The sequence below is a fragment of the Mobula birostris genome, chromosome 14 (assembly GCF_030028105.1).
Source record: "Mobula birostris isolate sMobBir1 chromosome 14, sMobBir1.hap1, whole genome shotgun sequence".
Classification (NCBI taxonomy): Eukaryota; Metazoa; Chordata; class Chondrichthyes; order Myliobatiformes; family Myliobatidae; genus Mobula; species Mobula birostris.
This window is the reverse complement of record NC_092383.1, coordinates 21,295,745-21,367,833: the sequence shown is the minus strand read 5'-3', so window position 1 is coordinate 21,367,833 and position 72,089 is coordinate 21,295,745. Positions and strand designations below refer to the sequence as shown.

At 40.5% G+C, this 72,089-nt stretch overlaps 1 protein-coding gene across 1 annotated transcript; it reads right to left on the bottom strand.

The window, feature by feature from the left end:
- Window positions 1-29,340: 29,340 nt before the first annotated feature.
- Window positions 29,341-69,532, bottom strand: leo1 (LEO1 homolog, Paf1/RNA polymerase II complex component). The gene is made up of 12 exons (XM_072278203.1): window positions 69,425-69,532; window positions 43,153-43,869; window positions 41,107-41,214; window positions 40,886-40,977; window positions 38,236-38,381; window positions 36,585-36,669; window positions 36,316-36,410; window positions 35,074-35,208; window positions 34,028-34,163; window positions 33,687-33,873; window positions 31,369-31,466; window positions 29,341-29,610 (listed from the first exon to the last, which is right to left on the bottom strand). The coding sequence occupies exons 1-12, from the start codon at window positions 69,480-69,482 to the stop codon at window positions 29,509-29,511; spliced, it is 1,959 nt and encodes a 652-aa protein (XP_072134304.1). The 5' UTR covers window positions 69,483-69,532; the 3' UTR covers window positions 29,341-29,508.
- Window positions 69,533-72,089: the final 2,557 nt, after the last annotated feature.

Genomic DNA, 72,089 nt, shown 5'->3' with positions numbered 1-72,089 from the left:
GGAAAAACCTAGAAAAAGTAGTAGATACACCCCAGTCCATCACAGTCCTCTCCACTATTGCACACATCTATAAGGAGAGCTGTCGATGGAAAGCAGCATCCATCATCAAGAAACCTCACCATCCAAGTCATGCTCTCTTCTTGCTGCTGCCATCAGGAAGGAGGTACAGGACCCTCAGGATCCACACCACCAGGTTCAGGAACAGTTATTAATCCTCAACCATCAGGTTCTTGAACCAGAGGGGGATAACTTCACTCAAATTCACTCGCCTCGTCACTGAACTGTTCCCTCAACCTATCGACTCACTTTCAAGGACTCTTCATCTCACGCTATTGATATTTGTTGCTTATTCATTTATTATTATTACTTTTCTCTCTTTCTTCCATATATCTGCATAACATACTGACTTTTGCACATTGGTTACTTGTCCATCTTTGTGCGCAGTTTTTGATTGACTCTATTGTGTTTCTTTGTATTTACTGCGAATATTTGCAAGAAAATGAATTTCAGGGTTGTGTATGGTGACATATATGTAGTTTGATAACAAATTTACTTTGAACTTTGAATTTTGAATAGTGCCACGACAACCTCTAACTCAACAGCAGCAAAAGACTGATTATGGACTTAGAGGAAGAAGCCAAAGGTCCATGAGCCAGTCCTCATTAGCGGATCAGAGGTGGAGAGGGTCAGTAACTTTAAATGCCTTGGCGTTCTCATATCAGAAGACCTGTCCTGGGACCAGCAATATAAGTGACATCACAAAGAATGCATGACAATGCCTCTACCTTCTTCAAAGTTTGCCGAGATTTGGCATGCCACCTAAAACAATGACAAGCTTCTATAGCTATTCAGTGGAAAGTATCCTGACTGGTTGCTTCACAACCTGGTATGGAAACACTGCTGCTCCGGAATGGAAAAGACTACAGAAAGTGGTGGATACAGCCCAGTCCAACCCAGGTGAGGCGCATTTACGTGGAGCATTGCCACGAGAGAGCGGCATCCATTGTCGAGGACACCCTCCGTCCAGGCCATGTTCTCCTCTCACTGCTATCACCAGGCAGGTGGTACAGGAGCCTTTGGTCCCATACTACCAGGTCCAGGTACAGTTATTACCCTAGAACCATGAGGCTCCTGATCTTCACTCACCTCTGTTCTAAACTGACTCCACAACCTAGAGCCTCACTTTCAGGGACTCTACAATTCATGTTTGCAGTATTATTTTTTATTTGCAAAATCTGTCTTCTTTTGCACATTGGTTGTCAGGCTTTTATTTATGCATAGTTTTCGTAAATTCCATTGTATTTCTTTATTTTCCTGTAAATGCTCAAAGAAAATGAATCCCGTTAATATGGTAATATATACATATTTTGATAATAAATATACTTTGACTGAGATGAAGCTGGGGAGGCTTTGGTCCTGATTTTACTGTGATTCAATCAATATTCACTGCCATCACACAGTGAAAAAGACAGCAACTTTTGTCATTTGTAATTCAAGATGAATTTTTTCCTCAGACGGTAGTAATTAATGTAGTCCTTGTCGTAGTGGCATTGTTTGCAACCTTCTACAATGGAATTGTGTGAAATAAACAAGTGAATTACTGTGAGCTTGTAGTATTCATAAACTAACTCTACTGTAAGATAGCCGGAAAATTCTATAATCTATGACATGCACCAGAAATGAGTTCATTATCACTTAGCTGAACTTCCTAAAAAATAATTTTGTTCACATCTTGTAACTTTTTAACATATTCAAAAGTAATTTTACTTTTTAAAGAAACCATTCTTACAAAAGATTATTTTCAATTGCTCAGATTATAAATTGATTAAGTGTTCCTGTATATGTTTGGTGCACCAAAAAAGATTAAATAAAAACTTGGTTAAAAGTTGTCCTTTTTCTTTCTTGGTTTGCCGATATGAGAATTTTAAAGCCAACTTGACGACACTATGTTATACAGGGATCCCAATGAACTGAATGACAGTGGTGTATATCAACAAAGGAATATTTTCACTACAGAGATTAGTGGATCCCCTATCATTCTAGCTGAGAAAGTTGTTCCTCAACTCCTCTCTAACGCTTCCATTGCCCTAAAACTGAATCCTCCAAATTTTTGACCTCTGCAAAGAAAAGTTTCATGTTCACATAATTTTATATACCATGACTACAGCCCCCATGTTCCGAAGCAAGTTAGCCCAGCCTAGAATCTCTTTTCATAACTAAAATTCTCCTGCTTTGTCAGCATGCTCATCAATCATGTCCATGTTGTAGTATGGTGACTGACGATGAACATGTAGAAATATCTGAAACATTACAGCGATGAGAAATATGTACAATAAAAGACTGCTTGTGGTCTTGCTTCCAGCTAAAACAGTTCTAACAATTTGGAATTAGGGAAACAACACACCCACTCTTTACAAACCTCTTGATCAACTTACTTGCTTCTGAGAAGCTGCTTGGCAGTAAAGAGTTGATTTAAATGTGAGAAATTCAGGGGTCAGGCAGCATTGAGTGGTGGGGGTCGGGGTGGGGCAGAAGGAACGATTGAGACCCTTCATCTGGGAAATGATCGGCTACTAGGGTCCTGTGAAGGGTTGACTGTTTATTCCTCTCCATAGATGCTGCCTGACCTGCTGAGCTCCTCCAGCATTTTGTGTGTGTTGTTCCGGATGTCCAGCATCTGCAGAAACTCTTGTGCTAGTGGCCTGCTACTTTCTGCATAGACTCATCCTGAATCAAACTCACAGCTTCATTTAAAGGGGAGGAAGTAGAAAGAATGTAGATACAAGGATTGCAGTCCCAGGAAAAAGGTTTGAAACGAGCTTGTGGGTTTGAGCCAGGAGATGGAGAATCATTAGGTTTTTTAAAATGTGGATCTTTGCTAGTTACCAGAGGCAACATGCCCAAAAGTGGCACAAGTTATTGAAGACTAAAAATATGTAAAAAATAATTTAAAAACGCAAACATGAGGAGATCTGCAGATGCTGGAAATTCAAGCAACACACACAAAATGCTGGTGGAACGCAGCAGGTCAGACAGCATCCATAGGAAGAAGCACAGTTGATGTTCTGGGCTGGAACCCTTCATCAGGGCTAACTGAAAGAAGAGATAGTAAGAGATTTGAAAGTGGGAAGGGGAGGAGGAGATCCGAAATGATAGGAGAAGACAGGAGGGGGAGGGATAGAGCTAAGACCTGGAAAGTTGTTTGGAAAATGGGATACAAGGCTGGAGGAAGATAGAGAGCAGGCAAGGAGTTATTGTGAGAGGGACAGAGAGAGAAAAAAAAGGACAAACAAACAAACAAATAAATAACGGATGGGGTACGAGGGGGAGGAGGGGCATTAACGGAAGTTAGAGAAGTCAATGTTCATGCCATCAGGTTGGAGGCTATCCAGAAGGAATATAAGGTGTTGTTCCTCCAACCTGAGTGTGGCTTCATCTTGACAGTCGAGGAGGCCATGGATAGACATATCAGAATGGGAATGGGACGTGGAATTAAAATGTGTGGCCACTGGAAGATCCTGCTTTCTCTGGCAGACAGAGCATAGGTGTTCAGCGAAACAGTCTCCCAGTCTGCGTCGGGTCTCACCAATATATAGAAGGCCACACTGGGAGCACCGGATGTAGTATATCACCCCAGCCGACTCACAGGTGAAGTGTCGCCTCGCCTGGAAGGACTGTCTAGGGCCCTAAATGGTGGTGAGGGAGGAAGTGTAGGGACATGTGTAGCACTTGTTCCGCTGACAAGGATAAGTGCTGGGAGGGAGATTGGTGGGAAGGGATGGGGGGGGGGGGAACGAATGGACAAGGGAGTCATGTAGGGAGCGATCCCTGTGGAAAGCAGAAAGAGGTGGGGAGAGAAAGATGTGCTTGGTGGTGGGATCCTGTTGGAGGTGGCGGAAGCTACAGAGAATTATGTGTAAGACCCGGAGGCTGGTGGGGTGGTAGGTGAGGACAAGGGGAACCCTATCCCTATTGGGGAGGCGGGAGGATGGGGTGAGAGCAGATGTGCATGAAATGGGAGAGATGCGTTTGAGAGCAGAGTTGATGGTGGAGGAGGGGAAGCCCCTCCCTTTAATAAAGGAAGACATCTCCTTCATCCTGGAACGAAAGGCCTCATCCTGAGAGCAGATGCAGCGAAGATGGAAGAACTGTAAGAAGGGGATGGCATTTTTGCGAGAGACAGGGTGGGAAGAGGAATAGTCTAGGTAGCTGTGAGAGTCCGTAGGCTTATAGTAGACATCAGTAGATAAGCTAAAAATAATTTAATGTGTTTGTAATCATCGTTGACTGCCTAGGAGATCAGCATTTAGAGGAATAGTGCAGAGTTTTGTATGGGGTTCATTGACAAGCCATGATGGGACCCTTTACACTGTTTTTACTGATGTGCAAAAGTGCCATCTAGTGACACAACTGGAAGTGGACTTTTTCAAGACAATGAGAACCACACATTGTTATTGTGTATTGTTCAACGACAACACATAAACCTTTACTGAATCGTATGTGTATAAATAAATTAATTAATACTCAAAAGATTTTTGAGATTGTTTCATACATTTTTTTGCAGTACGGTACTCCACAGAGCAGTAAGGACTCTGACAATAAAGGTTTATGGCCAGACTCTGGAAAGTATGGACCACTTCTTACATCTCAGGAGTCACCTTTCAAGCAAAGGCACATCCAAAAAAATGAAAATCTGCATTGCCTTGCCATACCAAATTCGAGCTTTTAGCTTCTTGTCCACCTCTCACATTTGGACACAACCCTTTTTGCTTTCCACGTTACCATGAATTGATACGCTTGCAGCTTATACCAACTTTGATCCCTGTTCATTGAAAAAAAGCAGTTTGAAGATTGTGACCTCAGAACAGGTCCAAAACTTGTGGTTAACCAGGCAGCAGCGACCTTTGCCCTCCCCAAATGCTTCTGAGACCTGGGTATCCCAGTGCACTAACACAAGAAAGTCTGAAGATGCAGGAAATCCAAAGTAATGCACACAAAATGCTGGAGGAGACCTCAATGCACTGTTAAGTTAGGGCCAATGGTTTTTCCACAAAATCCTCCAAATTTACTGGAAGGATAAGTGGACCAATATTAATGTCCATGTCTAGGCTAATATCTCCAACATTAAGACACTAATAGTACACAGTTGTAACACACACACACACAAAGTACTGGAGGATCTCAGCAGGTCAGGCAGCACCTATGGAGAGGAACGAACATTCAATGTTCAAGCCGGAAACATGAACTGCTTATACCTCTCCACTGCTGAGACCTCCAACAGCGTGTGTTGCTCAAGCTTTCAGACACTCACAGAACCTCTTGTGTTCATGATGCTCGGGGGGTTTCCATTAGACTGCCCACACTGGCACTGGGCACGTGAACAGTCTCCCAAAGCGAATACTGTATTCCGAGCTCTGTCATGGGAAAAAGATTATCATTAGGCGGGGGGGGGGGGGGGAATGCTGAAAACGTTCCTGTAAAAAAAATCCAACATCCTCACTGATTTTTGGGAATTCCTGGCTCTTGAGAGCTCAAAGTGAAGAAGGAGCATTTGTGATATGATGGAGAACCTTGACTCCATTCATTGAGAGTACAGAGAAATCCATTGTAAATGACAGCAGGAACACATCTCCTCTCAAATTACCTCCTGCCTCATCTGTGGAAGCCAGCAGCTCCCATGTTGATTTCATCAGTCACCTCAGAACCCCCCAAAAATGGAGTGAAAGCAAGCCATTCCAGCTATTATGGGATTGCCTATGAAGAAGAGAATGATAGCAAACAGCAATTGTTCAGTAAGGAAAGGAAGAACAGCAGTGTGATGTGGCAAGTAAAGACGCTTCATCAGAACACAGCCTGAATTTTGATTTCAGGGCCCCAAACAGTCCTTCCAGGTGAGGCAACACTTCACCTGCGAACCTCTTGGAGTTGCCTATTGTGGCCGGTACACCCGACGTAGCCCCCTCTACTTTGGTGAGACCCCTCGTAAATTGGGGGGAACCGCTTTGTTGAGCACCTGCACTCCATCTGCCAAAATCAGAAGTTCCCAATGGCCAAACAATTTAATTTTGATTCCTATTCCCTTTCCAATATGTTGGTCCAAGATGAGGCCAGCCTCAGGGTGGAAGAGCAACACCCTACATTTCTTCTGGGTAAACTCCAGCCTGGTGGCAAAAATGTCGATTTCTCCCCCTGGGGAAAAAAAAATCCCTCTCCTCCCCCTCTTCTTCTATTCCCCACTCAGTTCTTTTACCTCTAGTCACCTATTACTTCCTCCTGGGTCCCCTCTTCCTTCCCTTTCTCCTTTGATCCACTCTATCTTATCCCTTCTTCTCCACCCACCTGGTTTCACTTAACACCTTCCAGTTAACCTTCTTCCTCTCCACCCACCTTTTTATTCTGGCATCTTCCTCATCAATCCTGAGGAAGGGTCTCGGCCTGAAATGCCGACTGTTCATTCATTTCCATAGACGCTGCCTGACCTGAGTTCCTCCAGCATTTTGTCTGTGCTGCTTTAGATTTGGTTCCTTTTTTTCCACCTCCCACGTTTTTTCACATTACCCTAAATCAATCTGCTTGCAGCTTATAAAAACGATGGTCTATCGGTTAAAAATGCCGACTGACAAATAACTGCATCCTTGTTGCATTCTCTTGCGCTTGCTAAGTGGAGAGAAGATTGTGCTATGAACAATAGCAGGAAACTCAGAAAAGAAAGCAGGAACTTCATTGTTAAAAATTTAATTATCTGATTATGTCACATCCCAGATTGCAACATAACATAATCCATAATATCCACACGAAAGAGGCCTATTCTTAAAACATTTAACCATATTTTTCCTTTTTTTAAAAAAAAATTGACATTCCCACAGTTCATTTCCTGTATTTTGTCATTTGCATCTCAAAAATGACCTCTTTTGCATCTGAGTCACCCATGGCTGTTTTGAATCATTGGTGGTTGGGCAGACTAGACTCACTATGCTGGATATTAGATGTTCAGAGTGATGTGAAAAATAGATGTGACTACTTCTACAAGGAAGTATGTTCTCTAATTCTAGTTCTTGCAGACAAAGCAGAGAGAAAAATCTTGGGAGGGCGCAACACCATAAGACACTCTCTCTCCCATGTTGCTCGAATCCAGCCCGTGAAACTGAGAGATCTGCTTTGCTTTCTGAGACCCCTATTATTCTTCATTGAGTCCTCAAGCACAACAGAATCCAACATTGGTGAAGCCAGTAGAGGGGGTGCGTTGGGGATTTAATTTAGGATTTTAAAACGTACCAATTTCTAACTCTGGTGTCAGAAAATATACCCTGTTTTGAAATGCTCTTTCATCTAAAGAGCACTTGCATTTAAAGAAATAACTTATAGGACTGGTGTGGAGGAGTCAGATGGAGGTAATATCCAATCAGCACTTGTGATTCTGTGAAATCTGCACATTCTTTATGTCTTTCACAAAAGGTGCATAGTTGTCAATTTAAAGTAAAAAGAAATCAACCTCCAACTCCATTTAATCCCATTTCCTACTCGCTGTTAACTAAAATCAGAATCAGGTTTAATAGCACCAGCAGATATAGTGAAATCTGTTGTTATGCGGCAGTAGTACATTACAATGCATAATAAAGCTGTGAATTATAGTAAGAAACGTATATTTAAATAAAATTGGTGATGTAGTTCAACGTCCATTCAGAAATCAGATGGCAGAGGGGAAGAAGCTGTTCCTGAATCACTGAGTGTGTGCCTTCAGGCTTCTGTACCTCCTTCCTGATGGTAGCAATGAGAACAAAACATGATCTGTGTGGTGGGGGTCTGTAATGATGGACGCCACCTTTTTGAGGCATCACTCCTTGAAGACATTCTGGATGCTGGGGAGGCTAGTGCCCATCATGGAGCTGACGCAGTTCCTTCACGGATATCCAGAATGTCACTTAATATGAGACAGTGGTACTTTTCTCAATAAAATCATTTGCCTGCTAAAACTGGGACAGTCCTCTGTTCTCCCTGGCATGCATATCTCAATCACATCAGAAACGGAATCATCCCATTATGTTCGTCAGTGTTATGAGCTCCAACATGTTGTGTTTCATGCTACTTACACTGAGGCTGAAGAAGCGCTATAAAGATCAGATGAAGAATGCTTTAAGGAAGTGCAAGATCAAACCTGAGGACCTGGAGGAGGTTGCTGCTGACCCTACCAGTTGGCAACAGCTGTGTAGGTACGGGGTTCATATTCTGGAGATGGAAAGAACAACCAGAAGACAGCAGAAGAGAGCCAGGAGAAATGCATCCATGGTTGCCACCACTACTAAATATACATGTCCCATCTGCAATAGAGCTTGTGGGTTCAGGATAGGACTGTATAGTCATCCAAGATCTCACTGTTAAAGGAGTGGACGTCATCATCGGATTTCGATGGACAACCGAAGACATTGAGGGCACTGAAGAATGTGGAAAACATATTAATCAGCGTTAAAATATTTGTCTAAAATCGTTAACCAGGATCACATTTCAAAGAAACCTGAATTGTTGAACTACATTATATGGCATTCCAATGGGAAAGTATGCCAGAAGCCGAATTAATTGCACAGAACATCACTCCCGTCTCAGTCAGTTCTTTGAGTTGGAGGATGGCTTACCTCCACTCTGGGTCTGTGTGCTCTGTGGAGGATAATAAGGCCACTGTGGTGATCACAGACACTTCCACAATGCACCAGGGAGGCGTGGTAGCATAGCAGTTAACGCAATACTTTACAGCAGCAGTGGTAAGATGAGGGTTCAATTCCCGCCACTTTCTGTGAGGAATTTTGTACACTCTCCCTGCGATAGTGTCAATTTCCTCTGCGTGCTCGAATTTCCTCCTACATTCCGCAAAATCTTCAGGTTGGCAAGTTGCGGGCACGTTATGTCGGCGCCTGAAATATGATGACACTCTTGGGCTGCCACAAGCACATCCTCGGAATGTGTTGGTCATTGATATGTTTGCCTGCATGTTTCAATGCAAATATGACAAATAAAATGTTCCATCTTCTTTAATCTGTAACAGTGGTGGCTGAAGGGAAGTGTCATCTGCTGCTGACACAGGGCCTCTCCAGTACTGAAACTTTGAGGTCCCTAATACCATCCGGACTGTTCTTTTTGCATTTTGTGCAGTCAGAGGCCAAATATTCCCAAGTGGACGTGGAAATGTATTTGTTTAAGGGGTTTTGATTACTTCCTCCTGACCAGAAGACAATGATTTTTGTGCCTGTCTGGAGGTGCTGATTTCCGAATACCCTTTCTCTTAATGATGAAAGGCTGTCACATTAAAGGTGGTGGCGAATTTCATCATCTCAAATTCAGCTGCCTGTAGAAATTTGTCTGTATTTTATACTTGCTCTGTTACTCTGAAATAGAACCATCCTCAGTGAAGAATGGTGTCAAGTAAAGGCTGTGTCATTGCCCATAGTACATCTTTCTGTTCTTCTTAGCACAACATTGTACCTCATTTCCAAGAAACATCAAGTGAGAATGACGCTAATCTTCAGAACTAATAGAAAGCTGTCAAACCCACAGCAACCACAATCACAAAGCAAGGTTACACAAAATCAGCAATCGAACTGCAGTATGCAGCCGACACTCACGCTCGCTCAGGAGTCAAGTCCGAGCAACCATTGATATTTTCCTCCTCTGCTCTGGGAAATACTCCAAAATAAATTGGAGCATCACTGCAGCGTAGCAGTTAGTGCAATGCTATTACAATGCCAGTCCCGGGTTCAATTCTGTCGCTGACTGTAAGGAGTTTGTAAGCTCTCCCTATGACTGCACAGGTTTCCTCTGGGTGCTCTGATTTGCTCCCATATTCCAAATACGTATGGGGTAGTAGGTTAATAGGCCACATAGGTGCAATTGGCAGAGTGGAATCATTGGGCCAAAGGGCCTGTTAACGAGCTGTATCACTAAAACAAAATAACTTAGAATAACAGAACTGTCTGCACGAAGCCCAGCTCAGTGAAAGTACTCATTTCCAAGAAAGACAATAATGGATTCAATCTGCACCCCAGTTATTTGATCTGATAATATTAGCTGACCATGCAGAACTGGGAACATGGCACATTAGCAGATGTGTAATTTTAAAAACCTGGGTGAAATTGCAAGAACAATGATTTTACTGAAAGAAAAACAAGGAAGAATACCTGATGCTCTGTCCAATACTTATTCATCAATCTACATCAGTGATTCCCATAGTGGGCACTATCACCTTCCTGGAAGTGGTGGGAGTTTCGAAGGACACAATAAGGGGAGGGTGGGGTGGCACGCCACTAGGTAGCAATGGGGCAGCTGAGGGATTACAGACTTTATTTAGGAAATAAATTACTTTGAACTAATTAAGCACATGTGCAATATTTCCAATCAACACCGGGGCACAGTGGGAGTACTTTCCTTTAGAGAGATTGATCTAAATGGAGCCATAACAGCAACATGTTGACATGGGCGGTGTCATAGTGAGTGACGAATCCCTGGGTCAAAGTTGTACATAACGGCAGAAGTGGGATTGGTAAGTGAGGTTATGGACCGGTGTGGGGGCAGGAGAGAGAGACAGGATAAGAGAGTGAACATAGGAAAGGGCAGTAGTCACATACTGAAGGTTTTTTTTTTAAATCATTAAAGGACTCAATGGAGAGGGGCAGGGGATTGCAGAGTGGTTTGAACAGTTATGGGTCCTGAAGCGAGGGGCTGTGATGGTTTGCGTGCTTATGGAAAGCCCTATACAATTGGCAAAGAACTTACTCTTCCAGCAGTAAGGGAGTTTCTGAGGATGGTTTTGCACAAGTCACCAGACCAAATAATAAAAGCAATTCTACTCAGTAACAATTCTGTTCAAAGACGAATAAATGATATGTCTGATAATACTGAAGACACATTGTGCAACATACTTACTATAGGACAACAGAATTTTCTGTGCAGTTGGATGAGTCAACATTGTCAAGCAACAAATCTTTGTTTCTTGATTGGGTTTGCTTCATAAAAGATAAAAACATGGTTGTTAATTGCAAGGGACTAGAAACAGACATGAAGGGGGGAGTCAATATTTCAGGTTGTAGAGCTATTCTTCAAAGAGAAGAACATTCTACTCACCAACATTCTTGCTTGTGAAACAGACAGGGCACCACCAATGACAGGATGCCATAGTGGGGGTTACTACTCTCTTGGAGAAAGCTGTACCTAACATAATTACCATTCACTGTGTAATTCACAGACAACACCTTGTTGCAAAAAAATCTGTGATCAGCTCCACAAATCATTAAATACTGCTATCACCGTTGTAAATGAAGTCGTTACATCCTCTCAATTCTGAACTATTGAATGATGAACAGTTTGAACATTTGCTGTTGCACATAGAAGTCAGATGGCTCTCAAAAGAAAACGATTTGAGATGCATTTATGCACTTTTTGAAAGTACGATAAAATTCTTCGCAGACTCAAATGTTTCTTTCAGTAACCAACACAAGAATATGAGCCATGATATTGCTTATTTGTCACAGTTATTTACAAATTTTAATGAGATCAATCTTAAATTGCAAGGAAATTATGTGAATCTTATCAAAGTCAAATCAGCTGTCTCCACTTTTCTGTCCAAGTTAACTCTATTTAAGTGCAGCATTGGCTGTCATGACCTTTTCCAGTTTCCAAGCCTCTCCGAGTTGGAAGAGAAAGAGAGAATACCTGATGATGATTTTCAAATACACTGCACCCACTTGGGTGAGGTGAATAAAAACACGTTAGAGAGATTTCAGTATCTTCTCTTGATCCAAATTCCAGATTGGGTAATAAATCCATTACTGAAAACTTGTAATGAGGAATTAACAGGAAGGATGGAGGAAGAACTGATCTTGTTACAAAATGACAATAAGCTGAAGCTGAGGTTCACAAAATTATTTAAAGACTTTTGGCTGCAGAAAGAAATCTTTGAACGCTATCCTGCACTGTGGAAAAAGTTCAAGATGTTCCTTATTGCCAACATCATGTTTCATGGAGCACGATTTCAGTGCAGTTGCTCAACTTCTTTCAAAGCAACAAAACAGACTGCAAATTACTGAACATGGGGATCTGAAACCCCTTTTGAGTGCCATTCAGCCTGATGTGGAGAAACTGTATCATTGCACCAAGCCTATCCATCTCATTGAAAGGTGAAAAAGCAATGAAGTAGTGAATAGTTGGACCACTAATGTACAAAAATTGTTGATGAAAATCATTTAAATGTTATTCAATAACTTCATTTGTCGCTTTAAATGGATTTGAATATTATTTGCAATTGTTTGCCACTGCTTCCTGAATTTGCAGTTCCTAATTTCTTTCATTATGTATCTGTAAATCGAAATTCTTTATGGTTTTTATCCAATGGCCAGAAAGGGAAAAGGGAGGTACTGGGGATGTGATCTGGGAGCCAAGGGGTTGGTTACCCAAAAAAGTTTGGGAATCACTTACCTACAGCTTTGAATAAAATAGGGCAGCACAGTAACATAGCGGTTAGGCAATCGCTTTACAGTGCTAGAGATCACCCATCGGGGTTTGATTCCTGCTGTCGTCTGTAAAGAGTTTGCATGTTCTCCCCATAACCACAGTGGTTTACTCTGGGTGTCCCAGTTTCATCCCACATTCCAGAGATATAAAGTTAGGGTTAGTGAGTTGCAGGCATGCTACCTGAGCGTCCGAAGCATGGTGACACTTGTGGGCTGCTCAACGTAATCATTGCTGATTTGATTTGATGCAAACAACGCATTTCACTATACGTTTTGATGTACATGTGACATATTAAGCTAATCCTTAAAATCATTATCTAATCATTATCACAACATTAACTGTTGAGTATTGTGTATAAATTCTGGCCAGATTTCCAGTTTAAAGTCTGCTAGATTGGCTGTTGACGATTTTGAATGCCCTGAGATTATGAAAGGTACTATTATCTATGCAAACCTTGTTCCCTTCCTCCACCCACATACTCCCAACACTTTAGGACAGTATTTGCCACATTTATCTGACATGATCAGACTACCGAGAGATACTAAGAGTTAAACACATTTGAAAGCATTTGCTCTTGCTGTAGACATGTTTTGTAAATGTATTTCTTAACATTAAACAAATACAAAGATGGCTCTGTATCCTGTCTGTAATGCACTTACAACATAAAGATCTGTAGACTGATAGCTCAGGTTCAGTGGTCATCCAACATGGACTTCATTCATAAAGAAAACAGTGTGTATAAATTGACTCCATTAAAGTGTTACGGAACTGTACTGACTCGTAGAATTAATTCAAGAACAATGCAGAATCTGTGCGGGGACAAGGGTGAAGCAAATTATGGTTGGTTCCTATTTTTCTTTTAGTATCACACTGGATAATAATCTAAAGACAACATAAATTCACACATGAAACTAACCCCTTATTCACTGTTGAAAAAAGATGGAAGGGTGGAGCTGTAACGGTTTATTTGCACTTGGAATTTCCTGTTGATTCATTGTGGTTTCTGCTGCAGTGGTTTCCTTCACAATTGGGTTACAATTATATAGAATAAAGGAAATATTTCAAAAGGAAATTTCTTCTCAAAATTCCACCAAAAAAAAAGACAGCCAATAAGTAGGCTGATGTGAAAATCTTTAACTTATTCCATCTCAAATTCACCACCATGATGAGGACAGGATTTTCAAAGTTACAATAGAAGTTACTCAAAGTTACAATAGAATCCTAGTGTAGTGAGTCAAACAATTTAACAATTGAAGTGATTGTTCATGCTTGTTTTCATTTCCTCTCTCTTACGACTACTGCAAAGTATTTTTATTAGGTTTGTAAGGAAAGGTGCACAATAGTTGATTGTTATTGCCACAAATTCTTATGCTCTTGACTGTTTTATAGTGTTTCTTCAACAGACAAAGCCAGTCAACTATTCCAATAGCTGGCCTATTAATTTCATCTTTGTCAAAGTTCTTATTTTAATATAGTTTTAATTTCAGAGATGGAGGCAAGGATGTAAGTTTTTTTCCCCAGTTAGCCACAAAGAAAGAAATATATCCTAGCTTCCATCTCTGAGTTGGACTAATTACAACAGCAGGGTATACTGGTACAGTGATGGACATCACTGCAGGAGATCTCCAACATTCACCCAACTTCAGCTGATTCATCAATGACCTGCATTCACATTAAGATCAAAAGGGGGAATGTTCATTCAGAATTGAACAATGTTCAACTCCCTTCACAACTGATCTTATGATGCAGCCCAGGCTTTCAGGCAGCCAGGTCCGGATAATATTCAGGCTTGGCAAAGTAAATGTAGTATTCTCACCACAGAAGTGCCGGACAGGGACCATCTACAACCAGACAAGATTAATTTGCTTCCAAGTAAGCATGGAATTGTGAAGGGACCAGTTCAAATTTAAACAAAGTAGCTGGGGAATTTAAGTTCAGTAAGGGTCATTGTGAACCTAAGACAGTTACTTCACAAAGAAGTTTGGTTCATCAATCCCCTTCAGTGTAAGATTTTTACCTTACCTTGTCTGCCTTATTCACCTACAGATCCACAACAGTGTGGATCACTGAAATGGCCCAGCAAGGCATTCAGTCCTAGTGCTGTGCAATTATTACCCAGTTACACCCATAACCTCTGAAAAGATTGTTAAAACTTCTTAAATTGTGAATCTTCTTAGTAACCAAGATGGTTTAAAGTTAATACTTCCTTACAGCTGAATACATTATAACAGAGTATAGACTTGCATTGATAAAAATGGGAGAGTGATCTAACGAATCTGGACTAAATTCTTTATTTTTTCACTTACAAGTCATGGACAGTGCTAATATCTATTGTCATTAATTGCACCAGAACTGAGAAGGCCAACCACAGTAATGGATCTGGACACAGAGGCCAGCTAGCATATCAGGTATAAAACCATTTGGTTTTCTAATAACAAGCAGGTAGGTTTATGGTTACCAAAGCTGAGACTTTTTCAATTCTCAATTTAGTTAATTACTTGAATCAAAATTCTGCAATTGCCATGGTGGAATTTAATCAAAGGTGCAACTTTCTAGTTGTTAATACACTATTTATTAACTTAATCACAATGCTTCTGTTAATCCGTAACAATACTACTGTATTTCCTTTCTCTTTTCTTTTTTTTAGAAGTTTAAGGTTAAGGTTAGAGTGTCACTGAAGACTAACAAACTTGTACTGAAGTTTGTTCTGTTGGAAGCTATCCTGACTGGTTGCATCGTGGTCTGGTGCAGCAATTCAAATGTGCAGGAATGCAAGAAGCTGCAGAGTAGTGAACTCAATACGGTGCACCCCTCCCCACTATCAGTCATGACACACTGCCTCAGGAAAGCAACAGCATTTTCTCCAGGTGCTCCAGTTTCCTCCCATAGTCCAAAGAAATACAGGTTAGTAGGTTAATTGGTCATTGTAAGTTGCCCTGTGATTAGGCTGGAGTTAAATTGGTGGGTTGCTGGGTGGTGTGGCTCATTAGGCCAGAAGGGTCTGTTCCACTCTGTATCTCTAAATGAAATAAATAAATCAATCAACCAAGGTATTTTCTCACAACTACCATTGGGCAGGAGGTACAGTGTCTGAAGTCCGACACCACAATGCTCAAGAACAGCTACCTCCCTTCAGCCATTCAGTTCTTGAACCAACCTGCATAACCCAACCTTCACTACCCAGTTTAGCAACATAACGGCCACTTTAACCACCTTGCACTAGATTGAGTTTTGTTCTAATTCTGCTTTCTTGTAAAAATGTTTTTTTGTGAATACTCCTCATCCGATGTTATGTGCCAATGATGCCTGTTGCTCAACTTTGATGTTATTCCTTCAAAGCCTACTTCTATTGTCAAATAACCTGCTTCCATAAAATTATGAAAGCTATCACTACATCCTCATTTAATTTTGAATTATGTATTCAAAGAACATCCTGTGAAATCTGGAAAAACTGAAGCAACCTAAAGCTATAGTAGAATTATCATATGCAGTTGCTGATTATCTATTAGAGGCTAAAGTGAGCAAAACCTTGAATGAAAAATTTATTATCCGTGGATGATGTTTTGATTTATTAGAATGGACTTGTACTCCAAGGAGAAACTAAAGTATTCCCTGGAATCTAGATGGTTAAGAGATGACTGGATTGAAATTTCCAAAAGATCAAAAGGAAACAATAGTTTGGAGAAACTAAAGGTATTTTGACTGGCTGGGTAGTGTAGAAAATGGGGGAGGGCTGAGGAATGATCTAATAATGAAGCTTTTTGAGATGTAACATTTCCATTTACAAAAGCTGGTTAAAGTTTTGAATTATTTTCCACAAACAAAAAATGAAGCTGGACACAAGTACTTAATTTTAAATCTGAGTGATTTGGTTTTGTTAACCAACTAGGTCACAGAATATGGGGCAATGATGGATACTTAAGATTCTCATGAATGGCACAGCAAACTCAAAAAGGTTTCAAAGATATATAACAAAAAGATAGTTTGAGCCAGAGTATTTGAGCAATTTTGCCTTATAATGTTGAATCTTAATTTTAAAAAAAACTATTGTTAACACTAAGGAACTAAAGTATGCAACTAGTTCCCTTATCTATGGGTGGGATAGGAAGGAGCTGAATCGAAACAGTATTACCTTACTGGGCAAAAGATGCAGTGTTCTGACTAATTCGTACAACACTGCCATCTGGAGGCAATAAAACTACTGTCATAGTCCAGACAAAGTTTGATTCTCAAGGTCATTGAAGAACAGATTTCACTAGAAAATGGAGAACATAGCATACAGCAATAACAATTAAAATTCTGCAGTCCCATCTCGTAAAAACTGCATTTGTTTCATAAACCACTGTGAGGAACACAATCCCAGAAAGCTGATTTTAAAAATCAGACAAAATTATACTTCAGTCATTATATTTCTGTGATAAATATTGTATTGATACCAGCTGGAGATGCTTCTGAATTAGTTCTACCTGCCTTCCTTGTTCCTACTATCAGGAACTACCATCTATCTTCTACAATTCTTGTAACAGAAATTGGGAAGGGGAAGAACTTAAGTTTTCTACCTACAAATGAAGCTTGCATAATTCCAGATCCAAATCGAGAGTGGGCTTCCCGGTCTGTACATCCAAACTCACACAGTGGCTGTGTGCACCTCCCTAGAGCACATGGACTCTAATGCTATGTGAAAATGAATGTCTGGGGGATGCTAGTTCTGTTAAAAGTAAGTTTGATTTAAATAAGCCATATAAGAATGGCTAGACTAAGAAAGAAAAATACAATGACCTTTGGAACCAATAAAGTCCTTTTGAATGTAATAGCTGTTGTAAGAAATGCAATAGTCAATCCTATAAAATGATAAAAGGAAATGACTAAACTTTTCTTTTTAATACTAAGATTAATAACGGTACAGTAGCATAGCAGTTAGCGCATCTCTTCACAACACCAATCTGGGTTCAATTCCCACCACTGCCTGCAAGTTCTCCCCATGACCACATGTGGGTTTCCTCTGGGTTCTCCAGTTTTCTCCCACATTCCAAAGGCGTATGGTTATGGTTAGTAAGTTGTGGGCATGTTACTGTATGTTGGTGCCAGAATTGTGGCAACACTTGCCCAGCACAATCCTCAGTTATTTGACTTGTCAAAGGACACATTTCACTGTGTGTTCCAATGTACATGTGACAGACAAAGCTAGCCTTTAAAAAGTCTTTAATGGAAAGTCAGCAGAGATAACCCGAGAAAGCAATTAATCAAATGCTGGAAACATGAAACAAAAACAATTGATGGAAGGTCATGGAATGAAAAGGTTAATTCTGCTTCTCTCTCCACATAGGCTGTCTTACTTGTTGAGGACTTTTAGGGCTTTATTTCTACACATGGGATAACTTCCCTACTATTCTTGAATAAAGTGCCATAAGATATTTTATTTATAAATGAGTCAGGAGACGTGGTCATGGATAAACACTTCAACAGCATCCCTTGGAACACTTCAACGCCATCTCAGGACTGTGCTGAAATGTCAGCCTAGTTTTTAAAAAAAATCATCTTTGGATTAGGAATTGGAACAAAGCCCTTTGGTTCAGATGAAAGAATGGTATCGATAGACAAACAATAAATTCTGCAAATCTACTGATTACAGTTATGCTTACATGAGATACCACAATCCTCTGCAATAAACATTTTGTAAAACCTTTAGCAGGAAGTATTATCTGAAAATTACAACTTTCATTGTAAAAACCTATCCATTATTAAACCAGGCTCATCACTTTGTTAATTCCACATTATTTCACCAAACACTATCATCTGATGACAGTCATTGCAAATGATTGCTGCTATTTATTCTCTACCCAGGTATTACACTGTATATATAAGCAAGCTTATTGCAGACCTTCTTCTGCCTTGTATGACTGAACATTATGCAAGTGTGGTTTAGGCCAGATTCCCTACCCCATGTGACATCACTTTCCAACCAGTTATAGAAAATTCCTCACCGATATACATGGAAACTATACTTAAAATTTCAAAGTACATCACTACATAACTCAAAGGAGTTTCTGTCATTGTACACAGTGGGAAAAACATCATGGGTTTTAACTGAAATCTGACCTTTTAAAATAACAAGGAAGGTGTTGTCGCCACTTGCACAGGAGCATACGAAGGGTGATTGATTAAGTTTATGGCCTAAGGTAGAAGGAGTCAATTTTAGAAAACCTAGCACATTTATTTTTCAACGTAGTCCCCTCCTACATTTACACACTTAGTCCAGCGGTCGTGGAGCATACGGATCTTGGACCTCCAGAAAGTGTCCTCATCAGGGATGATTGATAAGTTTGTGGCCTAAGGTAGACGATGAGTTATTAACTTCAGACTTTCTGCATAATCACTGAAAGAGTTGAACTGCACGAGCATGTAACGAGAGCTGTATAACTTATCTCCTTCTACCTTAGGCCACAAACTTATCAACCACCCCTGCTGTGGACACTTTCTGGAGGTCCAAGACCGTACACTCCATGACCGCTCGACTAAGTGTGTAAATGTAGGAGGGTACCATGGATAAATGTGCTAGGTTTTCTGAAACTGACTCCTTCTACCTTAGGCCACGAACTTATCGATTACTCCTTGTCTATTCATCAGTAATAAACCGCAGTCTTTCCAATAGATTTGCCAATAGAATATCAGTGTTTTGAAGCAACTACGGTTTTTAAAAATCAAAAATTTGGCACACACACACATCAGTGCCTCCTTACTGTCTATATTATTTTTCCAATAATTAGACTCTAAATTTTGCTTTCTCAATTTTACAAACTACTAGTACCATTTCCCTGGATGTACTGGAAATGGCCAATGACAAACAGTCCTAAAATCACAGCAGTATTTTTTTTTAAAAATATACTACATGAAAATTACCAATGATACATATACACTATACACAGAATATACACTCTGTGACCACTTTATTAGATACACCTGCTTGTTTCTGCAAATACCTAATTAGCCAATCATGTGGCAGCAACTCAAAGCATAAAAGGACAAAACCCTTCAAGTTCAGTTATTATTCAGACCAAATATCAGCACGGGGAAGAAATGAGACTTTGACCATGGAATGATTGTTGGCACCCGACAGGGTGGTTTGAGTATTTCAGAAACTGCTGATCTCCTGGGATTTTCATGCACAACATTTTGTAGAGTTTACAGAGAATGGTGTGGAAAAAAACAAAATAACGTCCGGTGAGTGGCAGTTGTGTGTGTGAAAACATCTGGTTAATGAGATGTTAGAGGAGAATGGCCAAGCTGGTTCAAAATGACATTAACTCAAATAACCACATCAAAAGACCATCTCTGAATGTATAACACATTGAACCTTAAAGCGGATGGGCTACCGCAGCAGAAGACAACACTGGATTCCACTCCTAGCTAATAAAGTGGCCACTGAGTATATATTCCTGGCTAAATATTCAACAAACTAAATTATAAACACCGACAAGCCCATATGGCTGTTGAAACACTGATGTTAACCCTGGCAATCATACAATACAATAAATGATACATTTGTAGTTTCTGCACAAACTCCACTTACAGATAATTCATGGCATAGAAGAGGCATTTCACCCATCACTTCCAACCAGGCTAGTTACTGCCTGGTTCAAGAACCTGCCAATAAAAGTAACCTCATCCTGCTTGACATCTAGAAAAAAAACTCACGAGGAAGGTTGGAAGGTTCTCTACTTCCACATTTGTTCCACAGATCACATGAAGCTTGCTGATATTTATCCCAATCTATTTTTAAAAGGGAGCTAATGAACTTAGAAATCTCAAGGTCACAGACAGCTGAGGAAAGTAGTCATGAGTGTAATGAGTGTGACCTACAGAACAGAGAATCTTTGTACTTTAATGGGCATGATGACACAGTCTGTTGGCATTCTAGCATGCCCTGTTTCATAAGCTGGTGGAATGCAAATCCTGTGCTTCTTTACAAATACTTTCTCATACATATTTACAGTCTATTATTGTGCCTACTAGGTTGACTGGCACAGTAGGATCTATTGTTACTGTGCATTTTTTTAAACAAAGGTAATCAATAAAAAACTGTGTATAACTATACTAAAACTATCCTTTTGTTCTTATTGTAACAATAGAACAAGCAAATGCTGCAACCCCTTTCCAGTTCTGGCATTCAATTGATACCAAGGCATCTACAAAAATCAATGAAAGTAGAACTGAAATAAAACCATATAATGTTACCTGAATCTTTGGTCTGTATTATTGCTATATGTCACACGTGAGTATTCAGGTCCAATGAATCTGTCAGTTACATGTCAGAATAATTAGTTTTTTGATACTATTTTTCTATTAAAAAGTAATAAAAATGGCTTGATCTGATTTTTGATTCATTGTTATGCTATGATTTGTTTTACAGTAACCGATTTTTAAAATACTCATCTGAATATTCATGGTTTAAGGGTTACAACATACTTCCCAAAAAAGTGAAACCTTAAGTATCTGCCCTCTGTATTTGTTGATAATTTACTGTAACGGATTCAAATTGGGAGACCGGTAGGATGTTTGGGTAATTTCATCATAATCCCTAAAGTAAAGTAGATTAGTTTAGAACATCTTGAAAGTATAATTGGCAAGCTACATTTATCCAGACTCCACCATTGATGGTCCCAAGCCTGGCTGTGAAAGGAGGAGAGCCGATTATAGGGTTAGCAACTCCATCCCATAAAAGCCCAGTGCTGCAGAAACGGCAACAGAAGCTCCAAAGGCCTCATTTCTGGGAGAGGCAGGATCTTTGACAGGCTTTACCTGGGGAGAATTTGGAAGACTGGCCCAGAGCCAAGGACTCCAGTGAGCTTTTGTCGGCAGGGTAAAGGGTTTAAGAAGATGATTCACCCTGTATGTTTTACCATCCACCAGGAGCCAGGGTGGTTGTGAGGCTCCACCATTATTATCACTACTGCAGGTTCAATTTTATCACAAGCAATTATCAGAGAATCAAATAGGTTCTTCTTTGCCACCATGACAAAACACAATTAAAAAAAACTTTCATTTCCATATGAACCATACATAATACTCACTGCATAGCTCAGACATGTTAAGAAACAAATTTGCCTTCAGTATTATTTGCATAAACAAATTCTTCCTTGACAGTGTCAAAGGTACTGTAGGTAACTACACATTTTAAACGGAAGTCAAGGGGACAGCAATTTCAGCACAGATAGAATAATACCAGTTTAACTAGACTAGCTTGATTAAGAACATTGTTAAAAAAAGCACAGTCTGATTACTGAGAGGAACAGCTCATGCCCTGACAATTCACAGCTGCTCAATCAACTACAAGTACTGGAGGAACATTAGCAACTCAAGAGGCTTGCTGATGGTAAAGCTAAGTCCCTACTGTATCAACTAAAAGCACATTTGTCCAACAGCTTTTTAAAGCCCTGCCTGATGTCAAAGCAAAGGTTTTACTACCTAGGACTGCAATTAACATTGTGGAAACATCAAAGTGGCACCATCTGAACCAACATGTTTTCTGCCAATCCATCATCTTCCGCGGTTTGTTCACGGTGTTGTAATTCCTTGCTTAATACCATTCCAAGAGCAATACAAGTACAAGAGTTATATGGCAGTTTAGGAAAGCATATGAAGAGATTGCTGAAATGTTGGTAAACTATTAATGCAATGCTTAGTTAAAAATAATCTCACTTGACCCAATTGCCCCAAAAGTACAGTAAAAAAAAAGATTCATTTGAGGTCACACTAGATGCGTTCTATTCTCCAAAACATCAGAATTTCCATATTTATTTGCAAATCTTGAAGGCTGGTCAGCCCTTTCGAATCTACCTTTTAAAACTCCATTACTAATACTGGAGTGTGGAGAACATAACCCTGATAAATATGCAGACTTATTGCGTGAAACAACATCATTTGTGCCTAATTAAACATAATTTTCAGTCAAATTTATACTTTGAAAACAGTAAACCTAGTTGAACAAATCTGTTTTATAAACTGCAAATAAAAATAACCAACTTATAGTCATGTCTATCATAAAACACGGTCATTAAGTGAATGATTTAAAGTGAAAAGGTTAAAATCCTCTAAAGTTCATCAACATTTTTGTGCTATTATATATTTAATGCCATATTCAATAATGGAATCACCTAAATACATACTCTCACAGATGAAAGGAACATGTTTCTACAGATATGAAGTCACATATATGTATCATGAACACAGTACTTTAGCTGCAAACAGGCCTAAAGCACTGTATCATTTCAATCATTTGGATTCCATTCACATTTTATTGCACTTTCATGGAGGCTAGTTACCAAATCCAATTACTATAACCTCTTTGGTTACACTTTTGAAATCTCTCACACAATAATCAATATCAGAATCAGGTTTATTACCACCAGAAATGTTAACTTAGCAGTAGCAGTACAATGCAATATGTAATATGGAAAGAATAAAATAAATAACCAAATCAATCACAGTAAGTATATATCTGCATATTAAATAGATATATAATCTAATATCGATGGTGGCATTCGGACCAGTCAGTGATTGCTCCCAATGGAGGCCACTGTTCAGACCAGGCATGAGTTCTGAGTCACGGAAGGACTGTTCGATGTTCTAAGATTTATGTGATTGGACTGTACTTTATATTGGTCTCCTTCAGTCCTTGGGCATTTTTTTCTTGAGGTCGATTGGAGGGTGGGTGATCTGTAAATTCTTTGTTTGTGAGTATGGAGGGGGGGAATAGGGGGTTTTGATGCTACTGTTGTTCTTTTTTGCAAGTAAGGGGGTTGGTTGCTTTTTTTCTCTGCAGGGGAGGGGGGGGCAGGATTGTATTATTGCTGTTTTTTTCCTGTGGGGAGCGGGTCAGGGATTGTTATTGTTGTGTTTTTTTCTATGGGAGGGGTGGGGGATTCTGGGGTCTGCAAGCTTTGATTCTTTTACTTTTTCATGGCTATTTCCTGGCTATCTGGAGAAGACAAATACCAGAGTTGTATTGTACATGCATACTTTGACAATAAAATGTACCTTGATTAAAAATAGCCCAAAACAGAAATAACATATATAAAAAATGTGAGGTAGTTTTCATGGGTTCAATGTCCATTTAGGAATCGGATGGCAGAGGGGAAGAAGCTGTTCCTGAATCGCTGAGTGTGTGCCTTTGGGCTTCTGTATCTTCTTCCCAACGATAGCAACGAGAAGAGGGCATGTCCTGGGTGATGGAGGTCTTTAATAATGGACATTGCCTTTCTGAGACACCGGTACTTGAAGATGTCTTGGATACTATGGAGGCTAGTACCCAAGACGGAGCTAATTTTACAACTTTCTGTAGCTTCTTTTAAGTTCTGTGCAGTAGCCCCCCACACCAGACAGCAATGCACCCTGTCAGAATGCTCTCCACGGTACATCTATAGAAGTTTTGCGAGTATTTTAGGTGACAAATCGAATCTCTTCAAACACCAAATAAAATATAGCCACTGTTTTGCCTTCTTTATAGCTACATCAATATGTTAGGACCAGGTTTGATCCTCAGAGGCCTTGACACCCAGGAACTTGAAATTGCTCACTCTCTCCCCTTCTGAAACTCTAAGAGGATTGGTTCATAATCCCTTGTCCTACCCTTCCTGAAGTCCACAATCAGCTCTATCGTTTTACTGGCAGTGAGTGCAAGGTTGTTCCTGTGACACCACTCAACTAGCTGGTATTTCTCACTCTTGTACGCCATAGAAACCATAGAAACTACAGCACAGAAACAGGCCTTTTGGCCCTTCTTGGCTGTGCCGAACCATTTTCTGCCTAGTCCCACTGACCTGCACACGGACCATATCCCTCCATACACCTCCCATCCATGCATCTGTCCAATTTATTCTTAAATGTTAAAAAAGAACCCGCATTTACCACCTCGTCTGGCAGCTCATTCCATACTCCCACCACTCTCTGTGTGAAGAAGCCCCCCCAATGTTCCCTTTAAACTTTTCCCCCCTCACCCTAAACCCATGTCCTCTGGTTTTTTTATCCCCTTGCCTCAGTGGAAAAAGCCTGCTTGCATTCACTCTATCTATACCCATCATAATTTTATACCTCTATCAAATCTCCCCTCATTCTTCTACGCTCCAGGGAATAAAGTCCCAACCTATTCAACCTTTCTCTGTAACTGAGTTTCTCAAGTCCCGGCAACATCCTTGTAAACCTTCTCTGCACTCTTTCAACCTTTTTTATATCCTTCCTGTAATTTGGTGACCAAAACTGAACACAATACTCCAGATTCGGCCTCACCAATGCCTTATACAACCTCATCATAACATTCCAGCTCTTATACTCAATACTTTGATTAATAAGGGCCAATGTACCAAAAGCTCTCTTTACGACCCTATCTACCTGTGACGCCACTTTTAGGGAATTTTGTATCTGTATTCCCAGATCCCTCTGTTCCACTGCACTCCTCAGTGCCTTACCATTAACCCTGTATGTTCTACATTGGTTTGTTCTTCCAACGTGCAATACCTCACACTTGTCAGTATTAAACTCCATCTGCCATTTTTTAGCCCATTTTTCCAGCTGGTCCAAGTCCCTCTGCAGGCTCTGAAAACCTTCCTCACTGTCTACTACACCTCCAATCTTTGTATCATCAGCAAACTTGCTGATCCAATTTACCACATAATCATCCAGATCATTGATATAGATGACAAATAACAATGGACCCAGCACTGATCCCTGTGGCACACCACTAGTCACAGGCCTTCACTCAGAGAAGCAATTCTCTACCACCACTCTCTGGCTTCTTCCATCGAGCCAATGTCTAATCCAATTTACCACCTCTCCATGTATACCTAGCGACTGAATTTTCCTAACTAACCTCCCATGCGGGCCCTTGTCAAAGGCCTTACTGAAGTCCATGTAGACAATATCCACTGCCTTCCCTTCATCCACTTTCCTGGTAACCTCCTCAAAAAACTCCAATAGATTGGTCAAACATGACCTACCACGCATAAAGCCATGTTGACTCTCCCTAATAAGTCCCAGTCTATCCAAATGCTTGTAGATTCTGTCTCTTAGTATTCCCTCCAATAACTTACCTACTACCAACGTTAAACTTACTGGCCTATAATTTCCCAGATTACTTTTCGATCCTTTTTTAAACAACGGAACAACATGAGCCACTCTCCAATCCTCCGGCACCTCACCTGTAGACAGTGACATTTTAAATATTTCAGCCAGGGCCCCTGCAATTTCAACACTAGTCTCCTTCAAGGTCCGAGGGAACACCCTGTCAGGTCCCGGGGATTTATCCACTTTAACTTTCCTCAAGACAGCAAGGACCTTCTCCTTTTCGATCTGTACAGTTTCCATGATCTCACTACTTGTTTCCCTTAATTCCATAGACTTCATGCCAGTTTCCTTAGTAAACACAGATGCAAAAAACCTACTTAAGATCTCCCCCATTTCCTTTGGTTCCACACATAGCCGACCACTCTGATCTTCAAGAGGACCAATGTTATCCCTTACAATCCTATTGCTCTTAATATACCTGTAAAAGCTCTTTGGATTATCCTTCACTTTGACTGCCAAGGCAACTTCATGTCTTCTTTTAGCCCTCCTGATTTCTTTCTTAAGTATTTTCTTGCACTTCTTATACTCCTCAAGCACCTTATTTACTCCCTGCTTCCTATACACGTCATACAACTCCCTCTTCTTTTTTATCAGAGTTGCAATATCCCTTGAGAACCAAGGTTCCTTATTCCTATTTACCTTGCCTTTAATCTTGACAGGAACATACAAATTCTGCACTCTCAAAATTTCTGCTTTGAAGGCTTCCCACCTACCGATCACATCCATGCCAGAGAACAACCTGTCCCAATCCACGCTTTTTAGATCCTTTCTCATTTCTTCAAATTTGGCCTTCTTCCAGTTAAGAACCTCAACCCTGGGACCAGATCTATCCTTGTCCATGATCAAGTTGAAACTAATGGTGTTATGATCACAGGAACCAAAGTGCTCCCCTACACAGACTTCTGTCACTTGTCCTAACTCGTTTCCTAACAGGAGATCCAATATTGCATCCCCTCTAGTTGGTTCCTCTATATATTGATTTAGAAAACTTTCCTGAACACATTTTACAAACTCTAAACCATCTAGACCCCTAACAGTATGGGAGACCCAATCAATATATGGAAAATTAAAATCCCCTACCACCACAACTTTATGTTTCCTGCAGTTGCCTGCTATCTCTCTGCAGATTTGCACTTCCAATTCTCTTTGACTATTGGGTGGTCTGTAATACAATCCCACTAAAGTGGCCATACCTTTCCTGTTTCTCAGCTCCACCCACAAGGACTCAGTAGACAAGCCCTCTATTCTGTCCTGCCTGAACACTGCTGTAATATTTTCCCTAACAAGCAATGCCACTCCCCCACCTTTCATTCCTCTGCCTCGATCACATCTGAAACATCGGAACCCTGGAATATTAAGCTGCCAGTCCTGCCCCTCCTGTAGCCAAGTTTCACTAATTGCTACAACGTCATAATTCCACGTGTCAATCCACGCCCTCAACTCATCCGCCTTCCCCGCAATACTCCTAGCATTGAAATATATACACCTCAGAAGATCTTTACCACCACTCACAACCTTTCTATTAGTGGATTTGCTTGAACTTTTAACATCATTTATTTTCACCCCAGCCACACTGTCAGCTCTGGTACTGTGGTTCCCATCCCCCTGCAAATCTAGTTTAAAGCCCCCCCAATAGCATTAACAAGCCTCCCTGAAAGGATATTGGTCCCCCTGTAGTTCAAGTGTAACTCGTCTCTCTTGTACAGGTCCCACCTGCTCCAGAAGAGGTCCCAATTATCCTGAAATCTGAAACCCTGCTCCCTACACCAGTTCCTCAGCCACTTGTTCATCCTCCAGAGCATCCTATTCCTACCCTCACTGGCATGTAGCACAGGTAGCAATCCTGAGATTACCACCCTCGAGGTCCTGCTTTTCAACTTCCTACCAAGCTCTCTATACTCACTCTCCAGGACCTCCTCACTCTTCCTTGCTATGTCATTGGTACCGATGTGCACCACGACATCTGGCTGATCACCCTCCCACTTCAGAATGTCATGCAATCGATCAGAGACATCCTTGACCCTGGCACCTGGGAGGCAACAAACCATCCTGGATTCTCTGTCACAACCATAGAACCTCCTATCTGCACCTCTAACTATCGAGTCCCTCTCATTTCCATCCAAGATACTGCCAACAATGGCAGAGTTTATAAGCAGATTTATAGATGGCATTTGAGCTATACCAAACCACATAGTCATGGGTATAGTGGGAGTAGAGCAGTGGGCCAAGCACACACCCGAGGTGTTGCAGTATTGATAACCAGCAAGGAGGAGATATTATCACCAATCTGCACAGATTGTGGTCTTCCAATCGGGAAGTCAAGAATCCAATTGCAGAGGGAGATACAGAGGCCCAGGTTCTGTAGCTTATCAATCAGGACTGTGGGAATGATGGCATTAAAGCTGAGTTATAGTCAATGAACAGCATCCTGACATGGGTACTGTCCAGGTGATCTAAGGCCATGTGAAGGGTCATTACGTTTGTATATGCCGTAGACCTATTGTGGCGATAGGCATATTACAGTGGGACCAGGTCCTTTGCTGCGGCAGGAGTTGATTTTGGCTATGACCAACCTCTCAAAGCATTTCACCACTGTAGATGTTAAGTGCTACTGGTCATTAAGGAAGCTCACACTACTCTTCTTAGGCACTAGTATAATTCTGGCCTTTTTGAAACAGGTGGGAACTTCCAACCACAGCAGTGAGAGGTCGAAAATGTCCTTAAATACTCCAGCCAGTTGGTAGGTACAAGTTTTCAGAGTCTTACCAGGTACTCTATCGGGCTCTGCTGCCTTGCGAGTGTTCGACCTCCTGAAAGACAGCCTCCGAGAAAGCATCACCGGGTGCAGCAGGAATCTTCACAGCTGTAGTTCTATTCTCCCTTTCAAAGCTGGCATTGAAGGCATTGAGCTCATCTGGTAGTGAAGCATCACTGCCAATCATGCTATTGGGTTTCACACTATAGGAAGTAATGTCCTACAAACCCTGCCAGAGTTAACAGTTGGAATGTTCTTCCAACATATACTATTTTATATTCATTTTTTTAAATCAAAGTGATGAGACAGTGGGAGGAAAAAAAATCAGACAAGAGTAGGACAAGACTTGTAAAAATTGTAAGGGATAGTTTTTACTTCAATAACCAAAGACCGAGTAGAAAAGACTGAGGGGAAAGAAAGAATAGAAAACAAGGAAAACTGTAGGGAAAAGCTAAAAACACTGGACAAACTCAGCAGTTCAGGCAACATTACAGAGGGAAATGGACAGTTGACACTTTGGGTCAAGTCTGGTTCAGATGAAGGGTCTAGACCCAAAACACTGGATGTCCATTTCCCTCCAGCAGTTTGGTTTCTGCTCCAGGTTCCAGCACCCGCAGTCTGTTGGTCCCTAGTTTCCTTAGCAATTTTAGAGAGAATCAGCTGGTAATTTGAATAACTGCAGCATGTATGTATCTATAACTGATAGAGGAAACAAAATCATAACCACATTGAGCATTACGCAGGATAGACCAAGATCTGATCAAACCTCAATTTACCAATTGGCAGAGCAGGCTTAAGAAGTGGTTTGATCTCCTCCTGTTCCTACCTCTGATGTCCTTAGGTAAATCTATAAGGAAGCATGGAAGGTACAGTTGAACTGTCATTTGTTTTAACTGGCAGTCCTGACTCGCTTCTAAAATTGTAAGGCATAACCTTTACTTCAATAACCAAAAGAAAGATCATCAAAAATATATTTTTATACAAAAGATTTAATTTTTGTGTCTTGGTACATACATGAACCAACAAATTACAAATTATTACCAAAATTATCCAAAATCAAAAATCAGACAACATAGCTACTTACAAAATAACTGTACAAGTTAATGTCTGCTGACAAAAGCCATCTGACTCAGGCAATCCTACTCATCTTCCTCTTCATCACTAATCACATATTTCTTTGCTCGTTTGTTGGAACCTTTGTCATCATTTTCGGCTTTTCTCTTTCCAGAATTTTCAGTTTCCTAATATTTAGGGAGAGGGGTAGAAAGAGTAGGGTTTGGAAAAAAGATAGATAAAAATGAATCGTACAAGCTGCTAAAATATTTTTTTGTATTGATAGGTGGTATAAAGTATTTTCTAAGTCTTTGATAGGAATCATAAAGTACATTACAAGAACAGCAGTGAAACTCTGATAATCCACAACACTGGTGGAACTGTACTGGCAGATTTTCAGAACTATAGGATTATTATAACCAAAGCACACTTTTATTTCACTTTAACATTTTAGACAATGGTATGGTACACGTTCCAGTGAACCTGCTGAGTTTACCAAGAGTAAGAAATGTAGAAACATTTCCAGACTAGTAACAATCCTGCCTAGGTATCTGACCCCCTGGTGCTCTAGACCACAACTCAAACTCCAGCCTACAGTCCAGATGCTAGCCCTGGCTGTACTCTCAACACCCAACTCTGACTGCACATGTTGCTTACTCCAACTCTCAGTCAGGACTAATGAGCCAGATGCAAAACCATCAGGATTTCTACAGCTTGACTGTATCTAGTAAGAGTGTTTCGATGGTCAAGGACTTTCTTTTGGTACTGCATGTTGAAAGATGAAAGAAACAAAATCCTTAAAAATATATGGTAAAATTGCTTGCCGCCTAATTCAGCCTTGCACTATTTAGCCACTGTACTGATATTCATTGCACATGTTGGACACTGTCCCTCTAGGAAATCTCAAAAATTAGTTTGTAAAGTCCTTGTTAGATACTTAGAAGTATCAACTCAGCTGGCTCCCAGATTTCCAACAAAACAAATAGGGGTACATAGCAGGTAGAAGGACTTTGATTTTTTTATCTAAATACATCCTTGATACAATTCAATGATGAAATAAATAACTATTTAATCAATGATTTTGGTTAATTCTGATCACATTTAAATAGTTAAATAATTAACTATTTAATATGATCAAGATGAATTAAAAATTGAATTTCCAGATTAAATAGCAAATTCAGCATTTCATTTTGTTAAAATTATCATAAACAATAGATAATTTCTTTAAGATCCAAATTTAAAATGCTATTAAAACATTACATTTCACAATTTATATCCATTTCATTTCCTACTATCATCTTCTCACCATCTCCATAACTACACAGAAAGAGATGGCTCAGCCACTTACTGAAAACTAATATTGTCTGTTCAGGCAGAAAACAGCGTCTTATAGAGAAATACTGTATAAAGTACTGAATAAAAAGTAATTCCCCTCCCTCTAGATCAATTCTAATTACAACTATCAGAGAACAGGCTCAAAACCTAACCCAGCTTAGCTGTATAAATATTGAATGGTCCACACACAGATTTGTTTTCCATAATGAGTGAGTCTCATTACGTCTTAAAGTACAACTTCAAGTATTCCACGCAGTACACGATTTTGTATCATATGTGTTGCATTAATAAATAAACTGACAAATATATGAATTTATTAAATGCTTCTTGATGAAGCTTCATCTAAATAAATGTTACACATCAAGTGAGGTCACTTAATACATTTTCATTTAATTTTAACCATTTGGATTTTATCTGCAAAACTCTGAATGGTCTAAATGTAAAACCCTAATCAAAGATGGCAAGCTCTTGATCAATATTTAAAATTAAAAAGCAGTCTTCAATCAATGAAGATGGATAATAATTGCCTTACTCTAAAAAATAAATCTGCAGTAACTATTTATAGTTGCATTTTAAAATTAGAATACCCCATGCCATTTCTCCATACAAACCTCATCACTGTCAAGCTTCTTGGCTTTCAAGAGCCTCTGTGCTTTGTCATCATCAGACCCTTCATCACTGTCTGAGGAATAAATACGGGCGCGCTCCTCTGAAATAGATTGAACACGTCCATATTAAACTAGATATTTATAACACTCATTGATATTTGTAAATATGATGACAAAGAAATGTAACTCCAATAACAAAGTGTAATTTAAAATTTAGTATTTGTTGGCTCGTATTAACAGTATATGAAACAAAACTGAAATTCAGCATTATCCAGTACTAATCACAAAAGTGCATTTCTGAATAAACACTTCTACCATGAGGACTGTGCTGTACACCTGGACTACCTCCTATCTTCTCTGCTGTCCCTATTTCTCAATGTTTATCTGAAGTTACCTACTGAATTCCTACACTAAAATCCATCGTTCTGCTTTTTTGATGTGCTTCCTCTTTATCTAAACTGCTATTTCTTTATTTCGGTCATCTCCCCTTCGTTTTTCCTGGATGAAGTTCTATTGCTCACTTTAAACAAGCTGCTTTTACAATGGTTTTGTAAATGAAACTCAATTTGCTTTTTGGTCCATTGTTCATCTTCAAATCTAAATCAAATACCGCCCCTTTGTTGTCTCCCATACTAGACCTTTGGAGCCTTCCTGGAACAAAACTGTCTCTCCACTGACCTGAAAACTACCTCACACCACTGAATGCATCAGCTCTCTGCGACAGTCTTAACTGTTGGAAGTATCCTTAACCTTTTCACTTAAATATTTGATCCAAGGTCCCCGTACCCCGTTCAATCTCTAACAGCTGTTTAATTTAACGTCCTCCTGATATTCTCCACAGAGATTAACTTCAAACTGGATATGCCGGAAAACTGGTTATATCAGCCAGGTCACTGAGTTTACATATAACGAGCAAATTTCGCAAGAAGGACTTAGTGGAGAGAAAAGTCTGTAACAAAATGTGCATATGTCAATTGAATGCAATTAACTTGGTTAATAAATTCAATATTCTGTTATTAATATCAGAAATACAGCAACTGACAATCTGTTATGGGACATTAGTAGACTAGGTTAAAATAATGTCACATGAATTTGTCAACTACTCACATGCTGTCATACAGCAGAACTTCACCTTGAGTTTCTAAAAACTCGTTTAGTCTTTTGAATTTTTGATAAACATTCACAGCTTAAAATGTTCTTGCTAACATTAATTACCTATTTGTATGCATGCTTGAACAGAACTGCAGTTGAGGTGTGGAAGAACCAGCACATAAATTTGCTTGAAGTACACTAGCACAAGGTGAAGCTGTCTGCTTAGCACACCTCTTCGCAATAATGTCTGTAAACCACTCACTCACAGAATGGTAGTGGGAGCAGGTAATCTGTGGAACTAAGATAGAAATTGCGCATGGGTGGGGTTTGGGAATGGGTTGAAGAAGAGGCAAAAAAGATATATAGGATATTTCCTGGACTTATGATCTTCCTGGCCCAAGAAAATCCACTGTTCTGAGCTGCCTGCAGACTTAATCTCTTAAATGTATCTGTTTGTTGACTGTACAGCTCCATATGGTGCAGTGCACGCCACCTAGTGGAAACATATTATTGCATCAGGATCCTGTTTTATGTTTTAAGTGAGTCCCAGTTGCTTCAAAGCTTGTTTAAAATTTCAGTGGACTGGATGTTTGTGAGAACAAGGATGGAAGCCAGTGGATGGAAAAATTATGTTTGGATAAGTTTCTTTCTACTATTTTCCACCACTAGCTTCAATTAATTAAAAAAAATATTACAATTTCAAATTTTTCAAAACAGTTGCATTAATTCTAATCTGCTTTTCACATCAATAAAAATGCTAAGTCACTGAACAATAACCAGCCTCTTCCTATTAATAATTAACCTTCTTGTGAAAAATAGGGGTAGGGTTCCTACTTCAACAAACATGCTTGTTTGTTTATAACAGTTAGCCACCCACAACTGAAATTAGCCATATACTCCAATGCTTTTCACTCCAATAGCTCCAATGTTGCTATTTTTCAGTTGAGAGATTTTTGATTTCTTTCTCTATTTAAAAATAATCCACCAAAATAAAGCACTGAAATAGGATATAGATTCTGAAATCAAAATGTGATCTGCAACAGTAATTTGGCTTGTACACATTGAGGCACAGAGCAACTACATGGAAACTGATGAAAAGCGTAATAAGCAAAATATTCTGTAAACACAAAGACCATCTTCCCATCTAGAAATGGATTATAGGTATGGAAAGCTTTGCCTCAGAGCTATGAATGAACATTCTACTACTTAGTTTGAGTTATTGCCCTTACCTCTAATTCCTCCTTTGTACTTGTTTTTGATGGCTGCAAGGCTTATGGTTTCATCACCATCTTCCTCCTCATCATACCGATCAGGTTCCAGATAGGAGGAGCTAAGGCCTCGTTGACTCTGCTTCTCCCTCATTCTACGTTGCTGAGATTCTCTTCTGATAGATGCCCTAAGACGTTCCTCCTCTTTCTGCCAAGAGTAAAAACAGTTTCAGTTTTGTAAAGATGCAAATGTGAATTTTAACAATGATAAATCTATTGTTTATCCAATTCCTGCATCTGCCTAAAAAAGCTGGCAACGTCATTTCAAAATCCTTCATCGGTGCATGATCAGCTTTACTTACCTTTATCATTTCAGAACGCTGGGATTCAGGATCTCTGCCGGCTATGGGAAGGATTCGAATCTTTTGGGTCTTTGAACATCTATCTGCCAGAGACAGAGTCATCTTTCTGTGGGTAGCACTATCTGTGGAATGAGGCCTGTGGTACATTAGAACAAAACAGGTTTAGCATAACCCCATTCATAATATTACATTAATTTGAGTGTAATTAAACACCAACTGCCAACTGGATTGCCATCCACTGACTTACAGCTGAGAAGCAGGTTAACAAAGTTAATAATAGATTTGGTTGTAGTTCTTGCAGAGACCTTGCCTCATGAGCTATCTCAGTTCATCCATGAAGACGTGTCAGTGGACAAACATAGAGAACATCAGGCACTATAAAATTTTCCAAAGCGATGAATAGACATTTATGAAGTAATGTGGAGTGGGGGGAGGGGGGGTGGGGGGGCAGGGGGTAAACTGGACAAAGGTAGTTTGGGAAACCTATGGTTTACTTATTTCTGTAAACACTTTTGCTTAGTCATATTAACAAATGAAATCCAACATTACTGTTGTGAACAGCACACATAAAAGTTGCTGGTGAACGCAGCAGGCTAGGCAGCATCTCTAGGAAGAGGTGCAGTCGACGTTTCAGGCCGAGACCCTTCGTCAGGACTCTTACTGTTGTGAATCTTAGGAGAGCATTAGTGAGTAAAGTTGTTAATTTCATTAGTTAAACGGCCTGAAGAATGACAACATATGATGGTGTCAAACATCGCAATTAAAGTTAAATTTATAATGTAATCTTTTTCAGGTTATGGTTGAAAATTGAAGATTCAAGTTTATTTGTTTTCAAATTTTCAAATTCTCCTGTACTGTTAATTTTAGCAGAACAATTTCCATTGCAAGGACAGTTTTAAAAATGTAAGTTTACCTTCAGCAAATACTTCTGTTAAACATTCACGTAATAAATTCATATATGTTACATAATGTTTTAATAGTGGTTTATTAGCATTTAATAGTAATTACAGGTTTTTATCTTTAATTTTTTAAAGAGATCAACATACCTGAATGTAAGCTTGGTTTTGAAGACTGCTTGACCTTGCAAACCAGTCCCCTGTCTAATAAATAGGTGGTTATGGTCCCCTTGAAGTGGAGCCTTGTAGACATCAAAAACTTCATTTCCCAGATGCAAGGACATACTACAATATAAAAAATGATGATACCTTAATTATTTATGCACCAACTGAGATTTACTTCTTTAAATAAAATAAAATTCAATGACCCATGAAATTCTATGTTAAGTACAAAATATTCCAGTGATAGTTCAGTACATCTCCAACTGGATTATACGATTAAAAAATTACATAATATTAGAATCCCAATACACTTTTTTAATAATGTTACATACTTTAATAAATTTTCTAGTAAAGCCAGGGAGATTAAATGGCGTACAAGCAACAGGCATTGGTGATATAAAGGGAGTACTAGAAATGAGGTGTCACTGTGTTTAGAGGAAGAGTGAGAAATGGGGTCCCAGAGCATTTTAGAGAGAATGCAGGAAATGAGAGCACAACTCATGCCATCAGAAGTGCAGGAAGCAACACCCAATGGGTCAGGTGCTATACCACCAAAATTTCCCAACAATTAGGCTGTGTGTTATCAGATTTTTACAGTATACCATCTAAAAACTAATATATAAAGTGAGGAATAGTATTTCCAAGCTGCTCTTGCCTCCTTTTAGCTGCTGAATTTGCCAAAACTGAGAAACTCATGCATAAACCTACACAGCCAATTAAATCAGAGCCTTCCAGTCTCTAAAAAGTAACCAGCTAAGCTATTTTTGAGGAAGCTTTGGTTACCTACCCAGTGTCTTGTGCTGTAGAAATGAGATGTTGTCTGATAGAGGTAGTTGCATATTTCTAGAATTTAGAAATCTCAGCCTATCCCCCTAACTTTGCTCTAAAAATGAAATCATAATCTATTCTTTGAAACTTACTTCTCTCTTCTTGTCTCCTGCTCTTGCTTTCAATTTACAGCAGGCACACATACGTGTGCTTATTTTTTAAACAAGGAGGTTTCACTCAACATTACTGGTATTACAACTATCTATCCAGGTAAAATAAATACACTGTCTATTTAGAATTCTTCAAAGTGTGTAAAATGACAAGAAATAATAGGCAAGTTTAAAGCAAGATCCACAGAAGAAAACAGAATTCCTTACTTATATCGACATTATAAAACTGTAAATATTGCAGTTTTTACCTCTTTGTCAGAGGCACTAAATAGGTAAAATAAATGTTACCAACCTTCCATCTGACCATTTTACTATTCGAGCATTACTTTCACGGACATCATTTCCTTCTTCATCCTTGCGTATTCGCCAGCGAATTGTGTTTTCTACCTGTGACCGGGAAACATTTGATTTTAAGGGTTAACATCACAGGTGTGGTCTTGAAGAGGGGACTCAGTCCATTCTCAAACCAACCTTTAAAACTACACACAGCAAATTCATAGCAATCAGCTATATTTGCTAATTACTTTGCTGTGGAATGTGAGGTATGGTGGTAGGTATTACCTTTAGCTTAAGCCTTGTTCTACCCTCTTCATCCAACATCTCTTCATCTTCAAATTCATCTTCATAGTACTGAGGGTCAAATGGTCTTAAAATAAACAGAAAGGTGGATGCTTGTAGATAATAATTTGAAAAATGAGTACTACCATAGTTATTAAAAGATGCCCTCAAATAAGATAGCAAGAATTATGTATAATAACCTTAATGTATTCCGTGCAAACTAAGAGGGAAAAATTAAATTTATTTCACACATATCCAAGTTAATTTCTAATTCACAGTAAATGCTTCTGAATTTAATTGGTTTTAGCCATCTGTGAGTGAGCATGTTAAAATATATTTTTTTTAAAAGTCAAATCAGACCTAAGTCATAACACTACCACAAAACATTCTACTTTGTGTCATCAAGTGAAAAGTGCAAAAGAACATTTAATGTTAAATAATGCCATTTAGTAAAAGGAAATTTTCATTGAACTCACAACTTACTTGTGCCAGCAAATATATTTGTATCATTAGACAAAGGATTGCTATCAAATACAGATTTTACAACCTCCACAAGCATACTGAAATGTTTTTATATGGTATTGAAATAGGTAAGAATGATATTCTGCATATATTCGACATGAAAAAACAATCAACAAGAAAATGTTAATCCATATAGAAAAAGGCCTGGAGTTACACAACAGCCTTCATGGATCAGGAAATCCCAAAACACTACACATTCAAAGAGACTTTGTGGGGTATGGTCATTATTACAAACAGCAAGGCTCTGCAAACACAAATGACCAAATAATATGCTTAGTGACATTTGTATGCTAGGTGCACTGCCCTTTGAAGATAAATATGAAGGCGGCAATAAAGCTTCATTTTAACTCTGTATTAGAAAAGTGGTGACCCTGACTGTGGAGCACACTTAGTAATAGACTAAAGAGTGATAATGGATTGCATGCTCAAGCATCTGGATGATAATTTTAACAAAAGGACCTGTTGACTCAAAGGGCAAAAAATAAAATAGAAGTTACAGCAACTCTAATTCATACTTTGCATGGCTCCAATTATATCTCCACTTGAGGACTATGTTCAGCTTTGGGCATCAACATACATTAAAGAACTGAAGACCCAGATGCAATTTGAAGAGCCAATCGCTAACAAAGGACTTAAGTAAAAAAGACATTCAGCTTTGAAAAGAAGTAGTAAGAAAAAACCTTGCCAATTTTACACCGCACACTGAATGGATTACTGGAGAAGAGAATGGAATCAAAATTATGTAAGAATCAGTAAATAAAATCTAGGGGCTGGTCGGTGGTGTAGTGGCATCAGTACTGTATTTTGAGGCGGATGGTCCTGAGTTCAAATCCAGCCGGGTCCCAACCTTGGACAGCAGCAGCATCTGCACGGAAGAAAGGCCTGGCAATATACTTCTGTATCTTGCCATAAAAACCCTATGGAGAACCACGGCATCCGTAGGGTCGCCATGAGTCAACAACACCTAGCAACAAGATAAAATCTTAAGAGAAAAACTCTAAAATATTTTCGGACAACTCAAAATGGGCTAAGCAGGATTCTGCTTGTACATTACAATTGAAAACATGTGAGTTATAGATCCGTAAAATCATTATAGTATTTGAGAAAATGACAGAATACAAATCTGAAGTACCTGGGTTCCACACTGAGGAAGTTAGGCAGTTTAACAAAATACAGATCATTTCCTAAGTCAGTGTTCACTTTGGGAATCTCTACTTCTATCCGTGTTTCTGGAATTGGTTCCTCTTCGGCATGATCCTGATCCATGTCATATTCATCCTGAAGCAAGTACACAATCATTAAAAATGGGAGAGGTGGGGTATGAAAGTATAACTACACAAAATATCAAATGCCAGCACTTAGTGGTAACATTGTCATTATCAGTAACACAACTAAAATGCTGTTTCCATAATTTCAATTTAAGGAAAAGAATTAATGACTAGTTAACAGTTTAACAAAATCAAATAATAAGGTGCCTTTATTCAATGCCAGGTGAAAAGCCTTGTTTGGCTTTTGTAGTGATAATCTTGATTTCAAGCCCTGTGCTTTAACATTTTACCAATCAAAGAAACTTATTTTCCACTAAAACTTTCATAACCTTAAATATCTTTTCACAATCAACAGCTATATTTTTTAAAAGGAACTTTCCTTCATAATAAGCAAATGATACAACTTCAGAGAACTATCCTATATAATGAGGTATTCAGAACTTCCCATTTCTCATATTCCTTTATGACAGAGAATGCCATTCAGCTCATCAAATCCATGCCAGCTCCCTGAGCAATCTGATCAAGCCCTCCCCTCCCTTTATTGATATACAGTGCAGAGTAGACCCTTCCAGCCCTTCAAACAGCACTGCTCAGCAATCCAATTTAATCTTAGCCTAATTACAGAACAATTTCGACCATAAGGCTACAAGACACAGGAGCAGAATTAGGCCATTCAGCCTATCAAGTCTGTTCCACCATTTCATCATGGCTGATCTTGGATCCCACTCAACCCCACACGCCTGCCTTCTCGCCATATCCTTTGACGCCCTGACCGATCAGGAAACGATCAACTTCCGCCTTAACTATACCCACCGACTTGGCCTCCAGTCTGTGGCAGAGCATTCCACAGATTCACAGTTTACCATGACCAATTAACCTACTGACCGGTACACCTTTGGAACATGGGAAGAAAGTGGAGCACCCGGAGGAAACCCATGCAATCATGGAGAGTACACCCAAACTCCTTACAGGCAGCAGCAGGAATTGAACCTGGGTCGTTGGTACCGTGAAGCATCATGCTAACACTATGCTATTCTGCCTGCTACTTCCTACTTGTCCGCCATCTATCTAAATTTCTCTTCATCGACAAATCTCTTCCATAGATGCTGCCTGGCCTGCTGAGTTCCTCCAGCATTTTGCGTGTGTTGCTTGGATTTCCAGCATCTGCAGATTTTCTCTTGTCTGTGATTCAATTAAATGTATCCTTTTTTGCATACAACACATATGCTACCACCCATGCTGGACCACTACAATTTGCCTGCTGACAAAACCAATCAACAAATGATGCCACAGCCACAGCACTACACACCGTCCTCACGCACCTGGAGAAGAGGGATGCTTATGTTAGAATTCTGTTCTTTGACTACAGTTCAGCATTCTGTAATATGGTTCTGTCAAAGAACCATAATTCCCCCCAGGCCCGACAAGAAGATCAGAAACCTCAGCCTTCACCCCACCTTGTGCAGCTGGATCCTGGACTACCTGTTGGATTGCCAACAGGTGGTAAGGATAGGCTCTCTTAACACAGAAGCCCCCCAGAGCTGTGTCCTGCACCCCCCCTCCACTCACTATAGACCCATGACTCTGTTGCCACGCACAGCTCCGACCTGCTGATCAAATTAGCAGATGGCACGGCACTGATAGGCCTTATTTCCAACAATGATGAGACAGCCTACAGAGCAATCAACGTTCTGACACAGTGGTACCAAGAAAATAATCTCTCCCCCAATGTCGAAAAAACAAAGGAGTTGATCATGGATTACAGAAGGAACAGAGACAGGTAAGCCCTTATTGACATCAATGGGACTGTAGTTGAGAGAGTGAGTAGTTTCAGGTTCCTCGGTATACACGTCACTGAGGATCTCACCTGGACTATACATACCGGCTGCCTGGCAAAAAAGGCACAACAGCACCTCTTTCGCCTCAGACAGCTGAAGAGGTTTGGCATGACTTCCCAGATTCTCAGGACTTTCTACAGGGGCACCACTGAGGGCGCCCTTACTGGCTGTTGTCATTGCCTGGTACAGGAACTGCACTACCCTCAATCTCGGGGCACTGCAGAGAGTGGTGCGGACAGCCCAGAGTCTCTGTGGATGTAAACTTCCCTCTATTCAGGACATTTACAGCAGCAGGTGCGTAAAAAGGGCCCGAAGGGTCATCAGGGACTTCAGCCACCCCAACCACACACCGGTTCAGCTGCATCCGTCTGGCAAACAGTACCACAGCATTAAGGTCAGCACCAACAGGCTCTGCGGCAGCTTCTTTCACCAGGCCATCAGATTTATCAATACACATTAATCTGATTGCTTATCTGACTGTACGTCAAACTGACTGTACACACACGTACCAAAACAATTATGTATACAATTTAGTGCTTGGGCAATATCCTCCCACATTTCCCCTCTTCATTTGCTTGTACATTGTGATGGAGACACAACATAAGGATTTCCACTCCCTTGGATACAAGGGAAAAAATAAATAAGTAAATAGTTTACATTTTAAAAAATTACTTACTGCAGGTTGGCCTGGAGTGGGAGGTTTCTCACCTTCACTGTCAGATGAAATATCATCTGCACCTCCAAAAAGATCATCTCCATCTATTTTATCTGTAACACAGTCATAGCACCAACACACTCAGGAAAATAATGCAGTATCACAGCTGGTAATGCCAACCTTTTTTTAAATAAATTGAAAGTGTATGTAGCAGAGAGTGAATGCATGTTGAAGAATGTTACCTTTATCTTTCACATTGCTGTCAGAGTCAGAATCTGAAGCAATTGTTTTCTTTGGCCTGTGTCTAACTACTTCTTCATCACTATCACTGCCTCTTGCAGATCCTGTAACTGAAATTGAGAACTGTTTAAAAGAACAACCTCTTGATATTGATGCTCATCTTATTTATGCAGTTAGAGCAATGAGTTCATTACAGTAGTGATCACAAGTGCAGGGCTGCTTACAATCAAATTTTGAGAGCACAGTTCTATGAGTTTGTGAATACTGAAAGGTAGTCATGTTTCACCCACTTGAAATTTTGAAAATGTATTTAAAAAATAATACTCCTTAATGTAAGTGATAAATGTAAATTAAGCAGAGTGCAAATTATTTAAATAATTTTGAGCTATAGAATCATAAATATTGCCTCATAGATATGCTTCATTTACAAATTCTTGAAGAACCTTTGATGAGCCAAATGATACAACGAAGCCAGTTGAAAAGAAAAAGATAAAATAATAGCCAGATATTGCAATTGGTGGTGAGCATCATTGCTCACCACATTCCTCAAAGGCAGGCTCTGACCAAAGGCAAGGTTTCTCTTTCATACTACCTGCTGCTGTCAGGAGGCAGTCCAAGAAGCTCCTGCTACCCAGCTGTTGATGATCAGAAAATAACATGATGGAATTCCCACAGGCATAAACTCAAACACCACTTCTAATTAATAAATAAAGATTGGAACAAACACGTATAATTAATCCAGAAACAAAGAATTCCTAAAGAAAACTAAGATTCTTTCCATTTTTAAATATTTTGTGAAGAAATCAAAATAAACCTACAAAAGTTTTTTTTGGGGATTATATGATTTATAACACCATTAAGATCTATCATGGCCTCTGTGACTAAGCATTAAAAATGTCAGAGTATTTTAAACATAGAAACATAGAAAATAGGTGCAGGAGTAGGCCATTCGGCCCTTTGAGCCTGCACCGCCATTCAGTATGATCATGGCTGATCATCCAACTCAGAACCCTGCACCAGCCTTCCCTCCATACCCTCTGATCCCCGTAGCCACAAGGGCCATATCTAACTCCCTCTTAAATATAGCCAATGAACTGGCCTCAGCTGTTTCCTGTGACAGAGAATTCCACAGATTCACCACTCTCTGTGTGAAGAAGTTTTTCCTAATCTCAGACCTAAAAGGCTTCCCCTTTATCCTCAAACTGTGACCCCTCGTTCTGGACTTCCCCAACATCGGGAACAATCTTCCTGCATCTAGCCTGTCCAATCCCTTTAGGATTTTATACTTTTTTTTAGGATTTTAGTTAAAGTAGTTAAGTTAAAGTTAAAGTAGAATGCTGTGACTATGGCATCGATGCTTGCAAAGAGCAGGCTTGTGGAGATGCTGAGTCACTGACAACAGCTTCAGCATTTCTGCTTTCTTCAAAGTGTGTGTGCAAAGCACAAAGTTTTATGGAGCAAAGACAGGAACTGATGACAGTCGTGTTATTACCATTGGAAAATCTAGGTCAGAAACACCAATTTCTGAGACTACTCAAGTACTATAAAAGGTAATATTAAAGCTAAATTCTCAGTTGTGGCCAAAACAAACCAAGATTCCAATCTCTTGTGATAGTGGATAGAGATGAAAAGCTGATGACTTCAAAGAACTTGAAACCACAATAAGAGAACTGCACAGTGCTATAGAAAGGAAGTGGTGATTCTGTTAGAGATTATTACCACGACTCAGCAGGAGTATCCAGACAGGATATCTTAATTAAAAGTTGTTTTAGACTCAACAAACTTGTCTAATAAGTTTGAGCCATACATATCACCAAAGACAAAGTTCAATTCTGGTTTATACTTATTAAACTACCAGATTCATGTAAGTAAAACAACAAAAGTTGGAGATGCACAACAGGGCAAGCAGCATCTGCGAAGAGAGGAACAAAGTTAATATTTTAGGTGAATGAACTCTGTTTGCATAGATGCAACTTGGCCAGCTGAGCCTTTTCTTCCTTTTACTATTTCAAATTGCCAAACATTTTTTTTTTTTTGCTTTTCAATACCTGATTTATGCTCTTGCTCTTCGTCTGAAAGCTGCTGCTCCTCTTCTGAACGATGTGCTTTCTCCTCTTCGTCCGACTGATCACTTCTCTCCCACTTTTCATTCTCAGAGTGCACTTCTTTTTCAGAATCCTCAGCATCTGATTGGTTGCTGGCGGCATCGGAGTGCGAATGGTTACTGATAACGTCTGATCGGGAATGGACACTGCCAGCGTCTGAATGGATAATGCCAGCTTCAGAGTGGGATTGGACACTGCCGGGTTCTGAATGCACGCTGCCGACCTCTGAATGTGCACTGCCGGCATCTGAATGTGCACTGCCAGCCTCCGAATGCGCACTCTCCACTTCAGAGTGTGCACTCTCAGCATCAGAGTGTGCACTCTCAGCGTCAGAAACATTGTTATCATCTTCATTTTCAAACTGATGCTCTTCAGAGTCAGTTTGTTGCTCTGCTTCTGAATGCTGAACATCTTCTTGATCAGACTGTGCTGAAGCAATGGACTGGTTTTCAGACGCATCTTCACTTCCATTCTGTCGTGATCCTGTTTCATCCTCACTGTCCTCTCCAAACAGCTCTTTATTGCTGGGCTTGGACGTCTCTCTCTCTTCTTCATCCTCATTCCCATCTTCTATTTCACTTTCACTCCTGGAAGGGTTGCTTTCTGAGGCGGCTTGTTCCTGCTCCGAGTCTGAGCCTGATCCAGATCTGGATTCAAAATCTGTGAACATAAAGGAGAAACATTTAATTTCATACAGTTTTCATCAATACATTCATATACCGAGGAATTTCGACTTTAATTTTTCCAATGCAATGGTGTAGGTAAGGAATCATTGATCATTTTTTTCTGTCAATTTTTCACTTTTGCAAAGCCTGGAAACCAACATTACAAACAATTCAGTCTCAATACAACAGTACACTATCCAAACGCTGTGGATATTGAATATCTAAAATCTAAAACCCAAACGTATTAAAAGCATTCTGTAAGTCAGAGAGAGACAGAGTAAGAGTTAATATTCCAGGTCTGTAGCTTCTCATTGTAGCTCACCGACTTCAGGGGTCGTCACAAGACCTGGACAGATGTGTTTTTTTTCTTCTCTTTTTTTTTAATATAATTTTTCTTATATACCCCTTGCCCATCCTCTGGGCTTCTCCCCCCCCCCCCCCCCTTTCAGATGTGTTTTTAACTGAATTAAAAGAAATACTATTTTCTGGTATTAACCCCCAATTCCTAATTTAAGGAATTGAATCAAGTCACATACAAGTAAGCACAAGCACAAAGCTACATTACATGCCTTTGTAAAGTATTCTTGCAATGTACATCAGTTATTTCATCAACATTGAGTTTACTTATTGGCCAAATTACATCACAACTTCAAGCAGAAAAATTGAAAGCATAAAGCATGTCAACAGGGGCAGTTACAGAACCATTACAATTTAGCTTTAAAACAGTGGATTTTTTCTGTGGTAACAGCATCCAACTGTGATCAGGAGGTTATTTTTATTCTGAGGCATTATTTGAGGTTTGCATAGAATAACTTATGATCGAAAGTTAGTTCAATTTGAACAAATTATTTTCCTCCCATTTAACTTGTATCAACTGAACATAAGGCAACTATGTCAAAAGAACAGATTAAATCCTCACCCCCTTCCTTTTATTCACTATTCTGTAGCAAAACTTTTTGTGATACAAATCAATCAACAGTTAATGTAAAACTGTATGGGTGTATACAGTAGTGTTTCTGATTAACATGTATATAAACAAATATAATTTTCAAACATGGCTTTGAAATGAATTCAATCACATCACATTAGAATCAGATTTGAAAAGAACTGACATTGATGTTATGAACAGGACCATGGATCACAAAATAATCCAAGTGGCAGAATAGTGTTGAATGTTTTCTGCAATTTAAATTCATGTCAGGCATATAAAGAAATTGCATAAACACCTGCCTTCCACTTAAATGCCAGAGAACCTCCAATCAAGCGAGCCTGGGATATTTTTGCATTCAACAATGTACGTGTTGAACCTCTGCAGCTAACTTTAAAAATTTAAAAGAAATGAAAACTGTCTCATATCACCAGGACCTGAACTATGAATAAATCATCAGTCTATGAACTGCTATTTCTGGAACTATGATTTATCATCTTGCTTCATATGTTATTTCAACCACTAAACACTTTAAATAATAACTAACTCAAACTATTCCGAGATAGTGAGCAACACATTTAATTTTACCCTTTTAAATTAACCTTCCATAATTTCTTGTTTCAAAGCTCAAGTGGGCTAATGGTCAAATTTAGGATTTGGCAATCAGCAATGGTTTCCTCTAAGTTCTATTATCTAAGGTCTCGCCTTTATATTCAAACAGGCTAACAAATTAACCACTGATTTGGTTGGCTACCGCACAACCATTTCCTATCCAAAAAAGTGGTCTGTTTACAAAGTAAACACCTAAGAGAATTGCAAAACAGATTCAGTAACAGGATGCTTGCATTACTTCCATAAATTACAACAGAAAAAATGTATCTGATTAGCAAGATATTTTTCAAATTTGCAACTACAAATTTATTTGGTCTGTTTAGCATTGTACTACAAGGTTATCTGAACAGGCAGTCTTAAGGTCCCTTAAGGTTGTTATAGCTGGGGGTGGTAATGGGGCCTCCTGGCCTTCACGTGTGGTTTAGTTACTAAGCCTGGCAGAACCGTTTCTACAACCAGGAGAAGGGGCAAAAGCAGGTTATTGGCACCTTAAAACCAGTCACTTGGCAGATGGGGCTCATCAGCCATGGCTGGCAGCTCATCTTGGAGAAGGAAAACTCTGATCTCAAATCTCCACTGCCTTGCAGCTATACCCACTCATGAGGAAGGCTTCAGGAGTAAACCCCAAGGAAAAATCCAGAGCCGGGGTCCTTAAAGCAGTCCTACATTGAGCTCAACACTGACTGATAACTCCAGCGATGCTGCTGGTACCAAACTGTATCGGTCTCTGTTGTTCCTTTGGGTTCACCAGATGTATGGAGAGGGGGAGTTTGCTACATGGGCACCAGCTTGCTCTCCATATTGTACCGCACAGGCCTGCGTATCTAGACAGCTAGGATGCAATATCCACAGTCAACTCTCACCAATGGAGACGCTCACTCACTCAGTTTTAAGGAGCAAGTTAAAGGACTGCTATCTATTGTTCCTTTTGTTTTTGCTTCTGAGATATTGACCCACATATTGTATCAAAAAATTTGCCACTGTGTCAACTAAACTAGAAAAGCTAGAACAATTATCATTTCTTCTGTTACTGAAATCATCCCATTTGAGAATGGGAAGGAATTTTTTTTTTCCCTGCTCAAACTCATGAAGAATTCCAGCAATTTCCTTCTACATGACAGCAAAGGGTTTTTTTTTAAAATTTGAGAAACAATCACAAAAAGATGATAGGATCTGGGTCAAAGTATAAACTTGAAACTTTCTAGGCATCATATTCTCACACAATCTGAGATACTGCATGTTCAAAATTGTGCAAAATGTTCTCATGCTCTGCATGCCACCTTGGCTAACAGAGGAGTACTTACAGTAACAGAGTAAGACAACTGCGCTGCTTCAAACAGCACTATATGAGGTCATTCTCACTCTTCTTGGCCATTAGGCTCTCTGAGTCTATAGCTGGGGAAGTGATGACCACCTCCTGTTAAACTGTTATTAACCTCTGTTTACCACACCCTGCTATCACAGAGACCCTGTGCAATACTACCATCACTTCTTATCTGGATGGTGTGAATGTGCACCATTACTGTATAATATCATGGTAATTCTTGCACTTCCATCAGTGTGAACTTGGAAGTCTTGTAAATCTTGTCATCTTTGACTTGTAAATCTTGTATATCATATTTTTAAGGGAACTTTTTTTTTACTCTTTCTTACTTTTCTCCTAATATTTACATACCTGTGCACTTATAATACTACTGTGACACTGTAATTTCCTTTGGGATCAATAAAGTATGTATTTATCTAAAACTCCTTCTACATTAAATCAAATCCCTACCATAAAGATACAGTCATCTTACCAAATTCATTTCAACTGCCTTACGCCTTATTGGCAGTAAATACACAGCAAAACATGTGTCTTTTTATTCATTAATAACCAGAGTTTATAGTATGTTCATTGCCTGCTTTAGTATAGCCAGCTCTCCCTTACAGTAATCTTTTGACCAGCATTCTGCGTGGGAACTTACTGAAAACTTCCCTACAGTAACAAAAATATCATGATTATTCTTGGGGGCACACTCGTGGGCAACAATAATCAGAGACAAAAAAGTCAAGAAAGCTGACTAGACAAAAATAACCCTTTCTAGACTCCCAAAAATCACTATCAATAATTGAAAGGATTAAGTAGTGTAAAATTTACAAAATTTACCAGAGATGATGTTTACCCTATTAAAAATTGATTCATTCCACACAGGTGAGAGTGTGCAATTGAAATGGAACTTTTTAAACAAAATATTACTGGGTTATGTGGGACCTTACATTATTTATTCTGAACTTTTGGTGTTCTTATTAGCATGAGGAATCAGCCATATAAATCAGACACATTATGGAAAATGTGTTCCCTGTGAACCTGCTGAAATCTTCCAATACAACGATCCTAAGAATTTGTCCTGATATTGATTGGTAAATTTGACAAAATATCATGCCTAATTTTGCATCTATCAGGATGCATACTTGAAAACTTAAGCTTAACCATTGGGCAATTCATAATAATTCTCCGCATTACGTGCCATATTCTATTCCAATATAAAAATTTGACCAGCAGTAATATTACCAGCTTTTTTTTTTACAGAAACAAGTGATAATAAGCAGTCAAATAATATTACATAAATATATTTAGGTTAGTAATTTGCAGTAGTTTAGAACCTCTAGGACAGGAGTGACACCTAGAGGCCACATTTAAATTCTTACCCTGTTACCTTGAGGTAGTGAATCTCCTTACCAATACAAGAAATAGGAACAAGAGCCTGCCATATGGCTTTTTGAGCCTCCGCCTCCATTCAAGACTGTGGTTAATCTCCTCTCTCAATGCACGTTACTTGCACAATTCCCATTTCCCATTTTTCCTTTAACATCCAGAATTCTGATTGGAATGAACTCAATGACCAAGTCTCCGAGCACAACAGGGTACAGAATTTCAAAGATTCATCACCCTCTGCATAATTAAAATACGTCCTCATCTTAGTCCCAAATGAAATACCCAGTATTCTGCCACCATGACCTCTATTTCTAGACATGGTACAGGATCATCCACTCTGCATCCAGATTGTTGAGCACTGTAAAGAATTTATTTTTCAATCATTATCTCACTCCTATACTCCCGAGTACAGAAATGACACTCCAGTTGTGGTCCCAACAAGATCCTCAATAATTCCAGTGAGAAATCTTTATTCCTGTATTCAAAATCCCTGATAAGAAAAGCTAACATAACATTTGCCTTTCTGCACCTGCATGTTGAGCTTCACTGACTTGTCTCCCAAACTTACCTATGTCCTCTCAAACTTACAACACTGCTCAAACTCTCACCATTTAAAAAATACTCCCCTCTTCTGATCTGTGCACTGAAGTAGGTAACTTCAATTTTTTTTCTCACATAGTCATAGTCATACTTTATTGATCCCGGGTGGGTGGGGGGGGGAGAATAGGTTTTCATTGCAGTTGCACCATAAATAATTAAATAGTAATAAAACCATAAGTAATATGTAAATTATGCTAGGAAATAAGTCCAGGACCAGCCTATTGGCTCAGGGTGTCTGACCCTCCAAGGGAGGAGTTGTAAAGTTTGATGGCCACAGGCAGGAATGACTTTCTATGATGCTCTGTGTTGCATCTCGGTGGAATGAGCCTCTGGCTGAATGTACTCCTGTACCCACCCAGTACATTATGTAGTGGATGGGAGACATTGTCCAAGATGGCATGCAACTTGGACAGCATCCTCTTTTCAGACACCACCGTCAGAGAGTCCAGTTCCATCCCCACAACATCACTGGCCTTACGAATGAGTTTGTTAATTCTCTTGGTGTCTGCTACCCTCAGCCTGCTGCCCCAGCACACAACAACAAACATGATCGCACTGGCCACCACAGACTCGTAAAGCACCCTCAGCATCATCCGACAGATGTTGAAGGACTACAGTCTCCTCAGGAAATAGAGACGGCTCTGACCCTTCTTGTAGACAGCCTCAGTGTTCTTTGAATAGTCCATTATATACTTACATTGCACTGCCATGTTCTTGCCCACTCATCTTCCTTCAAACTCTCAATTCCACCTACTTTTGTAGCATCAGAATAATTGAAAATATCACATTTTGATCAAAGGCCCAAATCAGCAACAAGCATTGACTCCTGAAGTACCACACCATTGACAGCCTGTCTGCTCGAGGAAGGTTTGCTTCTTTGTTTTGCGTTTGCTAAATGACTTTCACAACGCACGTCAGTACATTATCCCCAAATGTACATGCGCTAACCTTTTTGACCAGCATTCTGTGTGGGACCTGACTGAAAGCCTTCTGAAAATCCAAATACACCACTTCCATTGGTTCCACTTAACTCTATTCCATCACACTATGACTCACATTGTCAAAGAACTCCTGTAGATCACTCTAAAATGATTTGCCTTTCATAATTCTCTACTCACTCTGCTGGCTTCAAATTCTTTTCCAACGTGTTCTGTTATAAATCCATCACTTTAGGGTCTAGGAATGATGTAAATAAGAGTGCAGAAAAGCTTCATGAAATGATACCCAGACATCAACTACAAGGAAAGACTGTGTAGGCTAGGAATTAATTTCCCTGGCACTAGGAGGCTGAGGAGTGACTTTACAGGGGTTTATAAAATCAGGAGGAGCAAACATAAGGTGAATGGCTACAATACTTTTTCCTGGGGTAGGGGAGTCTAATACAGTAGTAACGAGCATTGGTTTAAGGTGAGAGGGGGAAGATTTCAAAGGGATCTGAAGCAACATTTTCCCCCACAGAGAGGCTGGTGGCCATCTGGAATGAGCCTGCCAGAGGAAGTGGCAGCTATAATTACAGTATTTAAAAGGCGCTTGGACAGGTACGTGGAAAGGTGTAGAGGGACACGAGCCAAAGGCAGAGAAATAGAAAAATGGGATTAGTTCCAGTAGGCAACTTGGTTAGCATGGGTAAGTAGGGCCAGTTTACGTGCTGAATAACTTCATGACTTTATACATTCTGGCAATTTCCTACTATAGTTAGCTCACCGATTTCTCTCTCCCTTATTTCTTAAATAGTGGTGTCGGAGCCAGGCATTCGTTATCTATCTGCATTGTGTTCTGTGTCGCACGTTTATTATGGTAGCTAATCACGTGGGTGGATGTGGTAAAAGCAAAGAGTTTAGTTACATATTTGTGATTTATTCGCGGCAATTTAGAGCTGAGGACCATTGGGTGTCATATTTTTGTTGACCACTTAACTTCATTTAATTACATTTGAAATTGTTTAACTTCGATTCAGTCCATTTAAGTACATTTAATATCACTAATTTTAGTTTCGTAAGTTTCATCACTTCAACATTGTATATTTTGCTAGGTGCTAATAAAGGATTGAATACATTTCTTCGACTTTTGGGAACATTATTATTTGATTGATCAGAGGGTGCGTCATACTACCCGTGGGGTCACCAGCAGCGGCACTGATTTGTTCGAATTGCCGCTATGAGTGGGAACATATTTGCTGCTTTTCAAACTACATGAATCCGTGAAAATTTGATAGATGTCTTTTTAGCAGCTCTTTCAAAACTCCACGACGTCCTTAGGCTGTATTGAAATTTATTACAAATGCTGACACTATTTTATTAATATTAGTCCGTGAGCCAGGACCCCAAATTTGGGCCACTGGTACCATCTGGGGGGAATAATTCTTATAGTGATTTTTGGCAAAGTATACACCTCTAGTGCTACAAAATATGTGATAGCATTGCAGCGGTGGTAGCTTTCTGTGCTGAAGCAGAGATCAGTCACCATTGAGGACCAAGAACTGGAAATATATGTAGCAGGTGCACATGTGGGCCTGCAGCCTCTCCCAACCAAGGAACACTGTGTCCAGGAAACCAAGGAAGCTGCTCTTCTTGCCTGCAAGAAGAACCTGGTGTGGACACTTGCAAGGCAAACAGATCCAGAGAATCAGACAATCCCAAGCTGGACTGGTTTTAATATCAACACCAGGGACCAAGAACCAATCTCACAAGATATTGTTGGGTATCTGCTAACCATCAATTTACTAGCCACAGAGTTGACCACAGTATTTGAAATCCTGAACCAATCAGAGCTAATCAGGAAGGAACTTCATCCAGAAACAATTGTGGTAGTCATAGATCAACACTCTATGCAAAAGCCACTGAGATTGCCTGGAAGCACAAACAGCACTTCTCCAACATTCTTCTCAGGATGGGGACATTCCATACCATAAGTAATGCCTTAGCCATCCTAGGAAAGTGATTTCGGGATGCTGGTCTAAAGGACGTATACATAGAGGCTGGAATTGTTGCAGAGGAGTCCATGAATGGAATCCTTGATGGCAAACACTACAATCGTGCTGTCAGGGTTCACAAGTACATCTATGAGGCACTGATGAGACTCACATTGGCAGAGTTCACACCATGGGTTGAGGACAACGTTCCAGAGAGGAGTGGGATGATCAAATCATTCTTAGACCATGTGAACGACATGGCCAGTGACTTGAACCAACAGAAGTTGAACAACCTGCTGCAAAGTCCACTCTTAGCTGAGCTGATAACCCTGTGGACAGGATTCTGGATATCATACATTGACATGGTAGAGAATGTGGTACTTGGGCTTCTGTGCGCCTCTCGTGAGGGGGACTGGGAGTTGCACTTCCATGCTATAAGAACCATGATCCCATGGTGCTTTGCCTATGATAAGATGAATTATGCCAGGTACCTGTCCCCTTACTTTGCTGAGATGATGAACCTCCCACAAAAGAATCCTTCTGTGTACGAGGCCTTCAAGACAGGCCAATTCTTAGTGCAGCTGTCAAGTAACAACCCCTTTGGGCAGATCCCTGTGGACCAGGCTATTGAAGCCACGGTGAACAAAGACACACAGGCTCCTGGAGGCACATCATGGTTCAGCCTGAATGCTGGAGCTATCAAGCGTTACTACATAACAGCTGAGTACCACAGTGCATTCCTGGGACAGTTAAGGGAGATGGTGCAAGGCAACAAATCAAAGCTTTGTCATGTGGAGCTACAGCGGCCAAGAATCCAGAAAGATGAGGAAGCAGTTTCAGCAGTGGCTGGCCTCATACATGAATGGGTCAACCCATTTGCAGAGAAGCGGGACCTCATTAGCATCTCTACAGCAAAGGCAGCCCCCAAGGACATTGCCTCTGACCTGATGAAGGCATATGAGATTGGTGAGCAATGCTATGCAACCTTCAAGGATGAGAGACTAGAGGAAGACCCACCAGCAAAGAAATTCCATGACCCAATGAAAACCAACGAGCTGAAAACATTCAGTGATATGTGTAAGAGAGAAGTGAAATCAAGTGGGAGGGCGATCACCTTGAAAGCAGACAAGTCTTTGTTTGGACACATCATAGTGATAGTACAAGGGCACAGTCTACGTATGGAGGATATCCGTTCTCATCCCCTTGGACCATTGCCCTGGGCCCTGTCCACACCAGAAGGATCACTGAGAAAGACAAATAAAGCTACTTTGGCCACGACCTTGTAGAAAAATGTAGCAGTAGAAGAGCAACTCCCAGGAAACTCTGCTACAGTGGTTGATGGAATGATTTTGGTCCATAGAGTGAAAGGTGATCAAGTTACTTTCAGAGATGTTGCAACAACAATTCTGGGTATGGCTCTGAGGGAAGGTAGTCAGAGTAGCAGAATAGATGTTGTGTTCAACACATACAAGGAAAACTCTATCAAGAATAGTGAAAGATCTCTAAGGGGTGAAGAGACCGGTCATGAGTTGCAAGGTATCACAGGCACACAGATGGTGAGGCAGTGAAGGAGCTTCCTGACCAAAGTCAGTAACAAAAATAGTCTCATTAGCTTTATAGTCCATGAATGGAGGAAGGTGGAACACAGAGCAAAGCCACAGGAGAAGATTCTGTATGCAACTGTGAATGACAAATGTTACAGAATCACATTTCAAGACAGTGAGGAGGTGTCAGCTTTTTAGTGTCAACAAGAAGGAGATGGCCACCTACTTCTCCATGCTGCCCATGCCACAAGAGAGGGATACCAATCTGTAGCGATCTGCTCAGAAGACACAGATGTCTTTATCATGTCTTTAGCATTTTGTGACAAGATTGAGGCCCCATTGTTCCAGAAGTGTGGCACTAGAACAAGGCTTGTAGACATCAGGAAGGTTGCTGCCACTGTTGGCATAGAGGTTTGTAGGGCTCTCATCAGGTTGCACGCATATACAGGATGTGACACTGTAAGCGCCTTTGCAGGCAAAGGGAAGACAAGTGCCCTAAAACTTCTGACCAGCAACAGGGAAACTCAGGACATATTCTTAGAGTTGGGTCAGGAATGGGACCTCTCCCCAGAACTGATGGCCAAACTGGAGGCATTTACATGTCTCCTGTATGCCCCAAAAGCGTTGCCCACCAATGTCAATGAGCTCTGGTATCACCTTTTCTGTGCCAAAAAGGGTGAAATTGAAAGTCATGAACTCCCACCATGCAAGGACTGCTTAACAAAACATGCACAGCGAGCCAACTACCAGGCTGGTGTTTGGAGAAGGACCCAGAAGTGCCAAGTCCTGTTGGCAGAGGATGGAAGATGGAGAGAGAAGAGGAAGCTGAATATTTGGTGGTGCACTGGATGGAAGGCCAGCCAGCACCCGATGTCATACTGGATCTACTGGCCTGTAACTGTCCAAATAATGTTCACTCCCAAGCTACCACTGGTGAAATGGTATCACATATTTTCTAACTCTAGTGATGTATACCTTGCCAAAAATCACCAAGAGCATTATTCCCCTCAGGTGGTAGCAACCAACCCTACTGACTCACGGACTATATTTCCTTTAGCTTCTCACTCACCTCAGTCTTGACTTTCTGATACTCCTGGCAGCTTATTCCTCTCTTCTTCCAAGAGAAGACACACAAAGTAGCTGCCTAATTCCTCCAGTATTTTCTCATTCTCCATTATAAATACTTCCATTTTTGCCTGTGCAACTAACCCTTTCCTTTACACGTCTAGAAGAATTAAAAGTCTGCTTTTATTTTTCCCCCCAGCTTACTACTTTTACCTGGGTGACAGGGTGGAGTTACATCTCTACCAAAATGAGGTGTGAGGCACTCCTTTCCTCTGCTAGCCTGCAGGTTATATGAAGCCATGGGAGCAGCTGGTGCATATTACAAGCCCTGGTTATGCGACAACTGGCATCAGGCAATCTCTGAAGAGTATTGATAATGGCTGAGGTCTTGTAAAGGCACCATCCAGAAGGCAACAATGGCAAACCACTTTGGTAGAAAATTTTGGTAAGAACAATCACGGTCATGGATAGACCACGATCAACCACATTATACGACATAGCACATAATGAACAACATAGAATAGTACAACACATTACAGACCCTTCGGCCCACAATGTTGTGTCGACCCTCAAACCCTGCTTCCCACATAAGTCCCCACCTTAAATTCCTCCATGTACCTGTCTAGTAGTCTCTTAAACTTCACTAGTGTATCTGCCTCCACCACTGACTCAGACAGTGCATTCCACGCACCAACCACTCTCTGAGTAAAAAACCTTCCTCTAATATCCCCCCTTACCTTAAAGCCATGTCCTCTTGTATTGAGCAGTGGTGCCCTGGGGAAGAGGTGCTGGCTATCCACTCTATCTATTCCTCTTATTATCTTGTACACCTCTATCATGTCTCCTCTCATCCTCCTCTCCAAAGAGTAAAGCCCTAGCTCCCTTAATCTCTGATCATAATGCATACTCTTTAAACCAGGCAGCATCCTGGTAAATCTCCTCTGTACCCTTTCCAATCCTTCCACATCCTTCCTATAGTGAGGCGACCAGAACTGGACACAGTACTCCAAGTGTGGCCTAACTAGAGTTTTATAGAGCTGCATCATTACATTGCGACTCTTAAACTCTATCCCTCGACTTATGAAAGCTAACACCCCATAAGCTTTCTTAACTACCCTATCCACCTGTGAGGCAACTTTCAGGGATCTGTGGACATGTACCCCCAGATCCCTCTGCTCCTCCACACTACCAAGTATCCTGCCACTTACTTTGTACTCTGCCTTGGAGTTTGTCCTTCCAAAGTGTACCACCTCACACTTCTCCGGGTTGAACTCCATCTGCCACTTCTCAGCCCACTTCTGCATCCTATCAATGTCTCCCTGCAATCTTTGACAATCCTCTACACTATCTACAACACCACCAACCTCTGTGTCGTCTGCAAACTTGCCAACCCACCCTTCTATCCCAACATCGAGGTCGTTAATAAAAATCACGAAAAGTAGAGGTCCCAGAACAGATCCTTGTGGGACACCACTAGTCACAATCCTCCAATCTGAATGTACTCCCTCTACCACCACCCTCTGCCTTCTGCATGCAAGCCAATTCTGAATCTACCTGGCCAAATTTCCCTGGATCCCATGCCTTCTGAGTTTCTGAGTAAGCCTACCGTTTGGAACCTTGTCAAGTGCCTTACTAAAATACATATAGATCACACATCCACTGCACTACCCTCATTTATATGCCTGTCACCTCCTCAAAGAACTCTATCAGGCTTGTTAGACACGATCTGCCCTTCACAAAGCCATGCTGACTGTCCCTGATCAGACCATGATTCTCTAAATGCCCAGAGATCCTATCTCTAAGAATCTTTTCCAACAGCTTTCCCACCACAGACGTAAGGCTCACTGGTCTATAATTACCCGGACTATCCCTACTACCATTTTTGAACAAGGGGACAATATTCGCCTCCCTCCAATCCTCCAGTACCATTCCCGTGGACAACGAGGACATAAAGATCCTAGCCAGAGGCTCAGCAATCTCTTCCCTCACCTCGTAGAGCACCCTGGGGAATATTCCGACAGGCCCCGGGGACTTATCCATCCTAATGTATTCTAACAAACACCTCCTTTTATCAACTCCTTGGTGTTATGTATTTCTTGAGATACATAAAAGCAGAGCAACTGAAGAGCTGTGTTTTTGAAATGATAAAACACTGCTTTCAGGACTCTTATGACATAACATTTTTTTTTGTTGTACATTCAGATCATGACAGGAGTTTGTGATTGTGTTTCTATTGCTTGCTCAGTTCATAGCAATACAGAAGTTTGCAAATAGGATCGTTTGGTCACCAGGTCATGGTCATTAGGTGAAATAAAGCTGTTCAGAGTAAACCCATGCTGCCACCTCAGTCCGAAATCTTACAGGTTAAAATAAATCATAAATACAAGAAATTCTGCAGACGCTAGAAATTTGGAGCAACACCCACAAAATGCTGAAGGAACTCAGCAGGACAGGCAGCATCTATGAAAGTGAATAGTCTATATTTTGGGCTGATGGTCGTTTATCACGACCGGAAAGGAAGGGGGAGACACCAGAATAAAAAGGTGGGGGGGGGGGATGGGAAGGAGGACTAGCTAGAAAGTACAAGTGAGGCCAGGTAGGTGGGAAAGGTAAAGAGCTAGAGAAGGAGGAATCTGATAAGAGAGGAGTGGACCATGGGAGAAATGGAAGGAGGGGGGCACCAGGGAGAGGTGAAAGGCAGGTGAGTACAAGGGGCCAGAGTGGGGAATACAAGAAGAGGGGAGGGAAGAGGAGGAGAAAAGAAAAAAAAAAGCAAAAAAAAATTACCGGAAAGCGAAATCAATGTTCATGCCTGAGGCTGGAAGTTACCTAGATGGAATACAAAGTGCTGCTCCTCCACTCTGAGAGTGGCCTCATCACGACAGAAGAGCCCATAAGACCAACATGTCAGAAGGAACTTATTAAGGGGATACGAATTAAAATGCTTGGTCACCAGGAAATACACTTTTGGCAGAGGGAGCAGAGGTGCTAAACAAAGCAGTCCCCCAATTTACGTTGGGTCTCACCAATATAGAGGAGGCTGCATCGGGAGTACCGGATACAATAGGCAACAACAACAGAAACAGAGGTGAAGTATTACCTCGGGGACTTCCGGTAGCGCTCATGGAGTGAAGTCGCATTCTTGACTCGCTCCATTACCTCTGAGTTTTTCTTCTTATGATCAGCTATATTTTAATTAACCATTAAGGCATCAACTTTTACAATACTTTGAAACAAATTGGGCTCTTCGATAATCGGATGTTTTTAAGGTCTGCTATGTCTAAGAATGGAAAAAACGGGAAAGACGGCAACCCTCCGGGTAGACCGAAAGGTACCAATTTCCCTCCGACTGAACCACCGGTGACTTTGAAAGCTATATCGGAGCTAATTCGTGAGGAAATTTCAACTAGTTTTCAGAAAATTGCCGATTCAATCGAGAAGATACAAATATCTATTACGGAACATCAGTCGGCTATGTCTGATCTTCAAAAATCCACGCAACAAAGTGAGCTCAAGATGGAGAAAATCGAAGAAACAATTAATGTAATGAAGAAGAAACTCGACTTTCTGACCTTTAAAAACTCTGATTTAGAATCCAGAATGCGACGGCAGAATCTTCGAATGATTGGGGTGCGTGAAGCTGTTGAATTTGATAACCCTAGGAAGTATTTTTCTCAACTTTTAAAAGATGCATTTCCTACTGTATTTCCTGACCAACCACTGTTATTGGATCGTGTTCACAGAGTTCCATCATACTCGCCTAAGTCAGATAAACCTCGACATGTCATTTTATGTTTTCATTACTTTCAAGACAAGGAGAAACTGTTTCGTTTCGTTCGATCTAAAGGTTACATTGATTTTCTGGATCTTAAGTTCCGATTCGTGGAAGATTTCAGTAAACCAATCCGGGACCAACGGGTTCGTTACAGATCTGTGATGTCGGAACTCTACAAGATGGATTTAAAACCAGCGCTGCTTTACCCTGCACGTCTAAGGATTCGTACGTTGGATGGAGCCCTCCGTTTTTTTGAATCTCCATCGGATGTCCAGAGTTATCTGGATCAATTTTCACCTTCAACATCTTAATCGTAATTTTTAATTATCTCCGTTGATCGGAGGTTGTGAATTTGTCAGTCTTAATTTTTTTTTGCCCTATATGGGCAGAAAAGTTTATTTTTGATTATTTAATATGGTTGCTAAACTTTCTTTTTAACTGCGTCATTTCTTTCTTTTTTCCCAGGGGATTCTGGGTGGTTATTTCCTCACCGTCATTTTACGTATTTCCTTTGTGGCCTTAAATTTTGTATTTTTTAAATCTATTTTGTTTTGTAGGTTTTCATAACTAGTTTATGTTAATAATCTCATTTTTTTTGTTTTGTTTACTCATGGGTCTGGGGTTTGTTGCAGTTTTTTTTTATATTTTCTGGCTTTTAATCTGTTATATTCTGTGTTTGTTTTAATTGAGTTATCTTTTTTTTATTCTTTTACTGTTTTATAATTAGCTGATCTTTTTTATATTTACACTTTTTTTAGGGAGCATATACCGGAAGTCATGGGGGTAGTTTTAGTGCTTGCTTCTTTCGGGCTGGTCTGCGTTAGATTTAGCCTTGGGGTCATGGGGTGGGGGGTGGTGGGAGGGGTTTCACGTTTTAGTTTCTTTCTTCTTGGGCTATGTACATTATTGAAGTATTGGTTGCGTTCTTCTTCCCGGTATCTCTTGTATGTTCTGTTCCCTTTCCGGGTTCGTGGGTCGAGCCTATCGTCAATCCTCCTTGTTGCGGGTTGACTTTAGGGTTTATGGAGTCTATTATTAATTTTGTCTCCTGGAATACTAATGGTCTTAATCATCCTATTAAAAGGAAAAAAGTTTTTAAGGTGTTCCAGAGACTTAAAGCACAAATTTTATTTTTACAAGAGACCCATGTGCGGAGGGGGGACAGACTACGTTTTTTTAAATTCTGGAAGAGCCAACAGTTTCATTCGAACTCCAATGCTAAGATTCGAGGCGTCTCTATTTTTATAGACTCCTCAGTTACTTTTATACAACATGATATTATTTCTGATCCGAATGGTAGATTTCTATTGGTTAGTGGTCTACTATTTAATAAAAAGGTAGTTTTGGTTAATGTTTATGCTCCTAATATGGACTGTCCGGAATCTTATAAATCATTATTCAATCAGTTCCCGAATTTGAATGAGTTTTCATTGATCTGAGGCGGAGATCTTAATACCTGTTTGTCTCCAGCTTTGGACCGTTCGGCTCCTCTACGGACCTTACCTAATAAATCTGCAACTTTGATTAATTCAGTCCTTTCTGATTCTGGGTCAACGGATATTTGGCGTTTTTTGCATCTTCAGGAAAAAGACTTTTCTTTTTTTTCACATGTTCACCATTCCTATTCAAGAATTGATTATTTCTTTATTGATTCTTGTCTTATTTCTTCAGTGATTAAATGTGATTATGACTCTATAACCATTTCGGATCATGCTCCACTTAAGCTTTCTATTAAAATTCTGGCCAATATACAAAATAATAGACAATGGCGTTTTAATTCGCTGTTGCTTCAGGACTCGGACTTTGTTAACTTTATGAATGAACAGATTGATCTTTTTTTTACAATTAACTATACAGAGGATATTTCTGTGAACATTCTTTGGGATACTTTTAAAGCTTATATTCGTGGTCAGATTATCTCGTATTCTGCTGCTTTGAGGAAGAAGCTGAAGCAGGAGGAGTTGGTAATTGTGGACAAGATTAAGGAAATTGATAAGAAATATGTTATAGCTCCTTCTGAGGAGTTATATAAACAAAGAACTGAACTTCAAATGGAACACAGTTTATTACTTTCGTCCTCGATTGTAAACCAATTAAAGAAAACAAGAAGCGAATTTTATGTACACAGTGACAAAATTGGCAAACTGTTGGCTAATCAACTGAAGTCTAATTATGCTAAATCTCAAATTAATCAGATTTATAACCAAAATGACCGACTGATACTTGATCATGTGGGGACTAATCAAACCTTCTGTGATTTTTATTCTTCCTTATATCAATCAGAGTCTCCTCGAGATTCTAAATATATGAATGATTTTTTAGATAATCTAGACTTCTCTGAGATTTCACAGGATATGTCTTCTACGTTAGATACTCTCATTACCATGGATGAGATTAAGAATGTTATTTTCTCTATGAATTTGGGGAAAGCTCCTGGCCCTGATGGGTTTACCGTAGAATTTTATAAATGTTTCGCACCTTCATTAATCCCTTGGTTCTGTAAGGTTTTTGAGGCTTCATTAAAACTTGGTAAACTTCCTGAATCTTTCAATAGAGCGTCAATCTCTCTAATATTAAAGAAGGATAAAGATCCTGCTCAATGTGCATCTTATAGACCAATATCTTTATTAAATGTTGATTCTAAAGTTTTTTCTAAGTTATTAGCAAATAGATTAGAAAAAGTACTTCCTTCTATTATTTCGGAAGACCAAATGGGTTTTATTAAAGGTCGTTACTCTTTTTATAATATTCGCACACTGTTAAATATTGTTTATACTCCCTCACAAAATGTTCCTGAGTGTGTTATCTCTTTAGATGCTGAGAAAGCTTTTGATAGAGTAGATTGGCCTTATTTATTTAAGGTGCTTGAAATGTTTAATTTTAGCTCAAAATTTATATCCTGGATTAAACTGTTATATCATTCTCCTGCGGCCTCGGTCCATACTAACTCTTTAAGTTCACCTTTTTTCCCTCTTTTTCGAGGTACTCGACAAGGTTGTCCTCTTAGTCCTTTATTATTTGATATTGCATTAGAACCTCTTGCAATTGCCATTTGAGAATCTCCAAATATTACTGGGATAACTCGGGGCTTAAAGTCCCATAAAATATCACTCTATGCTGATGACTTACTTTTATATATTTCTAATCCCCAAAAATCCATCCCGGCTGTTTTAGAGCTATTAGCACAATTTGGTCTTTATTCAGGTTATAAATTAAATCTTAGTAAGAGTGAACTTTTCCCGATTAATAAACAACTTCCCTTATATCATAACTTTCCATTTAAATTGATTAATAATTATTTTTCATATCTTGGGATTAAAATTACTTGTAAATACAAAGATTTATTTAAGATTAACTTTTTACCATTAATTGACCATATTATTCAACTTTCATCTAAATGGTTTCCTTTATATTTAACTTTGATTGGTCGTATTAATGCAGTTAAGGTGTTTTTTTTGCCAAAATTTTTATATATATTTCAGGCATTACCAATCTTTGTTCCAAAATCATTTTTTGATAAAGTCGACTCCAAAATTTCTTCATTTATTTGGCAAAATAAAAGCCCGAGACTGGGTAAAATACATTTACAGAAAGCTAAGAGAGATGGAGGCTTAGCATTACCTAACTTTAGATTTTATTATTGGGCAATTAATATTCGACATATGAAATTTTGGTTACTTGACCAGGATATACTATCCATTCCTAAATGGGTAGCATTGGAATTACAATCTGTTCAGGGTTATTCACTTGGCTCTATTTTAGGTTCCTCTCTTCCTTTTGATTTGAAACGCCTTAAACAGGTGTCTAACCCGATAGTTAAATATATCTTACGTATTTGGTTTCAATTCAGAAAATTTTTTGATTCTTAATCAATTTGGGTTAGCGATTCCTATCTTAGGTAACATATTTTTTCCTCCCTCTTTTACGGATTGTGCTTTTCAAATTTGGAAGACTAAGGGTATTTCACGGTTTTTGGATTTATTTTTAGATGGTTCCCTTATGTCTTTTGAACAATTATCTAATAAATATAATTTATCAAGAATACATTTTTTTAGATATCTACAAGTTAGAAATTTCCTAAGTACTATACTTTCTTCCTTTCCAATGCTTCCTCCTACGTATATTTTAGATACTATAATTAACCTTAATCCATGTCAGAAAGGTGCATCGGCTATGATTTATAATATTATTATGAAACTTAGGAAAGCTCCATTTGATAAGATTAGGGTAGATTGGGAACAGGAATTGGGGTTTATCATTTCCGTGGATGACTGGGGGCAGATTTTACAATTAGTCAATACTTCCTCTATCTGTGCTAAACATTCCCTAATTCAATTTAAAGTTGTTCATAGAGCACATATGTCCAAAGATAAATTAGCTCGCTTTTATTCTCATATTAATCCTTTTTGTGATAGATGTTCGGGGCAGATAGCCTCTTTAACTCATATGTTTTGGTCTTGCCCTACTCTGGAAACTTTTTGGAGAGACATTTTTAATATTATCTCCAAGGTATTGAATATAGATATCTCTCCTCACCCTATTACTGCTATCTTTGGACTACCTAAAATTTCCAGTAATCTTTCTCCTTCAGCCCGTAGAATGATTGCATTTCTTACTTTAATGGCGAAAAGATGTATCTTACAACATTGGAAAGAGCTTAATGCTCCAACTACCTTTTTTTGGTTTTCTCAGACGATATTATGCTTGAATTTGGAGAAAATTAGAAGCAATCTTTATGACTCCTCATTTAAATTTGAACAGACCTGGAGATCTTTTATTCAATATTTTCATTTAATGTAATATATACCCTTCTTGTTTTTTTTTTACTGTTTTTAATGGAGGTCGGGATTGAGGACGTGATTTTAAGTTCTTTAACTCTATTTGGTTCCAAGTTAGCCCATTGCTTTGCTTTGTTTTTAGTTAGTTGCACGGTGGGCTTTTTTTTCCTTTTCTCTATTGATATATATATAAAAATTAGTATACTATTATGTTACCTTGGTATGTTATGTTTAAATTACATTGTTTGTATCATTTTTTTTGTATTAATATCTTCTGTAATTTTATTATATTCTAACAGTGTATTAGTGCTTATATGGCTTACCTTTTTGTATACTTATTCAATAAAAAGATTTAAAAAGAAAGAAAGAAGTATTACCTCACCTGGAAGGAGTATTTGGGGCCCTGAATGGAGGTAAGGGAGAAGGTGAATGGGCAGGTATAGCATTTCCGTCGCTTGCCAGGAGGGAAATTAGTGAGGAAGAATGAATCATCAATGGAATCACAGAGGGAAAGTGGAGAGTGGGGGCCAAGGGGGAAGTAAAGATATGTTTGGTGGTAGGATCCAGTTGAAGATGGCAGAAGTTGCAGATTACATCAAGTTCTTCCAATGTACATCAAAATAAAAAGGAAAGATTGGAGAGGATTTTTTTTAAAACTACAGTTCTTCAGTCCTGACAACTTCAGAAAGCTCTGTAACTTCTAGTAGAGACATAGAAAACCTACAGCACTATACAGGCTCTTCGGCCCACAATGCTGTGCCGAACATGTACTTACTTCAGAAATTACCCATAGCCCTCTATTTTTCTAAGCTCCATGTACCTGTCCAGGAGTCTCTTAAAAGACCCTATTGTATCCGCCTCCACCACTGTCGCCAGTAGCCCATTCCATGCACTCACCACTCTCTGAGTAAAAAACTTAACCCTGATATCTCCTCTGTACCTACTTCCAAACACCTTAAAACTGTACCCCCTTGTGTTGGCCATTTCAGCCCTGAGAAAAGCCTCCGACTATCCACACAATTAATGCCCCTCATCATCTTATACACCTTTATCAGGTCACCTCTCATCCTCTGTTGCTCCAAGGAGAAAAAGCCGAGTTCACTCAACCTATTCTCATAAGACATGCTCCCCAATCCAGGCAACATCCTTGTAAATATCCTCTGCACCCTTTCTATGGTTTCCACATCCTTCCTGTAGTGAGATGACCAGAACTGTGCACAGTACTCCAAGTGGGGTCTGACCAGGGTCCTATATAGCTGCAACATTACCTCTCAGCCCCTAAACTCAATGCCACGGTTGATGAAGGCCAATGCACTGGTGCTTCTTAACCACAGAGACAACCTGCGTAGCAGCTTTGTGTGTCTTATGGACTCAGACCCCAAGATCCCTCTGATCCTCCACACTGCCAAGAGTCTTACCATTAATGCTATATTCTGCCATTATATTTGACCTACCAAAATGAACCACCTCACACTTACCTGGGTCGAACTCCATCTGCCACTTCTCAGCCCAGTTTTGCATCCTATTGATGTCTCGCTCTGACAACCCTCCACACTATCCACAACACCCCCAACCTTTGTGTCATCAGCAAATTTAATAACCCATCCCTCCACTTCCTCATCCAGGTCATTTATAAAAATCACAAAGAGAAGGAGTCCCAGAACAGATCCCTGAGGCACATCACCGGTCACCAACCTCCATGCAGAATATGACCCATCTACAACCATTCTTTGCCTTCTGTGGGCAAGCTAATTCTGAATCGACAAAGCAATGTCCCCTTGGATCTCATGCCTCCTTACTTTCTCAATAAGCCTGGCATGGGGTACCTTCTCAAATGCCTTGCTGAAATCCATATACACTACATCTACTGCTCTACCTTCATCAATATGTTTAGTCACATCCTCAAAGAATTCAGTCAGGCTTGTAAGGCACGATCTGCCTCTTGACAAAGCCAAGCTAACTATTCCTAATCATATTACAGGTTTCCCCCGTTATCTGAAGGTACAGTGTTCCTCTGAAACCATTCGTAAGCCGAAATGGTGTAAAGCAAAGAAGCAATTACTATTAATTTATATGGAAAAATTTTTGAGCGTTCCCAGACCCAAAAAATGTAGTAAACGCAGGAATGATATGATAAATGCACAGCCTACATAAAGTAAAAATAATGCATGTACAGTGTATTTTCACTAAACCGAATCAGGAAGATTTAGCCAAAACCGATTTGCAGAAAAAAACAGGCATGTACACGCATGCGCACACACCTGCCCGCGCAAGGCTTCATGGTCATGGTAGTCTTTCTCGGGGGTAAACACAAGTTTAAAGCGGGCGTCTTTTTTCGTAAAAGCGAAAATCCTCTTTCGGTTAGTGAAAACAGGTACTAATGTAGGTCTTTCATAAAAGCAAAGTGGCATAAAGCGGGGGACACCTGTATGCCTCTCCAATTGTTTATAAATCCTACCTCTCAGGATCCTTTCCATCAACTTACCAACCACTGAAGTGAGACTCACTGGTCTATTATTTCCTGGGCTATCTCTACTCCCTTTCTTGAATAAGGGAACAACATCCGTAACCCTCCAATCCTCCGGAACTTCTCCCGTCCCCATTAATGATACAAAGATCTCCCCCCTCGCCTCCCACAGTAGCCTGAGGTACATCTCGTCCAGTCCCGGTGACTTATCCAACTTGATGCTTTCCAAAAGCTCCAGCACATCCTCTTTCTTAATATCCACATGCTCAAGCTTTTCAGTCTGCTGGAAGTCATCCCTACAATTGCCATTATCCTTTTCCATAGTGAATACTGAAGCAAAGTATTAATTAAGTACCTCTGCTGTCTCCTCCAGTTCCATACACATTTTTCCACTATCACACTTGATCGGTCCTATTCTCTCTCGTCTTATCCTCTTGCTCTTCACATACCTGTACAATGCCTTGGGGTTTTCCTTAATCCTGTCTGTCAAGGCCTTCTCATGGCCCCTTCTGGCTCTCCTAATTTCATTCTTAAACTCCTTCCTGACAGCCTTATAATCTTCTAGCTCTCTATCATTACCTAGTTTTTTAAACCTTTTGTAAGCTTTTCTTTTCTTCTTGAGTAGATATACAACAGTCTTTGTGCACCACGGTTCCTATACCCTACTATCCTTTCCCTGTCTCATTGGAATGTACCTATGCAGAATTCCACACAAATATCCCCTGAACGTTTGCCACATTTCTGCCGTACATTTCCTTAAGAACACCTGTTCCCAATTTATGCTTCCAAGTTCCTGCCTGATAGCCTCATATTGCCCCTTACTCCAATGAAACATTTCCCTAACTTGTCTGTTCCTATGCCTCTCCAATGCTATGGTGAAGGAGATAGAACTGTGATCACAACCTCCAAAATGCTCTCCCACTGAGAGATCTGACACCTGACCAGGTTCATTTCCCAATACCAGATCAAGTACAGCCTCTCCTCTTGTAGGCGTATCTACGTATTGTGTCAAGAAACCTTCCTGAACACACCTAACAAACGCCATCCCATCTAAACCCCTTGCTCTAGGAAGATGCCAATCAATATTTGGGAAATTAATATCTCCCACGACAACCCTGTTATTATTACACCATTCCAGAATCTGTCTCCCTATCTGCTCTTCAATGTCCCTGCTACTACTGTGTGGTCTATAAAAACACTTAGAAGAGTTTTTGACCCCTTCCTGTTCCTAACTTCCACCCACAGAGACTCAGTAGACAATCCCTCCATGACGTTCTCCTTTTCTGCAGCCGTGACACTATCTCTGACCAGCAGAGCCACGCCCCCACCTCTTTTGCCTCCCTCCCTGTCCTTTCTGAAACATCTAAAGCCTGGCACTCTGGGAAACCATTCCTGCCCCTGAACCATCCAACTTCAGAGCTCCAAGTACTGATCCATGCCCTAAGCTCTTCCGCTTTGTTCATAATACTCCTTGCATTAAAATAGACACATCTCAAACCATCAGTCTGAGCGTATCCCTTCTCTATCATCTTGCCTATCTTACCTCTCGCACAAGCTTTCTCTACTTGTGAGCCAACTGCCCCCTCCTCCGTCTCTTCACTTTGGTTCCCACCTCCCTGCAATTCTAGTTTAAGCTCTCCCCAATAGCCTTAGCAAACCTCCCAGCCAGGATACTGGACCCCTCGGATTCAAGTGCAACCTGTCCTTTTTGTACAGGTCACACCTACCCCAAAAGAGGTCCCAATGATCCAGAAATCTGAATCCCTACCCCCTGCTCCAATCCCTCAGCCACGCATTTATCCTCCACCTCATTCTATTCCTATACTCACTGTCACGTGGCACAGGCAGTAATCCCGAGATTACTACCTTTGAGGTCCTGCTTCTCAACTTCCTTCCCAACTCCCTGTAGCCTGTTTTCAGCACCTTCCCGCTTTTCCTACCTATGTCGTTGGTACCAATATGTACTACGATCTCTGGCTGTTTTCCTGCCCACTTCAGGATATCGTGGACACTATCAGAAACATCCCAGACCCTGGCACCTGGGAGGCAAACTACCATCCAAGTTTATTTCCTGCATCCACAGAATTGTCTGTCTGACCCCTTTACTATAGAGTCCCCTATCACTGCTGCCTTCCTCTTCCTTTCCCTACCCGTCTGAGCCACAGGGCCATACTCTGTGCCAGAAGCACGGCCACTGTTGCTTCCCCCAGGTGGGCTGTCTCCCCCAACAGTACTCAAACAGGAGTACTTATTGTTAAGGGGGACAGCCACAGGAGTACTCTCTAGTATCTGACTCCTGCCCTTCCCTCTCCTGACTGCTATCCACTCATCTGTCTCCTGAGGCCCCGGTGTGTCTACTAGCCCGTAGTTCCTCTCTATCTCCTCCTCACTGACCAGATGATGGTCAGCGAGCTGCATCTCTAGTTCTCTAACCTGGTCCCCAAGGAGCTACAGCTCAACGCACCTGGCGCAGATATGGCCATCCGGGAGGCTGAGAGTCACATCTGACACCCAGTACAGAAGACTGGCCTCACAGACATACTTCCTGTCTCTATTCTACACAGGCAGCCTACCTCGCCTCGACCCGTTATCGCCTAAGTCCTGCTGAGCCAAACCCCTCCTACTCTGTCTCCCTCTACTCCGCTCTACAAAGCTGTCTTCTTTTTAAACTCTCCTCGCTGTTCTAACTGGCTGACATCCATGTGCTTGCGCAGTCGTAATATAAGTAATTACAAGAATATAATTAATTATATTCTTGTAATAGTTTGACGACAGGAACTATACACAGTATCCCAAATGCCCGTAACCAGTGTTTTAAACTGTACTGTTGTTACATCTTTACTCTTACATGATACCTTAACAAATAATAACATGCCATGTACAGTATTGTGCAAAAGTCTTAAGCTCATATATACTGCTAGGGTGTCTAAGATTTTTGTACAGTACTGTATTTGTCAACATGAAGTGGAGAGCAAGTTTGTAAACTTGGCAGCAGTAAAGGAAGTTGGGAATAGAGGGTGAAGTACCACGGAACATGTGGCAGAAAAGGAGTGCTGGGGCAGGGGCAGGGGCCGGGTGGGGAGGTGGGGTGGCATGTGTGCAGATACACACAGCCCTGAGACACCAGGCAAGGCAATTTGGTTCCAAACAATTGGTTTATTGATCATTAAGAACGCCTTTCTGGTGCATCCCACTCCCTCCCCTCTTTCCCAACTACGATTCTCCTCTCGCTGCCCCCTTCCCACACTCAGTTCATAATAGAGGCCCATATCAGAATCAGGTTTATCATCACTCACACATCATGATATTTTTTTGCAGTAGCAGCAGTACAACGTAATACATAAAATTAATACAATACTGTGCAAAAATCTTAGGCACATATACACAGCCAGGGAGCCTAAGACTTGCACAATTTTATGTATTGTACTCTATTGTATTTATGTACTGCATTCTACTGTACAGTACACAGGACTATACCTTCTACTAGCTGATCTACCTGTCTTGCTCCCTTCAATAATTTACAAATATCTATTTCAAGATCCCCCTGCTTCTCTAGAGCACACAGAACAATGAAGAACAGTAAACTATCTGAACTAATTTCTGTGAAATCCATCCATTCTCAGCATATCAATATGCCCAAGAGCCTCTTAAATGCCAAAAGTGTCCCCGGCAGCTGTTAAATAAAAAGTTTGTCCTGCACATCTCCTTTGAACTCCCCCATCCACCCACCTCAAATTCATGCCATCTACTATGAGACATTTCTACCCTGGAAGAAAGATACTGGCTGGCTATACTACCCAAGTCTCTCATGATTTTATAAACCTCTATTAATGTCCCCTTCACCTGCGGCTTTTCAAAGAAAACAACCCAAGTTTGTCCAACTTCTCCTTGGAGCACATGCCCTCAGATCGAGGAAGTACCCTGGTAAACCTCATCTGCACTGCAGAATGTAGTGCAGAACTCAAATTCATAACTCAGGTACTATTTCATGACCCCGGTGACACTAGATTCTGACCAATATGGTGAGGGAGCGATTGGGCCCCTTCAGTGAGGACATCCCTGGCTTTGAGTTATAAGCAGACTGAGGAGAACCTCCGGTCGCCCTGGCTTCAGGTGCTACAGTCTATCCCGTGAGCACCCGCACTGTGTGAGAAACCCAGGCTGACAGTCGCTACCTTTCTGCTCGGGTTCACTGTCCGCGTCGCTGCCGAATAGATCCGCCATGTCCGCCATGCTGCCGGGTCATAGAGACAAATCGCGTCGCGCTCGACGGAAACCTTTACGGCAAGCGTCGCGGGGCAACGCGAATACGGCACAAGGAGACAAGGAGTCAGAGCAGCGCCGAGGTGGCAGGAGCTGAACTACGCCGGGGCAGTAGGGGGCGCCGAAGGCAGCATCTGGGAGCGGGCGGAGGGCGCTGCGGCAGTACCAGAGCGGGGCAGAGGGGGGCGCTGAGGCGGCAACGGGACATCGCGGCAGAGGGAAAGCTACAGGCAACATTCAGGGACAGAGGGAGAGTTAGTTACAGTCAGCACTTGGACAGGGGTAGGAGGAAACCAACAGACAACACTTAGACAGGGACAGAGGGAGACCAACAGACAAGACCATATAACCATATAGCAATTACAGCACGGAAACAGGCCATCTCAGCCCTTCTAGTCCCTGCCGAACTCTTACCCTTTCCTAGTCCCACGGACCTGCACTCAGCCCATAACCCTCCATTCCTTTCCTGTCCATACATCTATCCAATCTAACTTTAAATGACAACATGGAACCTGCCTCTTAGACAGGGACAGAGGGAGACCAACAGACAACACTGAGACAGGGACAGAGGGAGACTAACAGACAACACTTAGACAGGGTCAGAGGGAGACTAACAGAGAACACACAGACAGGGTCAATTAGTTACAGGCCATACACAGACACGGACAGAGAGAATTACAGGCATCACACAGACAGAGGGAGAGTTACAGGCTTCCAATTTAAGATGGTGCTACCGAAGGCCTGCAACAGCTTACTGGTAGTTCAAAAGCAAATGAATTTCATTAAAAACATCACAGTTGACACCTTTTTTGAAGTGAATTGTGGTAAACTGTCACCGCAAACAAGAGTCGAGCAAAAGCAAAGCAAACTGGGAAATGTGCCAAAATGGACGCACTGGAGTTGGAGCCGTGCTGGTTGGGGTGCATGATTCAGAGAGAAGACAGGACAGAGGAATTCCGATCCCTGTCCAACTATCCTGGGTGAGGGGGTGGATTGCTCTAAGCACCAAGCCGATTTGGAGAGGTCAAGAACAGCTACATCAGTAGTGAAATCTAAGGCCCAGTGAGTTTTGCCGCGGCAGAGCCCAGGTGGAGTGCGAGGTACGATCCGTTGTTCAGACAATTTAAGCATCGGCCCATATAGACTGGGGGGGAGGGTTGCCAACTTTCTCACTCCCAAATAAGGGACAAAAGTAGCAGTCAAATACGGGACACTTGCGTTTACCCTGAGAAAGACTACCATGACCATGAAGCTTTGTGCGGGCACCTGTGTGCACATGCGTGTACGTGCTGTTTTTTTTCTACAAATCAGTTTTGACTTAATCTTCTTGATTCTGTTAAGTGAAACTACGCTGTACATACATTATTTCTACTTTATATAGGCTGTGTATTTATCATATCATCCCTGCTTTTACTATATGTCAGTGTTATCTTAGGTTTTATGTGTTACTTGGTATGATTTGGTAGGTTATTTTTTGGGTCTGGGAACGCTCAAAAATTTTTTCCCATATAAATTAATGGTAATTGTTCTTCGCTTCACGCCACTTCGGCTTACGTTACCAACGGTTTCATAGGAACCTTACGGGACAAGGGGGGTCCCGTACAGGACAAACCAATTTAGCCCAATATACGGGATGTCCCAGCTAATACAGGACAGTTGGCAACCCTAACTGGGGGGCTCCTGTCTCCTCAGCAATAAGGCTGTGAGACTGCCTCCGGCTGCTGAGCTTCGTGTCTGCGAACTTTAGGGCAATTTGCCCCGCTAATATGACGAACCGGATAACCAGGCTATGGGCCTACTCCAGGCTGCTCCAGATCTATGGACTCAATTTGGTTTGAATGCTGTTGTTGATGCTCACTTCTGGTGTTGACATGATTTGTTTTTTTTCTTTGTCTGTACACATTGGGGGCTGGTTTTTTTTTAATTGGGCTCTTTTGAGTTTCTTGCTTTGCGGCTGCCTGTAAGCAAACAAATCTCAAGGTTGTGTAATCCTTACATTCTTTGATAATAAATGTATTTTGAATCTTTGACCCAGACAGAGGGAGAGTTACAGACAGCACTCAGACACAGACAGAGGGAAAGTGACAGGCAGCACTCCGACAGAGACAGAGGGAGAATTAGTTACAGGCTGCACTCAGACGAGGACAAGAGGGAGAGTTACAGGCTGCACTCAGACAAGGACAAGAGGGAGAGTTACAGGCTGCACTCAGACAAGGACAAGAGGGAGAGTTACAGGCAGCACATGGACAAGGACAGAGGGAGAGTTACAGGCAGCACATGGACAAGGACAAGAGGGAGAGTTACAGGCAGTACACGAGCATGGCCAGAATTGGCACAGTGCCCAGGGATGGATGAAGGGGGCACTGCAGGCACCTCCCAACTACAGAGGGACTCCTCCAAACAATGGACAATGAACATGGATGAGGGAGGCTGCTGTTACGCTACGAGATATGAGATACTCACTTCAAGCATATGGATATGGGGGGGGAAGGGGGCTGATGTAAGGGTGCTTGAGGAAACAGTGGATTGGAGACAGTTGGTAAACAAGTGAATACTCACCACCATTACATAAACTGT

What these genes read in the sequence shown, in the direction of transcription:
- leo1 (XM_072278203.1), bottom strand. Translation starts at nt 69,482, where the DNA reads ATGGCGGACATGGCGGATCTATTCGGCAGCGACGCGGACAGTGAACCC. An exon ending in TTCCTCAGTGTGGAACCCAG is followed by an intron (nt 36,670 to 38,235) that starts GTACTTCAGATT and finishes GTTTATTTTAAG; the next exon opens with ACCATTTGACCCTCAGTACT. An exon ending in AGCGTTCTGAAATGATAAAG is followed by an intron (nt 33,874 to 34,027) that starts GTAAGTAAAGCT and finishes TACTCTTGGCAG; the next exon opens with AAAGAGGAGGAACGTCTTAG.